Genomic DNA, 72,089 nt, shown 5'->3' on the forward strand with positions numbered 1-72,089 from the left:
CGACCTCCACTTCTCTTCTCAGGGGCATTAAAAGCAACTTGTTAAGCTACTGTGACCTCCACCACTTTTCCGAGGGGCATTAAAACCGTCTTGTTAAGCTACTGGGACCTCCACGTCTCTTCCAAGGGGCATTCAAACCGTCTTGTTAAGCTACTGGGACCTCCACGTCTCCACCAAGGGGCATTCAAACCGTCTTGTTAAGCTACTGCGACCACCACTTTTTCAAGGGGCAGTAAAAGCGTCTTATTAAGCTACTGGGACCTCCACCACTTTTCCGAGAAGCATTAAAACCGTCTTGTTAAGCTACTGGGACCTCCACGTCTCTTCCAAGGGGCATTCAAACCGTCTTGTTAAGCTACTGGGACCTCCACGTCTCTTCTGATAGGCATTAAAAGCATCTTGTTAAGCTACTGGGACCTCCACCACTTATCTGAGGGGCACTAAAAGTGTCTTGTTAAGCTGCTGTGACCTCCACCACTTTTTCAAGGGGCAATAAAACCGTCTTGTTAAGCTACTGGGACCTCCACGTCTCTTCCAAGGGGCATTCAAACCGTCTTGTTAAGCTACTGGGACCTCCACGTCTCTTCCAAGGGGCATTCAAACCGTCTTGTTAAGCTACTGCGACCTCCACCACTTTTCCAAGGGGCATTAAAACCGTCTTGTTAAGCTTCTGGGACCTCCACCACTTTTCCGATGGGCATTAAAAGCATCTTGATAAGCTACTGGGACCTCCACCACTTTTCTGAGGAGCATGAAAACCGTCTTGTTAAGCTACTGGGACCTCCACGTCTCTTCCAAGGGGCATTCAAACCGTCTTGTTAAGCTACTGGGACCTCCACGTCTCTTCTGAGGGACATTAAAAGCGTCTTGTTAAGTTACTGTGACCTCCACCACTTTTTCGAGGGGCATTAAAACCACCTTGCTAAGATACTGGGACCTCCACGTCTCTTCCGAGGGGCATTCAAACCGTCTTGTTAAGCTACTGGGACCTCCACGTCTCTTCCAAGGGGCATTCAAACCGTCTTGTTAAGCTACTTGGACCTCCACGTCTCTTCCGAGGGGCATTAAAAGCGTCTTGTTAAGCTACTGTGACCTCCACCACTTTTCCGAGGAGCATTAAAACCGTCTTGTTAAGCTACTGGGACCTCCTCGTCTCTTCCAAGGGGCATTCAAACTGTCTTGTTAAGCTAATGGGACCTCCACTTCTCTTCTGAGGGGCATTAATAGTGTCTTGTTAAGCTACTGTGACCTCCACCACTTTTCCGAGGGGCATTTAAACCGGCCAGTTAAGCTACTGGGACCTCCACGTCTCTTCCAAGGAGCATTTAAACAGTCTTGTTAAGCTACTGGGACCTCCACGTCTCCACCAAGGGGCATTCAAACCGTCTTGTTAAGCTACTGCGACCACCACTTTTTCGAAGGGCAGTAAAAGCGTCTTATTAAGCTACTGGGACCTCCACCACTTTTCCGAGACGCATTAAAACCGTCTTGTTAAGCTACTGGGACCTCCACGTCTCTTCCAAGGGGCATTCAAACCGTCTTGTTAAGCTACTGGGACCTCCACGTCTCTTCCAAGGGGCATTCAAACCATCTTGTTAAGCTACTGGGACCTCCACGTCTCTTCTGATAGGCATTAAAAGCATCTTGTTAAGCTACTGTGACCTCCACAACTTTTCCGAGGGGCATTAAAACCATCTTGTTAAGCTATTGGGACCTCCACGTCTCTTCCAAGGGGCATTCAAACCGTCTTGTTAAGCTACTGGGACCTCCACCACTTATCTGAGGGGCACTAAAAGTGTCTTGTTAAGCTGCTGTGACCTCCACCACTTTTTCAAGGGGCAATAAAACCGTCTTGTTAAGCTACTGGGACCTCCACGTCTCTTCCGAGGGGCATTCAAACCGTCTTGTTAAGCTACTGGGACCTCCACGTCTCTTCCAAGGGGCATTCAAACCGTCTTGTTAAGCTACTGCGACCTCCACCACTTTTCCAAGGGGCATTAAAACCGTCTTGTTAAGCTTCTGGGACCTCCACCACTTTTCCGATGGGCATTAAAAGCATCTTGTTAAGCTACTGGGACCTCCACCACTTTTCTGAGGAGCATGAAAACCGTCTTGTTAAGCTACTGGGACCTCCACGTCTCTTCCAAGGGGCATTCAAACCGTCTTGTTAAGCTACTGGGACCTCCACGTCTCTTCTGAGGGACATTAAAAGCGTCTTGTTAAGCTACTGTGACCTCCACCACTTTTTCGAGGGGCATTAAAACCACCTTGCTAAGATACTGGGACCTCCACGTCTCTTCCGAGGGGCATTCAAACCGTCTTGTTAAGCTACTGGGACCTCCACGTCTCTTCCAAGGGGCATTCAAACCGTCTTATTAAGCTACTTGGACCTCCACGTCTCTTCCGAGGGGCATTAAAAGCGTCTTGTTAAGCTACTGTGACCTCCACCACTTTTCCGAGGAGCATTAAAACCGTCTTGTTAAGCTACTGGGACCTCCTCGTCTCTTCCAAGGGGCATTCAAACTGTCTTGTTAAGCTACTGGGACCTCCGCTTCTCTTCTGAGGGGCATTAATAGTGTCTTGTTAAGCTACTGTGACCTCCACCACTTTTCCGAGGGGCATTTAAACCGGCCAGTTAAGCTACTGGGACCTCCACGTCTCTTCCAAGGAGCATTCAAACAGTCTTGATAAGCTACTGGGACCTCTACCACGTTTCTGAGGGGCATTAAAATCATCTTGTTAAGCTACTGGGACCTCCACCACTTTTCTGAGGAGCATTAAAACCGTCTTGTTAAGCTGCTGGGACCTCCACGTCTCTTCTGAGGGGCATTAATAGCGTCTTGTTAAGCTACTGCGATCTCCACGTCTCTTCCAAGGGGCATTCAAACCGTCTTGTTAAGGTACTGTGACCTCCACGTCTCTTCCAAGGATCATTCAAACTGTCTTGTTAAGCTACTGCGACCTCCACCACTTTTCCAAGGGGCATTAAAACCATCTTGTTAAGCTACTAGGATCTCCACGTTTCTTCTGAGGGGCATTAAAAGCGTCTTCTTAAGCTACTGTGACCTCCACCACTTTTCTGAGGGGCATTAAAACCGTCTTGTTAAGCTACTGGGACCTCCACATCTCTTTTGAGGGGCATTAAAAGTGTCTTGTTAAACCACTCTGAACTCCACAACTCTTCCAAGGGGCATTGATATGTTGTTTTTAATTAACTCTAACCTCCACGACTCTTCGAACGGGCATTTAATTTCCTCTTAATTTTTGGCTGCTTTTTCTTGGAAGGCATAAGTAAATACTATGGGAGACCCACTCCCCATTAATGGGAATAATGTTTGTAATATGCTGTACTGCATGGCTCTTGTAAGGGGCACTGCAAGTTCCTCCGTCCTAATTTTTGGCAGCTTTTGCTTGGAAGGCATAAGCAAAGACTATGGGAGACCAACTCCCCAATAATGGGAATAATGTTTGTAATATGCTGTACTGCATGGCTCTTGTAAGGGGCATTGCAAGCTCCTTCGTCCTAATTTTTGGCAGCTTTTGCTTGGAAGGCATAAGCAAAGACTATGGGAGACCCACTCCCCAATAATGGGAATAATGTTTGGAATATGCTGTACTGCATGGCTCTTGTAAGGGGCATTGCAAGTTTCTCCATCCTAATTTTTGGCAGCTTTTGCTTGGAAGGCATAAGCTATGACTATGGGATACACACTCCCCAATAATGGGAATAATGTTTGTACTATGCTGTACTGTATGGCTCTTGGAAGGGGCATTAAAAGCCCCTTTTCCGAGGGGCATTCAAAACGTCTGGTTAAGCTACTGGGACCTCCACGTCTTTTTCGAGGGGCATTAAAACCATCTTGTTAAGCTACTGTGACCTCCACGTCTGTTCAAAGGGATATCAAAAGTCTTCTTAAGCCACTCTGAACTCCACAGCTCTTCCTAGGGGCATTGAAATGTTGTTTTTAATTACCTCTAACCTCCACGACTCTTCCAACGGACATTGCATTTCCTCCTAATTTTAGTCAGCTTTTGCTTTTCAATGCAAAGGCGAAAACTAAGGGAGACCCACTCCCCAATATTGGGTAGAAGGTTTTTAGTACGCTGTAATCCACGTCTGTTTCAAGGGGCATTGCAGTTCCTCATAATTTTTGGAAAGCCTTCCATTCACTGTTTAGGCCAACAGTGTACAGGAGACCCAGTTGATATAAATGGAAAAAACGGTTTAGTTAAGGCCCTCTGACCTCCTTGTCATTTCCAAGGTACATTCGAGTGCCTCAAAATTTTTGATAGGCATTGCACTCACTGTATGCCCTATAACTGTGTAGCCAAACCGCTCCTTTTGTTACAGAAACATATCCTACAAGACATATGTGGTTGACTGGCCTGATATTGATGTGAATGGTCCCTGTTCCTCCTGCTCTTTCTCCATTGCCACCACCTCATCCATCATTCATCACCTGAAGCTTTGTTTTAATGGGAGTCATAGAACTGGGATAGTAGCAGGAAAACATCCAGCAATCCTCGGAGGAGGTAGGATATGCGCCAAAACGCTGACCACCTCAGGCCTAGTCGCTACTACATACATGTGCTTGCATTCCAAGAAAACAAAGCAGATGCTAACTTGTATCATCATCATCATGGTCCTCACCTTGGCACTCTCAAGTCCCCTGATGGAGAAGCCAGGGCCCACCGGAGGAGTCTGGTTCTCTGGTGGGCTCGTCCAATGCTGCCCTAAAGCAGGCCAGGCTAAGAAAAGTGTGTGGGGGGATGTTCCAAGGAGAAATAGGGGCCCCTGGGGACCGTTTATGGACACCCGGCTGCCCCCAGGGGGCTGGGGACCGTGTGTGAACACCCGGCCGCGGGGCGGCTGGGGACCGAGTATGGACACCCGGCCGCCCCCTGGCGGCTGGGGACCGAGTGTGAACACCTGGCAGTCGGGCGGCTGGGGACTGAGTATGGATTCCAGGCCGCCAATGCTGCCATGACTCGGTGGTCAGATTCCGCCTCCACGTGCCTAAAAAGGCCCAATTTCAAGTGCAAGCAAGCAAGTAGTATGGTAATGCAGCCTGGCGGTGGGTGGGTGGCAGTCTGCACACTTACGCTTGCATTCCAAGAAAACAAAGCAGATGCTAACTTGTATCATCATCATCATGGTCCTCACCTTGTCACTCTCAACTCCCCTGATGGAGAAGCCAGGGCCCACCGGAGGAGTCTGGTTCTCTGGTGGGCTCGTCCAATGCTGCCCTAAAGCAGGCCGGGCTAAGAAAAGTGTGTGAGGGGATGTTCCAAGGAGAAATAGGGGCGGCTGGGGACCGTTTATGGACACCCGGCTGCCCCCAGGCGGTTGGGGACTGAGTATGGATACCAGGCCGCCAACGCTGCCATGACATGGTGGCCAGATTCCGCCTCCACATGCCTAAAAGGCCCAAGTTCAAGTGCAAGCAAGCAGTATGGTATTGCAGCCTGGGGGTGGGTGGGTGGTTGGCTGCATATTTGCGCTTGCATAGCAAGGAATGGGGGAGGTACAATTGAACCCTGCCCTGGGACAAGAACTTGCACGGGGATAGTTGCAAGTGTGCATCTTCTGATGCGGCAAGGATGACTTCTGATGGGCACACTTTTAGGCAGTGACTGGGGAGTCAGAGATGCTTCCAGGGGTCTTTCCCATGCTGTCCCCATGTCTTTTCAGCACTGTATGCATGTGTCATACAGCACATGGCCAGATAAGGTTGTAAAATGTTAAAATTACATTTCCCAGTGAATGCATTTGTCACGATTGAAGCAATACAAAAGTGCAAAAACGCATTAAAAATGCTACTTGTGAACATAGCCCAAGGTGTGGAGGAGTATTTTTTTTTTTGGTTATTTATTTTACCTTATACACAAGTCTTTACCCTGGAAAGGAACTTCCTTAACATATTTCACAGGAAAGCAGTTTCAGTTTAGTTTTTGAACGTTTTATTGTGAGCCCTTAAAAGTGGCTTAATACCTCTGACCACATTGTTGACAGCAGTGACCTGGGGGTCAGAAATGCTTCCTGGGGCGATCCCCATGCTGTCCCCATGTCATTTGAGCACTGTCACTATCGTTTTGGGCACTTGTTAGGCTTTTAAAAGACATCCGGTGATGCCGCCGCGAGAATGCTGGGGTCTCCCATAGACTAACATTGGGCTCGTGGCTCAGGTCGAGCACCCGAGTATCATGGCGAGCTCGGCCCGAACTTCGAGCACCCGAACATTTTAGTGCTCGCTCTTCACTACTAAATACCCTTCATTATTTATTATTTTTGCACTTTGCGATTTACCCATTTACTTCCGGTTACTTGGGTATTTTGCTTGCCTTTGGTTTTTCTTTGTCTAGTGGCCTTATGTGAACATGCATTTACATTTTGCCTGCAATTTATGTTTCAGTTCAGACTTCTAGGTTTTTTCTTTGTAGTTCAGTGTGCTTTAGTGCATATTAGGGTGTGGCCACCCTTTGTCTGAGCTGAAATGTTTATTCTGCCTCAGGTCTATGCTTCTACTAGGGGGTCAGTCTCTCTGCCCTTATCCATATGTACGTCACTTGACAAATGGTAAGGTTTTAATATTAGTGTTAGGACTGTCCCATAAGGGTTGCCGTGATGTGGCGGGATAGCTTTTGCATTATTTTTATCAAAATTATGTTAACTAAATACCCTTCATTATTTATTATTTTTGCACTTTGCGATTTACCCATTCACTTCCGGTTACTTGGGTATTTTGCTTGTCTTTGGTTTTTCTTTGTCTAGTGGCCTTGTGTGAACATGCATTTACATTTTGCATGCACATCAATTTATGCTTCAGTTCAGACTTCTAGGTTTTTTCTTTATATGCTATATATACTGTATGTGCGGGAAGGGAGCTTGTATGTACACTGCTTGCTATGTGTGGGGGAGGGAAGCTGTCGGACAAAGAGGGGTCCTGCAAACATCCAACTAATGGCCCCCCATATATATTACAGGAAGGTAGGTCAAACCCAAGGATTTTTGCTGGAGCAGCCGACCATGTGCTGTGTATGGGGCCATCTCCCCCACACATATAACCACATTCATGTATATGGGGGAGTCGGGATGTGTTGTGTGGACAAGCGTCCGGTGTAAAGCTAACTAGTGTATGGGCACCTGAGACTAAGGCAAGTTATCATCCAGAAAGTAATTCTCCAGCCTGCTGCAAAAATGCTGGATAGAGAAAGGCTTTTATCACCTAAGCCAGATCTCACTGGAGGGGAAGCAAGAAGAAAAAAGGAGAAATGTAAAATAAGACACAAGTCCAGACAGTTGTCATCCAAAACTTTATCTGGTATCGACCAAGAAAATTACAATCAGTAAAAGTATAAACCACATTTAGGAAAAACACAGATGAGCTGCGGGACCATCGCTTCTTCTTCTGGGACTTTTTGGCGGACAGGTTGCTCTGCTGTCGGAGGCCTTTCTTGTTCTTGGACTTCTCCTTCATGTGGATTCTGAAGACTAGGAGGCTCCTGAGGGTCCATCTCTCCTGCCGGCAGCTCAGAATGACTTGGAGATATGTTTCCTTCAGTCCAGGAAAGCAAGAGAGGAAAAAGATGAATGTGATGTAATAACAAGACAAAGCTAAAAAAAAACATGTATAAAAAATCATGTAACTGCAAACTGCACAAAAATGACCCCAATAACATAAGTGCTGTAGCATTAAAGAACCTGCAAAACGAGTGGTGTGAAAAGACCTGGGACTTGTCAGGAATATGTAATGTTTTGTCTAAAATGACAAAAAAAAAAGAAAAGATTCAAGGGATGAGCAGCATTTTATAACAGGTAAAAAATATACAAATTTGTGACAAGTGACCGGTATTAAGTATTGTGGATGATAACCAGACGTTTATTTCAAATGAAGAGTTTAATGAACGTCTTGTATTTGGCCAATTTGAACCTTCCCGGAAATGTCTGCGCCGGTGATAAAATCTACTTACTAATAGAGCTCCCGACTGGACACAAAGAACTGCAGCTCATGGAGGAATGAAGCTTCTTTCCTTCTCAGCCAAGAACTTCTTATACCAGTCCCGTACGGCCTCTATCATGTGCTGATATCTAGCAGAAAGAGAAAAAATCAATTATAAACTAAATAAAATTTATTAAAGAAAAAAAAAACCTCCTGCAAACATGAAGCATTTGTAGCAAAGCACAGCCATTATTTACAGAGCACAATTGTTTTACTTTATTCTATATTAGTGGCCGCTCTGTGCAAAAACTTGTGGGAAATTACTGCAGCACTAATATTGTCCGTCCAGAGAGCACCCAAGTATTCCCCAATTTCTGACTCCACCGCCCGATTGCCCCCCACAAGCACAATGCTGCACCGCTGTCACCTGCCTGGTACAAGCTCCTTTATAGGGTCCTTTCAGCTGTTGTTCACCAAGATGTGAAGTAATAAGACTACAGGGTTTCCCATGTCTGAGTGCAGGGGTGGAGAGCAGAGAGGATCAGACAGGGACAGGCCCATACACAGACTGCTGGTATATAGAGGACAAATCTCACTGAACAGCAGCCACAAGAAGCTTCTGGATGGGGGCAGTGGGGGTGAGACAGCACTTCAGCAACGTGTTTGGGAGAGAAGGAAGAAAATAAGCAAATGAAGAAAATTTATAAAGTTCACAAGTCTGCAATGTGAGGAGGATAATTACATGAAGAAAACCCTCTAGGTGCAGCGTCCGCAACCGGAAAACCGCCCCAAGGTCCACCTGTGTCATCAGCGCACCCTGCTGGACCCCTAATCAGTTGTACTGCAGACTCTGATGATTGATAGTGACACTAGGTCAGCTCTTTCCCAATGGCGGCACTAGCTGACCATCCTGTGGATAGGACAGGTGCCGGATCATTCAGTCCTTTCCCTCTTCCCCAACGTGAAGCAAACATCCCTCTGACCAGACAAACATCACTCTGACCAGACAAACATCCCTCTGACCAGACAAACATCCACCTGACCAGACAAACATCCTCCTGACCAGACAACCATCCCCCTGACCAGGCAAACATCCCCCTGACCAGGCAAACATCCCCCTTACCAGGCAAACATCCCTCTGACCAGGCAAACATCCCCCTGACCAGACAAACATCCCCATGACCAGGCAAACATCCTCCTGACCAGGCAACCATCCCCCTGACCAGGCAAACATCCCCCTGACCAGGCAAACATCCCCCTGACAAGACAAACATCCCCATGACCAGGCAAACATCCCTCTGACCAGGCAAACATACAACCCCTTTTTTTCTTTCCCATTTTACTTGCTTTATTAATTTCACCTCCAACATTACTGACAACTCCAAGTTCAATAGTTTGATAGTCTCATCTCCTGCCTTTGTATGTGGAGGAGGCAATAAACCGCCGTATACATCCTAAACCTGTCACAAGGACTTTCTCTGCAACTCCCTACTCTCAGCTATCCCCCTGTAACAATCCACCTTTTTCTCTTTCTCGCTTATACATTTCAGACACTTTATTAACATGTTAATCATATTTCCAAACTTACTGCATTCCACTTCATCTGATCATACATCACCGTTTAAAAGAATCACAATCACTTACTTGTCTGCTGCGGTAATTCTTGGATTGTTTTCTTGCTGTTGCTTGGTCTTATTTTGCTGTTTGCTGTCCTTAAACCACCATCTGTCGCACAGTGTCCACATCTTGTTCCACCGGGTCGCTCTTTTGATCCCTGCAACAACAGACACTATGCGAGTATGACTTCACATGTGACATTTCCAAGTCCCTTGACCATTGTGGTGCCAATGGAGTACCCCATTTCTCGTTATCATGCCACCGAAGCACACCATTTCCGGCTAGCATGCCACCGTAGCACACCTTTTCCCGTTAGTATGCCACCGGGCACACCTATTCCCGTTAGCATGCCATCGGAGCACACCTATTCCCGTTAGCATGCCACCGGAGCACACCTTTACCATTAGCATGTGACCGCAGCACACCGTTACCGTTAGAATGCCACTGGAGCACACCTTTACCATTAGCATGCCACCGGAGCACACCTTTTCCCGTTGGCTTGCCACCGGAGCACGCCACTTTCCCGTTGGCTTGCCACCGGAGCACGCCACTTTCCCGTTGGCTTGCCATCGGAGCACGCCACTTTCCCGTTGGCTTGCCACCGGAGCACGCCACTTTCCCGTTGGCTTGCCACCGGAGCACGCCACTTTCCCGATGGCTTGCCACCGGAGCACGCCACTTTCCTGGTGGCTTGCCACCGAAGCACGACACAGTCCCGTTGGCTTGCCACCGGAGCACGCCACAGTCCCGTTGGCTTGCCACCAGAGCACGCCACTTTCCCGTTGGCTTGCCACCGGAGCACGCCACTTTTCCGTTGGCTTGCCACCGGAGCACGCCACTTTCCCGTTGGCTTGCCACCGGAGCACGCCACTTTCCCGTTGGCTTGCCACCGGAGCACGCCACTTTCCCGTTGGCTTTCCACCGGAGCACGCCACTTTCCCGCTGGCTTGCCACCGAAGCACGCCACAGTCCCGTTGGCTTGCCACCGGAGCACGCCACAGTCCCGTTGGCTTGCCACCGGAGCACGCCACTTTCCCGTTGGCTTGCCACCGGAGCACGCCACTTTCCCGCTGGCTTGCCACCGGAGCACGCCACTTTCCCGATGGCTTGCCACCGGAGCACGCCACTTTCCCGGTGGCTTGCCACCGAAGCACGACACAGTCCCGTTGGCTTGCCACCGGAGCACGCCACAGTCCCGTTGGCTTGCCACCGGAGCACGCCACTTTCCCGTTGGCTTGCCACCGGAGCACGCCACTTTTCCGTTGGCTTGCCACCGGAGCACGCCACTTTCCCGCTGGCTTGCCACCGAAGCACGCCACAGTCCCGTTGGCTTGCCACCGGAGCACGCCACAGTCCCGTTGGCTTGCCACCGGAGCACGCCACTTTCCCGTTGGCTTGCCACCGGAGCACGCCACTTTCCCGCTGGCTTGCCACCGGAGCACGCCACTTTCCCGCTGGCTTGCCACCGGAGCACGCCACAGTCCCGTTGGCTTGCCACCGGAGCACGCCACAGTCCCGTTGGCTTGCCACCGGAGCACGCCACTTTCCCGTTGGCTTGCCACCGAACCACGCCACTTTCCCGTTGGCTTGCCACCGGAGCACGCCACTTTCCCGTTGGCTTGCCACCGGAGCACGCCACTTTCCCGTTGGCTTGCCACCGGAGCACGCCACTTTCCCGTTGGCTTGCCACCGGAGCATGCCACTTTCCCGTTGGCTTGCCACCGGAGCACGCCACTTTCCCGTTGGCTTGCCACCGGAGCACGCCACTTTCCCGTTGGCTTGCCACCGGAGCACGCCACTTTCCCGTTGGCTTGCCACCGGAGCACGCCACTTTCCCGTTGGCTTGCCACCGGAGCACGCCACTGTCCCGTTGGCTTTCCACCGGAGCACGCCACTTTCCCGCTGGCTTGCCACCGGAGCACGCCACTTTCCCGCTGGCTTGCCACCGGAGCACGCCACAGTCCCGTTGGCTTGCCACCGGAGCACGCCACAGTCCCGTTGGCTTGCCACCGGAGCACGCCACTTTCCCGTTGGCTTGCCACCGGAGCACGCCACTTTCCCGTTGGCTTGCCACCGGAGCACGCCACTTTCCCGTTGGCTTGCCACCGGAGCACGCCACTTTCCCGTTGGCTTGCCACCGGAGCACGCCACTTTCCCGTTGGCTTGCCACCGGAGCACGCCACTTTCCCGTTGGCTTGCCACCGGAGCACGCCACTTTCCCGTTGGCTTGCCACCGGAGCACGCCACTTTCCCGTTGGCTTGCCACCGGAGCACGCCACTTTCCCGTTGGCTTGCCACCGGAGCACGCCACTTTCCCGTTGGCTTGCCACCGGAGCACGCCACTTTCCCGTTGGCTTGCCACCGGAGCACGCCACTGTCCCGTTGGCTTGCCACCGGAGCACGCCACAGTCCCGTTGGCTTGCCACCAGAGCACGCCACTTTCCCGTTGGCTTGCCACCGGAGCACGCCACTTTTCCGTTGGCTTGCCACCGGAGCACGCCACTTTTCCGTTGGCTTCCCACCGGAGCACGCCACTTTCCCGTTGGCTTGCCACCGGAGCACGCCACTTTCCCGTTGGCTTGCCACCGGAGCACGCCACTGTCCCGTTGGCTTGCCACCGGAGCACGCCACTTTCCCGTTGGCTTGCCACCGGAGCACGCCACTTTCCCGTTGGCTTGCCACCGGAGCACGCCACTTTCCCGTTGGCTTGCCACCGGAGCACGCCACTTTCCCGTTGGCTTGCCACCGGAGCACGCCACTTTCCCGTTGGCTTGCCACCGGAGCACGCCACAGTCCCGTTGGCTTGCCACCGGAGCACGCCACAGCCCCGTTGGCTTGCCACCGGAGCACGCCACAGTCCCGTTGGCTTGCCACCGGAGCACGACACTTTCCCGTTGGCTTGCCACAGGAGCACGCCACTTTCCCGTTGGCTTGCCACCGGAGCACGCCACTGTCCCGTTGGCTTGCCAACGAAGCACGCCACTGTCCCGTTGGCTTGCCACCGAAGCACGCCACTGTCCCGTTGGCTTGCCACCGGAGCACGCCACTTTCCCGTTGGCTTGCCACCGGAGCACGCCACTTTCCCGTTGGCTTGCCACCGGAGCACGCCACTTTCCCGTTGGCTTGCCACCGGAGCACGCCACTTTCCCGTTGGCTTGCCACCGGAGCACGCCACTTTCCCGTTGGCTTGCCACCGGAGCACGCCACTTTCCCGTTGGCTTGCCACCGGAGCACGCCACAGTCCCGTTGGCTTGCCACCGGAGCACGCCACTTTCCCTTTGCCTTGCCACCGGAGCACGCCACTTTCCCGTTGGCTTGCCACCGGAGCACTCCACTTTCCCGTTGGCTTGCCACCGGAGCACGCCACTTTCCCGTTGGCTTGCCACCGGAGCACGCCACTTTCCCGCTGGCTTGCCACCGGAGCACGCCACTTTCCCGCTGGCTTGCCACCGGAGCACGCCACTGTCCCGCTGGCTTGCCACCGGAGCACGCCACTGTCCCGCTGGCTTGCCACCGGAGCACGCCACTTTCCCGCTGGCTTGCCACCGGAGCACACCACTTTCCCGCTGGCTTGCCACCGGAGCACGCCACTTTCCCGTTGGCTTGCCACCGGAGCACGCCACTTTCCCGTTGGCTTGCCACCGGAGCACGCCACTTTCCCGTTGGCTTGCCACCGGAGCACGCCACAGTCCCGTTGGCTTGCCACCGGAGCACGCCACAGTCCCGTTGGCTTGCCACCGGAGCACGCCACTTTCCCGTTGGCTTGCCACCGGAGCACGCCACTTTCCCGTTGGCTTGCCACCGGAGCACGCCACTTTCCCGTTGGCTTGCCACCGGAGCACGCCACTTTCCCGTTGGCTTGCCACCGGAGCACGCCACAGTCCCGTTGGCTTGCCACCGGAGCACGCCACAGTCCCGTTGGCTTGCCACCGGAGCACGCCACTTTCCCGTTGGCTTGCCACCGGAGCACGCCACTTTCCCGTTGGCTTGCCACCGGAGCACGCCACTTTCCCGTTGGCTTGCCACCGGAGCACGCCACTTTCCCGTTGGCTTGCCACCGGAGCACGCCACTTTCCCGTTGGCTTGCCACCGGAGCACGCCACTTTCCCGTTGGCTTGCCACCGGAGCACGCCACTTTCCCGTTGGCTTGCCACCGGAGCACGCCACTTTCCCGTTGGCTTGCCACCGGAGCACGCCACTGTCCCGTTGGCTTGCCACCGGAGCACGCCACAGTCCCGTTGGCTTGCCACCAGAGCACGCCACTTTCCCGTTGGCTTGCCACCGGAGCACGCCACTTTTCCGTTGGCTTGCCACCGGAGCACGCCACTTTTCCGTTGGCTTCCCACCGGAGCACGCCACTTTCCCGTTGGCTTGCCACCGGAGCACGCCACTTTCCCGTTGGCTTGCCACCGGAGCACGCCACTGTCCCGTTGGCTTGCCACCGGAGCACGCCACTTTCCCGTTGGCTTGCCACCGGAGCACGCCACTTTCCCGTTGGCTTGCCACCGGAGCACGCCACTTTCCCGTTGGCTTGCCACCGGAGCACGCCACTTTCCCGTTGGCTTGCCACCAGAGCACGCCACAGTCCCGTTGGCTTGCCACCGGAGCACGCCACAGCCCCGTTGGCTTGCCACCGGAGCACGCCACAGTCCCGTTGGCTTGCCACCGGAGCACGACACTTTCCCGTTGGCTTGCCACAGGAGCACGCCACTTTCCCGTTGGCTTGCCACCGGAGCACGCCACTGTCCCGTTGGCTTGCCACCGAAGCACGCCACTGTCCCGTTGGCTTGCCACCGAAGCACGCCACTGTCCCGTTGGCTTGCCACCGGAGCACGCCACTTTCCCGTTGGCTTGCCACCGGAGCACGCCACTTTCCCGTTGGCTTGCCACCGGAGCACGCCACTTTCCCGTTGGCTTGCCACCGGAGCACGCCACTTTCCCGTTGGCTTGCCACCGGAGCACGCCACTTTCCCGTTGGCTTGCCACCGGAGCACGCCACTTTCCCGTTGGCTTGCCACCGGAGCACGCCACAGTCCCGTTGGCTTGCCACCGGAGCACGCCACTTTCCCGTTGCCTTGCCACCGGAGCACGCCACTTTCCCGTTGGCTTGCCACCGGAGCACTCCACTTTCCCGTTGGCTTGCCACCGGAGCACGCCACTTTCCCGTTGGCTTGCCACCGGAGCACGCCACTTTCCCGCTGGCTTGCCACCGGAGCACGCCACTTTCCCGCTGGCTTGCCACCGGAGCACGCCACTGTCCCGCTGGCTTGCCACCGGAGCACGCCACTGTCCCGCTGGCTTGCCACCGGAGCACGCCACTTTCCCGCTGGCTTGCCACCGGAGCACACCACTTTCCCGCTGGCTTGCCACCGGAGCACGCCACTTTCCCGTTGGCTTGCCACCGGAGCACGCCACTTTCCCGTTGGCTTGCCACCGGAGCACGCCACTTTCCCGTTGGCTTGCCACCGGAGCACGCCACAGTCCCGTTGGCTTGCCACCGGAGCACGCCACTTTCCCGTTGGCTTGCCACCGGAGTACGCCACTTTCCCGTTGGCTTGCCACTGGAGCACGCCACTTTCCCGTTGGCTTGCCACCGGAGCACGCCACTTTCCCGTTGGCTTGCCACCGGAGTACGCCACTTTCCCGTTGGCTTGCCACCGGAGCACGCCACTTTCCCGTTGGCTTGCCACCGGAGCACGCCACTTTCCCGTTGGCTTGCCACCAGAGCACTCCACTTTCCCGCTGGCTTGCCACCGGAGCACGCCACTGTCCCGCTGGCTTGCCACCGGAGCACGCCACTGTCCCGCTGGCTTGCCACCGCAGCACGCCACTTTCCCGCTGGCTTTCCACCGGAGCACGCCACTTTCCCGCTGGCTTGCCACCGGAGCACGCCACTTTCCCGCTGGCTTGCCACCGGAGCACACCACTTTCCCGCTGGCTTGACACCGGAGCACGCCACTGTCCCGCTGGCTTGCCACCGGAAGCACGCCACTTTCCCGCTAGCTTGCCAAGGGAGCACGCCATCATCCATTTAATAAAATGGGCCACACTTAGCTTTTTCTTTTATATAATGGGCCCATATAGTTTTTCATTGAATATATTGGGCCCTACATAACCTTACATTTAATATATATAATCGTCTTATCATGTCTGTCTGCCTGTCCTTCTGTCCAGGAAGTCCTGCGTCGCTGATTGGTCCGACCGTGGTCAATCAGCGACGTGGGATTTCAGAAAAAGATGGCGGCCATTAGCAGCTCATCTGCCGCACGGAGGTCAGCGGCGATGTAGCCGGGAGATGACCGGCGCTAGCCAGTCAACTCCCGGTTGCTCGCAGCAGAAGTACCCCGACCAGCGGCGCCGCTGACCTCCATGCGGCTACCGTCGGGAGATCAGCGGTTAGGGCCGCTGATCTTCCGACGGAAAGTGTGAAGGGAGGACCGGGGAGCGGCGCCACCGGTCCGGATACTTCTGCTGCGAGCAGCCGGTCATTTCCCGGCTGCTCGCAATGGAAGTACCCGCACAGGCAGCGCCGCTCCCCTGTCCTCACTAATACGATTCGGCGGCCACGACCAATCAGCGATATTGGCTCCAAATTTAAACACCGCTCTGCACAGAGGTCAGTGGCGATGCAGCCGGTCATCTCCCGGCTGCTTGCAGCAGAAGTACCCTGACCTGCGGCGCCGCTGACCTCCATGCGGCTACCGTCGCTAGATCAGCGGCTAGGGCCGCTGATCTCCCGACGGCAAGTGTGAAGGGAGGACCGGGGAGCGGCGCCGCCGGTTGGGATACTTCTGCTGCGAGCAGCCGGTCATCTCCCGGCTGCTCACAGTGGAAGTACCCGCTCCCCGGTTCTCACTAATACGATTCGCTGATTGGTCGCGGCCGCCAGCCGTGACCAATCACCGGTTTTGGCGCCAAATTTAAACATGCTCTCCGGTCCTCACTAACACGGTTCGCTGATTGGTCGCGGCCGGCCGCATACATATTCTAGAATACCCGATGAGTTAGAATCGGGCCACCATCTAGTTTAATATAATGGGCCACAAATTGCCTTCTAGTTATTACAAGAGGTCCTGCATAGTCTTCCATTTATTTTAATAGGCCCCATATAACCTTTCAGCATCTGAAACAACGGATACTGAAAGCCTGTGCTAGCATTTCTTCTGCGGTGTTGCTATCAGTGTGTCAAGAGTGGGAGAAGAGGGTTGCATTGACAATCCAACACAATGGGCAGCACTTTAAACACATTTTATAAGTGGTCATAAACTTGTAAAAATTCATGAAAGAATAAAGTTATGTTAAAACCAAGCACACCATTGTATTTTCTTATGAAATTCTCAATGAGTTTGATGTGTCACATCACCCTCTTCCCATTGAAAAAAATAAAGTTAGATCCAAAATGGCCGACTTCAAAATGGCCGCCATAGTCACCACCCATCTGGAAAAGTTTCCCCCTCCCATATACTAATGTGCCATAAACAGGAAGTTGACATCACCAACCATTCCCATTTAATTTAGGTGTATCCATATAAATAGCCCACCCTGTATTATTACCATTTTTATTATTGCTGTACATACTGTAGCTTTTCATTTAATTTATTGGGCCCCATATAGGCTTCCATTTAATATAATGGGCCCCACATAGCCTTCCATTTAATTTAATGGGGTCCACATAGCCTTCCATTTAATTTAATGGGGTCCACATAGCCTTCCATTTTATTTAATGGGACCCACATATGTTTTTATTTAATATAAAGAGCCCCACATAAGCCCCTAATTAATATAATGGGCCCCACCTTGCTTTCCATATAAAATAATGGGTCCCACATAGCCCTCCCTTTTGTTATGATGAGCCTTACATATCACACCATTTCCCGATGATCTGCCACCGAAGTACACCATTGGCTGCTGGGGTGCCACTGGAACACACTCTTTACAGTTGGGGTGCTAACAGAGCACACCTTTCACCATTAGCATGCCACCGGAGTACACTTTTTGCCACTGGCATGCCACTGAAGCACACCCTTTACCATTGGAGTACCATCGGGCACACCCTTTACCGTTGGTGTGCCATCGGAGAACTCTATTTCCCGTAGGCCTACCAGAGGGGCCCAATATGTGACCTTTTTTGCTTACCATCGGGGCACCCATCTTGGGCTTTTTAGCTTCTACCGGGGTGCACTCTTTGGCCTTTTAGCTTACCACCGGGGCACCCAACTTGGGCTTTTTAACTGCGACCGGGGTACACTCTGACCATTTTGCTTACCACCGGGGCACTCATTTTAGGCTTTTTTAGCCTGCCACCGGGGTGCACTTTTTGGCCTTATTGCTTACCACTGGGGCGCACTCTAGGGCTTTTTAGCCTACCACCAGGGTACATTCTTTGGCCTTATTGCTTATCACTGGGGCGCACTCTAGGGCTGCTCAGTCTGCCACCAGAGTCTACTCTTTGGCCTTTTTGCCATTGGTGTGCCACCAGAGCACACCCTATGACGTTGGAGTGCCACCGGAGCACACCCTTTACCTTTGGAGTGCCACCGGAACACACAATTTGCCATTGGCAAAAGTATAATGGACCCCCACATAGAATTCTATAAAGTATAATGGCCCCCACATAGCCCTCTATATAGTATAATGAGCCGCACATTGCCTTCCATGTACTATAATTTAATTTATTGGGCTCCACATAGCTTTTCATTTAATTTATTGAACCCCACATAACCGTCAATTTAATATAATAGGCCGCACTGGACTCCATTTAATATATTGGACCTGACATAGCCTTCCATTTAATAAAATGGGGCCAAAATATCCCTCTATTTAATATAATGGGCACCAAAAAGCCTTCCATGTTTTATATTGGGCACCACATAGCCCTCTATTTAATACAATTGGCCCCACTTAACCTTCCATTTAAAATATTGGGCCCCACATAGCTTTACATTTAATTTACTGGGCTCCATATAGGCTTCCATTTAATATAATGGGCCCCACATAACCCTCCATTTAATATAATGGTCCCCACATTGCCTTCCATTTATTATAATGGAGCCAAAATACATCTCTATTTAATATAATGGACAAAACACAGGCTTCCATTTAATATAATTGGCGCTACATAGCCCTTTATTTGATAAATGCGCCTCACATAGCCCTCCATATAATATTATGGGCCCCGCAACGCTTTCCATTTAATTTAATAGGCCTCACATAGCCCTCAATTTAATACAGAGGGCCCCACAAAACCTTCCAGATAACATAGTGGGCCCCAATATAGCTTTCTTTTTAATGTATTGGTCCCCACATAGCTCTCTATTTAATATAATGGGCCTCACATAGCCTTCCATTAAATATCATGGGCCCCATATAGAATTTATCATATACGTAGATGTCCCTTTAAGATAACGGGCCCCACATAGCTTTCCCTTTAATATAATGGGCCCCACATAGATTTTATTATTATATAATGGGCCCCACATAGCTTTCCCTTTAATATAATGGGCCCCACATAGCTTTCTCTTTAATATAATGGGCCCCACATAGCTTTCACTTTAATATAATAGGCCCCACATAGCTTTCTCTTTAATATAATGGGCCCCACATAGCTTTCTCTTTAATATAATGGGCCCCACATAGCTTTCTCTTTAATATAATGGGCCCCACATAGCCATCCATTTAATATAATGGGCCCTACGTAGATGTCCCTTTAAGATAACGGGCCCCACATAGCTTTCCCTTTAATATAATGGGCCCCACATAGCTTTCCCTTTAATATAATGGGCCTCACATAGCTTTCTCTTTAATATAATGGGCCCCACATAGCTTTCCCTTTAATATAATGGGCCCCACATAGCTTTCCCTTTAATATAATGGGCCCCACATAGCTTTCCCTTTAATATAATGGGCCCCACATAGCTTTCCCTTTAATATAATGGGCCCCACATAGCTTTTTCTTTAATATAATGGGCCCCACATAGCTTTTTCTTTAATATAATGGGCCCCATATAGCTTTCCCTTTAATATAATGAGCCCCACATAGCTTTCTCTTTAATATAATGGGCCCCACATAGCTTTCTCTTTAATAAAATGGGCCCCACATAGCTTTCTCTTTAATATAATGGGCCCCACATAGCTTTCCCTTTAATAAAATGGGCCCCACATAGCTTTCTCTTTAATATAATGGGCCCCACATAGCTTTCTCTTTAATATAATGGGCCCCACATAGCTTTCTCTTTAATATAATGGGCCCCACATAGCCATCCATTTAATATAATGGGCCCTACGTAGATGTCCCTTTAAGATAACGGGCCCCACATAGCTTTCCCTTTAATATAATGGGCCCCACATAGCTTTCCCTTTAATATAATGGGCCCCACATAGCTTTCTCTTTAATATAATGGGCCCCACATAGCTTTCCCTTTAATATAATGGGCCCCACATAGCTTTCCCTTTAATATAATGGGCCTCACATAGCTTTCCCTTTAATATAATGGGCCCCACATAGCTTTTTCTTTAATATAATGGGCCCCACATAGCTTTTTCTTTAATATAATGGGCCCCACATAGCTTTCCCTTTAATATAATGGGCCCCACATAGCTTTCTCTTTAATATAATGGGCCCCACATAGCTTTCTCTTTAATAAAATGGGCCCCACAAAGCTTTCTCTTTAATATAATGGGCCGCACATAGCTTTCCCTTTAATATAATGGGCCCCACATAGCTTTCCCTTTAATATAATGGGCCCCACATAGCTTTCCCTTTAATATAATGGGCCCCACATAGCTTTTTCTTTAATATAATGGGCCCCACATAGCTTTTTCTTTAATATAATGGGCCCCACATAGCTTTCTCTTTAATATAATGGGCCCCACATAGCTTTCCCTTTAATATAATGGGCCGCACATAGCTTTCTCTTTAATATAATGGGCCCCACATAGCTTTCTCTTTAATATAATGGGCCCCACATAGCTTTCTCTTTAACATAATGGGCCCCACATAGCTTTCCCTTTAATATAATGGGCCCCACATAGCTTTCTCTTTAATATAATGGGCCCCACATAGCTTTCTCTTTAATATAATGGGCCCCACATAGCTTTCTCTTTAATATAATGGGCCCCACATAGCTTTCTCTTTAATATAATGGGCCCCACATAGCTTTCCCTTTAATATAACGGGCCCCACATAGCTTTCCCCTTAATATAATTGGCCCCACATAGCTTTCCCCTTAATATAATTGGCCCCACATAGCTTTCCCTTTAATATAATGGGCACCACATAGATTTATTATAATATAATGGGCCCCACATATCCGTCCCTTTAATATTATGGACCGCACATAGATTTATTATAATATAATGGGCCCCACATAGATTTATTATAATATAATGGGCCCCACATAGATTTATTATAATATAATGGGCCCCACCTAACCCTCCAGTTTATACACTGCAGTCGCTCTCTTTCTTCTCTTCATTACCTAGTCCAGTCTTTCGTGACGACTTCCCGTCATGATTCGTCTTTGCAGTTTGCTGTCCAGGTTTCGGCTGCTCCGCACTTTTCAGCAGATCACCGCACTCCTGAAAAACAAAAATGTTACAAATATAAGCGACTTAAATAAATAATGCCGCCCACTGTGCCACCAAATGCAAATATGTGCCACACTGTGCCCATGAGTATATCATTCACCACAATGAAGTCTGCTCCACTGAGAATATAAATCAGTCACTAGCTTGTGCTCCCATTATAAATAGTGTTGAGCGAGCACTAAAATGCTCGGGTGCTCGAAGCTCGGCCCGAGCTCGCCGTGATACTCGGGTGCTCGACCTGAGCAACGAGCCCATGTTAGTCTATGGGAGACAGGAGCATTTTTGCGGAGGCACCCCCGGCAGTCTGTAGAAAGCCTAAAAAGTGCCCAAAATGATAGTGACAGTGCTCAGATGACATGGGGACAGCATGGGGATCGCCCCAGGAAGCATTTCTGACCCCCAGGTCACTGTTGTCAACAACGTGGTCAGAGGTATTAAGCCACTTTTACAGGCTCATAAGAAAATGTTCAAAAACGAAAGTGAAACTTTTTTCCTGTGAAATATGTTAAGGAATTTCTTTTCCAGGGTAAAGACTTGTGTATAAGGTAAAATAAATAACCAAAAACAAAAATACTCCTCCACACCTTGGGCTATGTTCACAAGTAGCATTTTTTATGCGTTTTTGCACGTTTGTATTGCTTTCAACTGTGACAAATGCATTCACCGGGAAATGTCATTTTAACATTTTACAACCTTATCTGGCCATGTGCTGTGTGACACATGCATACAGTGCTGAAAAGACATGGGAACAGCATGGGGAAGACCCCTGGAAGCATCTCTGACTCCCAGGTCACTGCCTAAAAGTGTGCCCATCAGAAGTGATCCTTGCCGCATCAGAAGATGCAGACTTGCAACTATCCCCGTGCAAGTCCTTGTCCCAGGGCAGTGTTCAATTGTACCTCCCCATTCCTTGCAATGCAAGCGCAAATATGCAGCCAACCACCCACCCACCCCCAGGCTGCAATACCATACTGCTAGCTTGCACTTGAAATTGGGCCTTTTAGTTTTGAGGAGGCCGAAGCTGGCCACTACCTCATGGCTGCTTCGGCAGCGAGGTATCCATACTCAGTCCCCAGCCGCCCGGCGGCCGGTTGTCCACACCTGGTCCCCAGCCGCCTGGGGGCGGCGGGGTGTCCATAGACGGTCCCCAGCCACCCCGATTTCTCCGCGGAACATCCCCACACACTTTTCTTAGACTGGCCTGCTTTAGGGCAGCATTGGACGAGCCCACTAGAGAACCCGACTCCATCAGGGGAGGTGAGAATGCCAAGGTGAGGAGCATGATGATGATAGAAGTTAGCATCTGCTTTGTTTTGTTGGAATGCAAGCATAAGTGTGCAACCTGCCACCAACCCACCCTGAGGCTGCAATACCATACTGCTAGCATGCGTGCACTTGAAATTGGGCGTTTTAGGCATGTGGAGGCCAGAGCTGGCCACTACCTCATGGCTGCTTCGGCAGCGAGGTATCGATACTCAGTCCCCAGCCGCCCGGCGGCCGGGTGTCCATGCTCGGTCCCCAGCCGCCAGGGGGCGGCCGGGTGTCCACACTCGGTCCCCAGCCGCCCCGCGGCCAGGTGTCCATAAACGGTTCCAAGCCGCCCCGATTTCTCCGCGGAACATCCCCACACACTTTTCTTAGACTGGCCTGCTTTAGGGCAGCATTGGACGAGCCCACCAAAGAACCCGACTTCTCCGGTGGGCCCTGGCTTCTCTATCAGGGGAGTTGAGAGTGCCAAGGTGAGGAGCATGATGAGGATGATAGAAGTTAGCATCTGCTTTGTTTTCAAGGAATGCAAGCGCATGTATGTAGTAGCGGCTAGGCCTGAGGTGGTCAGCGTTTTGGCGCATATCCTACCTCCTCCGAGGATTGCTGGATGTTTTCCTGCTACTATCCAAGTTCTATGACTCTCGTTAAAACAAAGCTTCAAGTGATAAATGATGGATGAGGTAGTGGCAAAGGAGAAAGAGCAGGAGGAACAGGGACCATTCACATCAATATCAGGCCAGTCAACCACATATGTCTTGTAGGATATGTTTCTGTAACAAAAGGAGCGGTTTGGCTACACAGTTATAGGGCATACAGTGAGTGCAATGCCTACCAAAACTTTTGAGGCACTCCAATGCCCCTTGGAAATGACATGGAGGTCAGAGGGCCTTAACTAAACCTTTTTTTCCATTTATGGCAACTGGGTCTCCTGTGCACTGTTGGCCTAAGCAGTGAATGGAAGGCTTTCCAAAAATTATAAGGAACTGCAATGCCCCTGGAAACAGACGTGGATTACAGCGTACTAAAAACCTTCTACCCATTATTGGGGAGTGTGTCTCCCTTAGTTTTCACCTTTGCATTGAAAAGCAAAAGCTGACTAAAATTAGGAGGAAATGCAATGCCCGTTGGAAGAGTCGTGGAGATTAGAGGTAAGGTAATTAAAAACAACATTTCAATGCCCCTTGGAAGAGCTGTGGAGTTCAGAGTGGCTTAAGAAGACGCTTTTAATGCCCCTTTGAAGAGACGTGGAGGTCACAGTAACTTAACAAGACGGTTTTAATGCCCCTTACAAGAGCCATACAGTACAGCATCTTAAAACATTATTCCCATTATTGGGGAGTGGGTCTCCCATAGTATTTGCTTATGCCTTCCAAGCAAAAGCTTCCAAAAAATATGAGGAAATGCAATGCCCGTTCGAAGAGTCGTGGAGATCCCAGTAGCTTAATAAGACGCTTTTAATGCCCCTCACAAGAGACGTGGAGGTCAGAGTGGCATAACAAGACAGTTTTAATGCCCCTTACAAGACACGTGGAGGTCAGAGTGGTATAACAAGACGCTTTTAATGCCCCTCAGAAGAGACGTGGAGGTCAAAGTGGTATAACAAGACGGTTTTAATGCCCCTTACAAGAGACGTGGAGGTCAGAGTGGTATAACAAGATGGTTTTAATGCCCCTCAGAAGAGACGTGGAGGTCAGAGTGGTATAACAAGACGGTTTTAATGCCCCTCTGAAGAGACGTGGAGGTCAGAGTGGTATAACAAGATGGTTTTAATGCCCTTTACAAGACACGTGGAGGTCAGAGTGGTATAACAAGACGGTTTTAATGCCCCTTACAAGACACGTGGAGGTCAGAGTGGTATAACAAGACTCTTTTAATGCCCCTTACAAGAGACGCTCATTATTCTGGCATTTGTCAAATATTAAAAATGATGGTAATCCTAATTGACCTAAAATGGGAAAGGTTTATTCTGATTTCATGTCAGATATTGAGAAAAACCTGCAGATGTGTCTATTTATACAGTGTATGGAAACTTCTGATTTCAACTGTGTATGTATATATATATATATATGTATAATATATACACGGCGAAGCTCACACACCACAACACCCACAGCAGAGGAACTGGCTGCACACACACCTGCTCCTGTCAGTGCTGTGAGCGCTCCTCATGTCGCTGCTGGCTCCGCCCCTCATATCGCTGCTGGCTCTGCCCCTCACATCGCTGCTGGCTCCGCCCCTCATATTGCTGCTGGCTCCGCCCCTCATATCGCTGCTGGCTCCGCCCCTCATGTCGCTGCTGGCTCTGCCCCTCATGTCGCTGCTGGCTCCGCCCCTCATATCGCTGCTGGCTCCGCCCCTCATGTCGCTGCTGGCTCCGCCCCTCATATCGCTGCTGGCTCCGCCCCTCACATCGCTGCTGGCTCCGCCCATCAGCCGCTCACAGTCCTCAGCAATATGGAGACATCCGCACTGATCAGAATCCTCGGGGGCGTGGCCTGTCACTGTAGTCACACAAGGGTTGTCATGGAGATCTCAAGGGAAGGCAGGTGGGCGGGGCTTAGAGCAGGAAGTAGAAGCCGTGCAGTGTGATTGGCTCCTTACCTTCTGCCAGTAATGGAGCAGATATATGGCTCCTATATAATGGAGGGGGTTCAGGAGGGGTTCCCCACCCTAAAGGTCAGGGGATAAATAATACTGGACATGAACGAGGGCAGGAGGACATTATTCTATATTGTAAGAAATCTGATTTCTTCTTTCCTCACAGTTTTTCCTGTGCAAGGCCACATGTATTGTGCGATAATCTGTGAATATGGGGGGATCTGCTCCTCACATCCACATCAATCCCCCCACGTCTGAGCTCTCCCTTACAGGGGTCTTCTGCTCTGCACATTGATGCCGTATCCATGGAGATGACATCATGGCCGGTACATGCGGATCTCCCCGATGGGACCCTCATGTATCTGGAGGACGAGGCACTGCTGCTCCTCGGGGAGAGGGGGCACAATTCCTGTACACATGATACAGGGGCTTCTGCCATCTCTGGGCTGAGAATAATGCTGGCAGCGCGCAGTCTACATGATGTGAGGATTACAAGTCTGCAGTCACAGAGAGTCACACAGATGACTGCAGGCCTTCAGTTTCACACCGGACAATCCCTTTAAATACATGTATATTGGTCTAAAAAGACTTTTTACTATTTTGCTTCATGTAACATTTGCTCTGTTCGGCCTTTACCAGCTTATTGTTTCCCAGCAGCACATTGATGGCTTCAGAATGAGTTAACTTGAGATTCAGTCAGTGAGCTCCTTATGATGTGGAGTTTCCAGCGCTTTTATTTCTGCGATGATTTATGACTGCATCAGAGATCAGCCCAACTTTCATGCTGGTCTGCGAACATAATCAGCACAGAGAAGGTCAGAATGAGCTCACTGATAAATTCTCAGTGAGCTCATTCTGCAACTAGCAATGCAAAGGAAATAAAAAAGCCAAATTGTTTATAAAATGTTATTGAAAAAATATTTGTATGTATATATTTAGCCCAAAATGTCTGAGTGTCCATATCCTTAGTACCAGCACAGCTGAGGATTTGGTATAATCAGGGGCGTACATAGGACGCAGAAGTTCTAATTGGGCCCCCCCCCCCCCAGCAACAAAAATGTAAATAATTGTCGGGGTCGCAGAAGATCAGATCTCACAACCTTCCAGCCTTTACATAGTAATTTTCCTCCTGCTGAAGTCCTAGATCCCTTTTTCATTGCCCATAAAGTGTGGTGCCAACAAAAGTGCCCCCCAAACACGGTATGATACCCCCATGGTGAATTCCTCCATATGCGCAGTATAATGACCCTACTGTACCCGACCTCAACTCCCAGGGTAAAGTATGATGACACCAACACAGTATGATGCCCCAACTGCCCCACACCTCTCCACACTCCATAGAGTATAATGCACTCGCCATGGTCCTCCACACAGTATAAGACTCTCGCCATGGTCCTCCACACAGTATAATGCACTCCCATGGTCCTCCACGCAGTATAATGCACTCCCTCGTGGTCCTCCACGCAGTATAATACAGTCCCCATGGTCCTCCACGCAGTGTAATGCACTCCCCATGGTCCTCCACGCAGTATAATGCACTCCCTCGTGGTCCTCCACGCAGTATAATGCACTCCCTCGTGGTCCTCCACGTAGTATAATGCACTCCCTCGTGGTCCTCCACGCAGTATAATGCACTCCCACGTGGTCCTCCACACAGTATAATGCGCTTCCCCATGGTCCTCCACACAGTATAAGACACTCGCCATGGCTCCCCACTCAGTATAATGCATTCCCCCATGGTCCTGTACGAAGTATAATGCAGCCCCCCATAGGGTAAAATGCAGCCCCCCCCCACTCGTAGGGTAAAATGCAGCCCCAGTCCTCCAGTATTATCAGTACACACTGATTTAAAAATAAATACATACTTACCGCTCCTCGTTCCCTGCTGCTTCAGTCTCTGCAGCTGATCACCTCAGCAGCTGCCAGCTCCACTGTCTGACACAGCGTGGCGCGTCATCATGCCGCTGCGTCAGACGCAGAGGAGGAATGATGGGAGAGGGAGTGTCACATGATGCTCCCTCCTTATTTCTTTGAGCAGTATATATATATATATATATATATATATATATATATATACACATACATACATACACACTACCGTTCAAAAGTTTGGGGTCACCAAGACAATTTTGTTTTTTCCATGAAAACTCATACTTTTATTCATCAAATGAGTTGAAAAATTAATAGAAAATAGTCCAGACATTGACAAGGTTAGAAATAATGATTTTTATTAGAAAGAATAATTTCTGCTTCAAACTTTGCTTTCGTCTCAGAATGCTCCCTTTGGGGCAATTACTGCATTGCAGACCTTTGGCATTCTAGCTGTTAATTTGCTGAGGTAATCTTGAGAAATTTCCCCCCATGCTTCCTGAAGCCCCTCACACAAGTTGGATTGGCTTGATGGGCACTTTTTGCGCACCATACGGTGAAGCTGCTCCCACAACAGCTCAATGGGGCTGAGATCTGGTGACTGCGCTGGACACTCCATTACAGATAGAATACCAGCTGCCTGCTCCCTAAATAGTTCATGCATAATTTGGAGGTGTGCTTTGGGTCATCTTCCTGTTGTAGGTTGAAATTGGCTCCAATCAAGCGCAGTCCACAGGGTATGGCATGTCATTGCAAAATGGAATGATAGCCTTCCTTATTCAAAATCCCATTTATCTTGTACAAATCTCCCACTTTACCAGCACCAAAGCAACCCCAGACCATCACATTACCTCCACCATGCTTGACAGATGGCGTCAGGCACTCTTTCAGCATCTTTTCAGTTGTTCTGTGTCTCACAAATGTTCTTCTGTGTGATCCAAACACCTCAAACTTTGATTTGTCTGTCCATAAAACTTTTTTCCAATCTTCCTCTGTCCAATGTCTGTGTTCGTTTGCCCATATTAATCTTTTCCTTTTATTAGTCAGTCTCAGATATGGCTTTTTCTTTGCCACTTTGCCCTGAAGGCCAGCATCCCGGAGTCGCCTCTTCACTGTAGACGTTGACACTGGCGTTTCGCGTGTACTCTTTAATGAAGCTGCCAGTTGAGGAGCTGTGAGACGTCGATTTCTCAAACTAGAGACTCTAATGTATTTGTCTTGTTGCTCAGTTGTGCTGCGGGGCTCCCACTTCTCTTTCTACTCTGGTTAGAGCCTGTTTGTGCTCTCCTCTGAAGGGAGTAGTACACACCATTGTAGGAAATCTTCAGTTTCTTGGCAATTTCTCACATGGAATAGCCTTCATTTCTAAGAACAAGAATAGACTGTCGAGTTTCACATGAAAGTTCTCTTTTTCTGGCCATTTAGAGAGTTTCATAGAACAAACAAATGCAATGCTCCAGATTCTCAACTAGCTCAAAGGAAGGTCAATTTTATAGCTTCTCAAATCAGCCAAACCGTTTTCAGCTGGGCTAACATACTTGTGCAAGGGTTTTCTAAACATCCATTAGCCTTCTTACACAGTTAGCAAACACAATGTACCTTTAAAACACTGGAGTGGTGGTTGTTGGAAATGGGCCTCTATACACCTATGTAGATATTGCAATAAAAACAAGACGTTTACAGCTAGAATAGTCATTTACCACATTAACAATGTATAGAGTGTATTTCTGATTCATTTAATGTTAGCTTCATTGAAAAAAATTTGCTTTTCTTTCAAAAATAATGAAAGGTCAATACATTTGCAGGAGGAACAATATGGGAACATCAATAAAAAAAAAAATGTTCCAGAATAACTATTTCCCATGTTGTTCCTCTTGAAATGTCTTCACTTTACATTTCCAGGAGGAACAACATTGGAACAGAAAAAAAAACATGTTCCAGAATTGTTATTTTATAGGTTGCGTCAGTGAGGTGTGTCCCTACACAATGTCCCTGTCCAATCAGGGCTGACAATGTTTGTCACGCCCTATTATAAGGTAAATACATTTCCAAGAGGAACAACAGGGGGAATGACTATTTTAGAACACATTTTGTTTTTTATTTTTTTATTTATTTTTGCTGTTCACCTGTTGTTCCTCCTGGAAATGTACTAACCTTACAACAGGGCGTGACTAACATTGTCAGTAGTGATTAGAGAGGGACATTCTGTGTAGAGACACGCCCCATTGACACACCCACTTACTTTTCAATAGGGCGTGACTATCGTAATCAGCAGCACTGATAGGACAGAAACATTCTCAAAGACAAAGGAACGGTAACATGTAGTTGTCAATTTGGTCATACATTTCCAGGAAGAATAACAGAGGAAAAATATTCCCAAATTATTGTTTTTTGGGGGAAGTATCAGTGATATGTCAGGACAGATCCTTTATGTAAATCCAATGCACTAAACTATAACATTGTTGATTTAGTCATACATTTCCAGGAAGAATAACAGAGGAGTGGCACAATTTTAAGAAGAAAAAAAAATGCTGCAAAATCCATCTCACTAATCTATAACATTGGGCCAATAAAATACCTGAAATGTTGGAAATAAGTGTCATTTTGGATCAAATACTGATTAATTCTCCTGTCTTGTCCTCTGTTATTCCTCTTGGAAATGTGTGCATCAATTAATAACTTGGCACAATCATTCCCATTTAAAACAGAGTGTGACTAATATTGTCAGTACTGATTGGACACTCATGAATAATGGAACAATAAGACCCAGTTGCCTATTTAGTCATTTCCAGGAGGAATAATAGAGGAACGGCACTTTTTTTTTTAAAGTCAAGTTCTTTTCACTGATCTATATAACAATGGGCCGATAAAGTAAAATAAAATTTTAAAATATTTTATCTAAATACTGATTATTTTTCCCGTCTTGTCCCCTCAAATTTTTTGAGTCACTCAATTAGTGCAGAAGTTGGAGAGACTTTGGGTGCAGTATTTCCTACATGCCAGGGGGGGCGCTGATCACAGCCTGCGTCCTGGCACTATGCGGTCTGGGAATAGTGCAGATTCCCTGGTGGTCACAGACAGGGGCTAGTCCTGACAGGGCACTTGACTCAGTGACAAGGACAGATATAGCCCTGGATGACGTATCCTCCGGAGGGCCGGACCACCCTGCGGACACAGGAGAATGCTCTTCTCTTAGTGCTGGGCTTATACTATACACTTTCTTTACAATTCTGTAGCATTTTTTATGCTGTTTCTCTATTATTCCTCCTGGAAATGTGTAAATTACTTGACAAGAAGGGTGCTCTTTTTTAATGTGTGGTGAGTCTCTACACAGTTTGATATTTTTACCATGAAACTGTATCACCCAGTTATCAGTTGAGACATTCATTTCCAGGAGGGATAACAGAGAATTCAAATTAAACTTAGCTCTTTTTTTACATATCTGTTTCGGGAGGCTTATTTCATAGAGCTCTACTTTGTGCACATCCCCTGTAATCCCTCCTGGAAATGTAAGGACTCTACTTTCTGCACTTCCTCTTTAATTCCCACTGGAAAAGTAAGAACTTTACTTTATGCACTTCCTCTGTAATCCCTCCTGGAAATGTAAGAATTTTACTTCATGCACTTCCTCTGTAAATCCTCCTGGAAATGTAAGAACTCTACTTTATGCACTTCCTCTGTAATCCCTCCTGGAAATGTAAGAACTTTACTTTATGCACTTCCTCTGTAATCCCTCCTGGAAATGTATGAACTCTACTTTATGCACTGCCTCTGTAATCCCTCCTGGAAATGTAAGAACTTTACTTTATGCACTTCCTCCATAAATCCTCCTGGAAATGTAAGAACTTTACTTTGTGCACTTCCTCTGTAATTACTCCTGGAAATGTAAGAACTTTACTTTATGCACTTCCTCTGTAATCCCTCCTGGAAATGTAAGAACTTTACTTTATGCATATCCTCTGTAATCCCTCCTGGAAATGTAAGAACTTTACTTTATGCACTTCCTCTGTAATCCCTCCTGGAAATGTAAGAACTTTACTTTACGCACTTCCTCTGTAATCCCTCCTGGAAATGTAAGAACTTTACTTTATGCAGTTCCTCTGTAATCCCTCCTGGAAATGTAAGAATTCTACTTTGTGCACATCCCCTGTAATCCCTCCTGGAAATGTAAGAATTTTACTTCATGCACTTCCTCTGTAAATCCTCCTGGAAAAGTAAGAACTCTACTTTGTGCACATCCCCTGTAATCCCTCCTGGAAATGTAAGAACTTTACTTTATGCACTTCCTCTGTAATCCCTCCTGGAAATGTAAGAATTTTACTTTATGCACTTCCTCTGTAATCCCTCCTGGAAATGTAAGAATTTTACTTTTTGCACTTCCTCTGTAAATGCTCCTGGAAATGTAAGAACTCTACTTTGTGCACATCCCCTGTAATCCCTCCTGGCCTGGAAATGTAAGGACTCTACTTTCTGCACTTCCTCTTTAATTCCTCATGGAAATGTAAGAACTTTACTTTATGCATTTCCTCTGTAATCCCTCCTGGAAATGTAAGAACTTTACTTTTTGCACTTCCTCTGTAAATACTCCTGGAAATGTAAGAACTCTTCTTTGTGCACATCCCCTGTAATCCCTCCTGGAAATGTAAGAACTCTACTTTGTGCACTTCCTCTGTAATCCCTCCTGGAAATGTAAGGACTCTACTTTCTGCACTTCCTCTTTAATTCCTCATGGAAATGTAAGAACTTTACTATATGCACTTCCTCTGTAATCCCTCCTGGAAATGTAAGAACTTTACTTTGTGCACTTCCTCTGTAAATCCTCCTGGAAATGTAAGGACTCTACATTGTGCACTTCCTCTTTAATTACTCCTGGAAATGTAAGAACTTTACTTTATGCACTTCCTCTGTAATCCCTCCTGGAAATGTAAGAACTTTACTTTATGCACTTCCACTGTAATCCCTCCTGGAAATGTAAGAAATCTACTTTGTGCACTTCCTCTGTAATCTCTCCTGGAAATGTAAGAACTTTACTTTATGCACTTCCTCTGTAATCCCTCCTGGAAATGTAAGAACTTTACTTTATGCACTTCCTCTGTAATCCCTCCTGGAAATTTAAGAACTTTACTTTATGCACTTCCTCTGTAATCCCTTCTGGAAATGTAAGAACTCTACTTTGTGCACATCCCCTGTAATCCCTCCTGGAAATGTAAGAATTTTACTTTATGCACTTCCTCTGTAATCCCTCCTGGAAATGTAAGAACTTTACTTTATGCACTTCCTCTGTAATCCCTCCTGGAAATGTAAGAACTTTACTTTATGCACTTCCTCTGTAATCCCTCCTGGAAATGTAAGAACTTTACTTTATGCACTTCCTCTGTAATCCCTCCTGGAAATGTAAGAACTTTACTTTATGCACTTCCTCTGTAATCCCTCCTGGAAATGTAAGAACTCTACTTTGTGCACATCCCCTGCAATCCCTTCTGGAAATGTAAGAACTTTACTTTATGCATTTCCTCTGTAATCCCTCCTGGAAATGTAAGAACTTTACTTTATGCACTTCCTCTGTAATCCCTCATGGAAATGTAAGAACTTTACTTTACGCACTTCCTCTGTAATCCCTCCTGGAAATGTAAGAACTTTACTTTATGCAGTTCCTCTGTAATCCCTCCTGGAAATGTAAGAACTCTACTTTGTGCACATCCCCTGTAATCCCTCCTGGAAATGTAAGAATTTTACTTCATGCACTTCCTCTGTAAATCCTCCTGGAAAAGTAAGAACTCTACTTTGTGCACATCCCCTGTAATCTCTCCTGGAAATGTAAGAACTTTACTTTATGCACTTCCTCTGTAATCCCTCCTGGAAATGTAAGAATTTTACTTTATGCACTTCCTCTGTAATCCCTCCTGGAAATGTAAGAATTTTACTTTTTGCACTTCCTCTGTAAATCCTCCTGGAAATGTAAGAACTCTACTTTGTGCACATCCCCTGTAATACCTCCTGGAAATGTAAGGACTCTTCTTTCTGCACTTCCTCTTTAATTCCCCCTGGAAATGCAAGAACTTTACTTTATGCACTTCCTCTGTAATCCCTCCTGGAAATGTAAGAGCTTTACTTTTTGCACTTCCTCTGTAATCCCTCCTGGAAATGTAAGAACTCTACTTCATGCACTTCCTCTGTAATACCTCCTGGAAATGTAAGAACTCTACTTTGTGCACTTCCTCTTTAATTCCTCATGGAAATGTAAGAACTTTACTTTATGAATTTCCTCTGTAATCCCTCCTGCAAATGTAAGAACTCTACTTTGTGCACATCCCCTGTAATCCCTCCTGGAAATGTAAGAACTCTACTTTGTGCACTTCCTCTGTAATCCCTCCTGGAAATGTAAGGACTCTACTTTCTGCACTTCCTTTTTAATTCCTCATGGAAATGTAAGAACTTTACTATATGCACTTCCTCTGTAATCCCTCCTGGAAATGTAAGAACTTTACATTGTGCACTTCCTCTGTAAATCCTCCTGGAAATGTAAGGACTCTACTTTGTGCACTTCCTCTTTAATTACTCCTGGAAATGTAAGAACTTTACTTTATGCACTTCCTCTGTAATCCCTCCTGGAAATGTAAGAACTTTACTTTATGCACTTCCTCTGTAATCCCACCTGGAAATGTAAGAACTTTACTTTATGCACTTCCACTGTAATCCCTCCTGGAAATGTAAGAAATCTACTTTGTACACTTCCTCTGTAATCCCTCCTGGAAATGTAAGAACTTTACTTTATGCACTTCCTCTGTAATCCCTCCTGGAAATGTAAGAACTTTACTTTATGCACTTCCTCTGTAATCCCTCCTGGAAATGTAAGAAATCTACTTTGTGCACTTCCTCTGTAATCCCTCCTGGAAATGTAAGAACGTTGTGCATTTCCTCTGTAATTCCTCCTGGAAATGTAAGAACTTTACATTATGCACTTCCTCTGTAATCCCTCCTGGAAATGTAAGAACTTTACTTTATGCACTTCCTCTGTAATCCCTCCTGGAAATGTAAGAACTTTACGTTTTGCAATTCCTCTGTAAATACTCCTGGAAATGTAATGACTCTACTTTGTGCACTTCCTCTTTAATTCCTCATGAAAATGTAAGAACTTTACTATACGCACTTCCTCTGTAATGCCTCCTGGAAATGTAAGGACTCTACTTTCTGCACTTCCTCTTTAATTCCTCATGGAAATGTAAGAACTTTACTATATGCACTTCCTCTGTAAATCCTCCTGGAAATGTAAGAACTTTACTTTATGCACTTCCTCTGTAATCCCTCCTGGAAATGTAAGAACTCTACTTTGTGCACTTCCTCTTTAATTCCTCATGGAAATGTAAGAACTTTACTATATGCACTTCCTCTGTAAATCCTCCTGGAAATGTAAGAACTTTACTTTATGCACTTCCTCTGTAATCCCTCCTGGAAATGTAAGAACTCTACTTTGTGCACTTCCTCTGTAATCCCTCCTGGAAATGTAAGGACTCTACTTTCTGCACTTCCTTTTTAATTCCTCATGGAAATGTAAGAACTTTACTATATGCACTTCCTCTGTAATCCCTCCTGGAAATGTAAGAACTTTACATTGTGCACTTCCTCTGTAAATCCTCCTGGAAATGTAAGGACTCTACTTTGTGCACTTCCTCTTTAATTACTCCTGGAAATGTAAGAACTTTACTTTATGCACTTCCTCTGTAATCCCTCCTGGAAATGTAAGAAATCTACTTTGTACACTTCCTCTGTAATCCCTCCTGGAAATGTAAGAACTTTACTTTATGCACTTCCTCTGTAATCCCTCCTGGAAATGTAAGAACTTTACTTTATGCACTTCCTCTGTAATCCCTCCTGGAAATGTAAGAAATCTACTTTGTGCACTTCCTCTGTAATCCCTCCTGGAAATGTAAGAACGTTGTGCATTTCCTCTGTAATTCCTCCTGGAAATGTAAGAACTTTACATTATGCACTTCCTCTGTAATCCCTCCTGGAAATGTAAGAACTTTACTTTATGCACTTCCTCTGTAATCCCTCCTGGAAATGTAAGAACTTTACTTTTTGCAATTCCTCTGTAAATACTCCTGGAAATGTAATGACTCTACTTTGTGCACTTCCTCTTTAATTCCTCATGAAAATGTAAGAACTTTACTATACGCACTTCCTCTGTAATCCCTCCTGGAAATGTAAGGACTCTACTTTCTGCACTTCCTCTTTAATTCCTCATGGAAATGTAAGAACTTTACTATATGCACTTCCTCTGTAAATCCTCCTGGAAATGTAGGAACTTTACTTTATGCACTTCCTCTGTAATCCCTCCTGGAAATGTAAGAACTCTACTTTGTGCACTTCCTCTTTAATTCCTCATGGAAATGTAAGAACTTTACTATATGCACTTTCTCTGTAAATCCTCCTGGAAATGTAAGAACTTTACTTTATGCACTTCCTCTGTAATCCCTCCTGGAAATGTAAGAACTTTACTTTGTGCACTTCCTCTGTAAATCCTCCTGGAAATGTAAGGACGCTACTTTGTGCACTTCCCCTTTAATTACTCCTGGAAATGTAAGAACTTTACTTTATGCACTTCCTCTGTAATCCCTCCTGGAAATGTAAGAACTTTACTTTATGCACTTTCTCTGTAATCCCTTCTGGAAATGTAAGAACTTTACTTTATGCACTTCCTCTGTAATCCCTCCTGGAAATGTAAGAACTTTACTTTATGCACTTCCTCTGTAATCCCTCCTGGAAATGTAAGAACTTTACTTTATGCACTTCCTCTGTAATCCCTCCTGGAAATGTAAGAAATCTACTTTGTGCACTTCCTCTGTAATCCCTCCTGGAAATGTAAGAACGTTGTGCATTTCCTCTGTAATTCCTCCTGGAAATGTAAGAACTTTACATTATGCACTTCCTCTGTAATCCCTCCTGGAAATGTAAGAACTTTACTTTATGCACTTCCTCTGTAATCCCTCCTGGAAATGTAAGAACTTTACTTTTTGCAATTCCTCTGTAAATACTCCTGTAAATGTAAGGACTCTACTTTGTGCACTTCCTCTTTAATTCCTCATGGAAATGTAAGAACTTTACTATACGCACTTCCTCTGTAATCCCTCCTGGAAATGTAAGAACTCTACTTTATGCACTTCCTCTGTAATACCTCCTGGAAATGTAAGAACTCTACTTTGTGCACTTCCTCTTTAATTCCTCATGGAAATGTAAACACTTTACTTTATGCATTTCCTCTGTAATCCCTCCTGCAAATGTAAGAACTCTACTTTGTGCACATCCCCTGTAATCCCTCCTGGAAATGTAAGAACTCTACTTTGTGCACTTCCTCTGTAATCCCTCCTGGAAATGTAAGGACTCTACTTTCTGCACTTCCTTTTTAATTCCTCATGGAAATGTAAGAACTTTACTATATGCACTTCCTCTGTAATCCCTCCTGGAAATGTAAGAACTTTACATTGTGCACTTCCTCTGTAAATCCTCCTGGAAATGTAAGGACTCTACTTTCTGCACTTCCTCTTTAATTACTCCTGGAAATGTAAGAACTTTACTTTATGCACTTCCTCTGTAATCCCTCCTGGAAATGTAAGAACTTTACTTTATGCACTTCCTCTGTAATCCGTCCTGGAAATGTAAGAACTTTACTTTATGCACTTCCACTGTAATCCCTCCTGGAAATGTAAGAAATCTAATTTGTACACTTCCTCTGTAATCCCTCCTGGAAATGTAAGAAGTTTACTTTATGCACTTCCTCTGTAATTCCTCCTGGAAATGTAAGAACGTTGTGCATTTCCTCTGTAATTCCTCCTGGAAATGTAAGAACTTTACTTTATGGACTTCCTCTGTAATCCCTCCTGGAAATGTAAGAACTTTACTTTTTACACTTCTTCTGTAATTCCTCCTGGAAATGTAAGAACTTTACTTTATGGACTTCCTCTGTAATTCCTCCTGGAAATGTAAGAACTTTACTTTATGCACTTCCTCTGTAATCCCTCCTGGAAATGTAAGAACTTTGCTTTATGCACTTCCTCTGTAATCCCTCCTGGAAATGTATGAACTTTACTTTATGCACTTCCTCTGTAATCTCTCCTGGAAATGTAAGAACTTTACTTTATGCACCTCCTCTGAAATCCCTCCTGGAAACGTAAGAAATCTACTTTGTGCACTTCCTCTGTAATCCCTCCTGGAAATGTAAGAAATCTACTTTGTGCACTTCCTCTGTAATCCCTCCTGGAAATGTAAGGACTCTACTTTCTGCACTTCCTTTTTCATTCCTCATGGAAATGTAAGAACTTTACCATATGCACTTCCTCTGTAATCCCTCCTGGAAATGTAAGAACTTTACATTGTGCACTTCCTCTGTAAATCCTCCTGGAAATGTAAGGACTCTACTTTGTGCACTTCCTCTTTAATTACTCCTGGAAATGTAAGAACTTTACTTTATGCACTTCCTGTGTAATCCCTCCTGGAAATGTAAGAACTTTACTTTATGCACTTCCTCTGTAGTCCCTCCTGGAAATGTAAGAACTTTACTTTATGCACTTCCACTGTAATCCCTCCTGGAAATGTAAGAAATCTACTTTGTACACTTCCTCTGTAATCCCTCCTGGAAATGTAAGAACTTTACTTTATGCACTTCCTCTGTAATCCCTCCTGGAAATGTAAGAACTTTACTTTATGCATTACCTATGTAATCCCTCCTGGAAATGTAAGAAATCTACTTTGTGCACTTCCTCTGTAATCCCTCCTGGAAATGTAAGAACGTTGTGCATTTCCTCTGTAATTCCTCCTGGAAATGTAAGAACTTTACATTATGCACTTCCTCTGTAATCCCTCCTGGAAATGTAAGAACTTTACTTTATGCACTTCCTCTGTAATCCCTCCTGGAAATGTAAGAACTTTACTTTTTGCAATTCCTCTGTAAATACTCCTGGAAATGTAAGGACTCTACTTTGTGCACTTCCTCTTTAATTCCTCATGGAAATGTAAGAACTTTACTATACGCACTTCCTCTGTAATCCCTCCTGGAAATGTAAGGACTCTACTTTCTGCACTTCCTCTTTAATTCCTCATGGAAATGTAAGAACTTTACTATAAGCACTTCCTCTGTAAATCCTCCTGGAAATGTAAGAACTTTACTTTATGCACTTCCTCTGTAATCCCTCCTGGAAATGTAAGAACGTTGTGCATTTCCTCTGTAATTCCTCCTGGAAATGTAAGAACTTTACATTATGCACTTCCTCTGTAATCCCTCCTGGAAATGTAAGAACTTTACTTTGTGCACTTCCTCTGTAAATCCTCCTGGAAATGTAAGGACTCTACTTTGTGCACTTCCTCTTTAATTCCTCATGGAAATGTAAGAACTTTACTATAAGCACTTCCTCTGTAAATCCTCCTGGAAATGTAAGAACTTTACTTTATGCACTTCCTCTGTAATCCCTCCTGGAAATGTAAGAACTTTACTTTGTGCACTTCCTCTGTAAATCCTCCTGGAAATGTAAGGACTCTACTTTGTGCACTTCCCCTTTAATTACTCCTGGAAATGTAAGAACTTTACTTTATGCACTTCCTCTGTAATCCCTCCTGGAAATGTAAGAACTTTACTTTATGCACTTCCTCTGTAATCTGTCCTGGAAATGTAAGAACTTTACTTTATGCACTTCCTCTGTAATCCCTCCTGGAAATGCAAGAACTTTACTTCACTTCCTCCGTAATCCCTCCTGAAAATGTAAGAAATCTACTTTGTGCACTTCCTCTGTAATTCCTCCTGGAAATGTAGGAACGTTGTGCATTTCCTCTGTAATTCCTCCTGGAAATGTAAGAACTTTACTTTATGGACTTCCTCTGTAATCCCTCCTGGAAATGTAAGAACTTTACTTTTTGCACTTCTTCTGTAATTCCTCCTGGAAATGTAAGAACTTTACTTTATGGACTTCCTCTGTAATTCCTCCTTGAAATGTAAGAACTTTACTTTATGCACTTCCTCTGTAATCCCTCCTGGAAATGTAAGAACTTTGCTTTATGCACTTCCTCTGTAATCCATCCTGGAAATGTATGAACTTTACTTTATGCACTTCCTCTGTAATCTCTCCTGGAAATGTAAGAACTTTACTTTATGCACTTCCTCTGTAATCCCTCCTGGAAACGTAAGAAATCTACTTTGTGCACTTCCTCTGTAATCCCTCCTGGAAATGTAATAATGTTGTGCATTTCCTCTGTAATTCCTCCTGGAAATGTAAGAACGTTACTTTCTGCACTTCGCCTGTAATCCCACCTGGAAATGTAAGAACTTTACTTTATGGACTTCCTCTGTAATTCCTCCTGGAAATGTAAGAACTTTACTTTATGCACTTCCTCTGTAATCCCTCCTGGAAACGTAAGAAATCTACTTTGTGCACTTCCTCTGTAATCCCTCCTGGAAATGTAAGAACTCTACTTTGTGCACTTCCTCTGTAATCCCTCCTGGAAATGTAAGGACTCTACTTTCTGCACTTCCTTTTTAATTCCTCATGGAAATGTAAGAACTTTACTATATGCACTTCCTCTGTAATCCCTCCTGGAAATGTAAGAATTTTACATTGTGCACTTCCTCTGTAAATCCTCCTGGAAATGTAAGGACTCTACTTTGTGTACTTCCTCTTAAATTACTCCTGGAAATGTAAGAAATTTACTTTATGCACTTCCTCTGTAATCCCTCCTGGAAATGTAAGAACTTTACTTTATGCACTTCCTCTGTAATCCCTCCTGGAAATGTAAGAACTTTACTTTATGCACTTCCTCTGTAATCCCTCCTGGAAATGTAAGAACTTTACTTTATGCACTTCCTCTGTAATCCCTCCTGGAAATGTAAGAACTTTACTTTATGCACTTCCTCTGTAATCCCTCCTGGAAATGTAAGAACTTTACTTTATGCACTTCCTCTGTAATCCCTCCTGGAAATGTAAGAAATCTACTTTGTGCACTTCCTCTGTAATCCCTCCTGGAAATGTAAGAACGTTGTGCATTTCCTCTGTAATTCCTCCTGGAAATGTAAGAACTTTACATTATGCACTTCCTCTGTAATCCCTCCTGGAAATGTAAGAACTTTACTTTATGCACTTCCTCTGTAATCCCTCCTGGAAATGTAAGAACTTTACTTTTTGCAATTCCTCTGTAAATACTCCTGTAAATGTAAGGACTCTACTTTGTGCACTTCCTCTTTAATTCCTCATGGAAATGTAAGAACTTTACTATACGCACTTCCTCTGTAATCCCTCCTGGAAATGTAAGGACTCTACTTTCTGCACTTCCTCTTTAATTACTCATGGAAATGTAAGAAATTTACTATATGCACTTCCTCTGTAAATCCTCCTGGACATGTAAGAACTTTACTTTATGCACTTCCTCTGTAATCCCTCCTGGAAATGTAAGAACTTTACTTTGTGCACTTCCTCTGTAAATCCTCCTGGAAATGTAAAGACTCTACTTTGTGCACTTCCCCTTTAATTACTCCTGGAAATGTAAGAACTTTACTTTATGCACTTCCTCTGTAATCCCTCCTGGAAATGTAAGAACTTTACTTTATGCACTTCCTCTTTAATCCCTCCTGGAAATGTAAGAACTTTACTTTATGCACTTCCTCTGTAATCGCTCCTGGAAATGTAAGAACTTTACTTTATGCACTTCCTCTGTAATCCCTCCTGGAAATGCAAGAACTTTACTTCACTTCCTCCGTAATCCCTCCTGGAAATGTAAGAAATCTACTTTGTGCACTTCCTCTGTAATTCCTCCTGGAAATGTAAGAACGTTGTGCATTTCCTCTGTAATTCCTCCTGGAAATGTAAGAACTTTACTTTATGGACTTCCTCTGTAATCCCTCCTGGAAATGTAAGAACTTTACTTTTTGCACTTCTTCTGTAATTCCTCCTGGAAATGTAAGAACTTTACTTTGTGGACTTCCTCTGTAATTCCTCCTGGAAATGTAAGAACTTTACTTTATGCACTTCCTCTGTAATCCCTCCTGGAAATGTAAGAACTTTGCTTTATGCACTTCCTTTGTAATCCCTCCTGGAAATGTATGAACTTTACTTTATGCACTTCCTCTGTAATCTCTCCTGGAAATGTAAGAACTTTACTTTATGCACCTCCTCTGAAATCCCTCCTGGAAACGTAAGAAATCTACTTTGTGCACTTCCTCTGTAATCCCTCCTGGAAATGTAAGAACTCTACTTTGTGCACTTCCTCTGTAATCCCTCCTGGAAATGTAAGGACTCTACTTTCTGCACTTCCTTTTTCATTCCTCATGGAAATGTAAGAACTTTACCATATGCACTTCCTCTGTAATCCCTCCTGGAAATGTAAGAACTTTACATTGTGCACTTCCTCTGTAAATCCTCCTGGAAATGTAAGGACTCTACTTTGTGCACTTCCTCTTTAATTACTCCTGGAAATGTAAGAACTTTACTTTATGCACTTCCTCTGTAATCCCTCCTGGAAATGTAAGAACTTTACTTTATGCACTTCCTCTGTAATCCCTCCTGGAAATGTAAGAACTTTACTTTATGCACTTCCACTGTAATCCCTCCTGGAAATGTAAGAAATCTACTTTGTACACTTCCTCTGTAATCCCTCCTGGAAATGTAAGAACTTTACTTTATGCACTTCCTCTGTAATCCCTCCTGGAAATGTAAGAACTTTACTTTATGCACTTCCTATGTAATCCCTCCTGGAAATGTAAGAAATCTACTTTGTGCACTTCCTCTGTAATCCCTCCTGGAAATGTAAGAACGTTGTGCATTTCCTCTGTAATCCCTCCTGGAAATGTAAGAACTTTACTTTATGCACTTCCTCTGTAATCCCTCCTGGAAATGTAAGAACTTTACTTTTTGCAATTCCTCTGTAAATACTCCTGGAAATGTAAGGACTCTACTTTGTGCACTTCCTCTTTAATTCCTCATGGAAATGTAAGAACTTTACTATACGCACTTCCTCTGTAATCCCTCCTGGAAATGTAAGGACTCTGCTTTCTGCACTTCCTCTTTAATTCCTCATGGAAATGTAAGAACTTTACTATATGCACTTCCTCTGTAAATCCTCCTGGAAATGTAAGAACTTTACTTTATGCACTTCCTCTGTAATCCCTCCTGGAAATGTAAGAACTTTACTTTGTGCACTTCCTCTGTAAATCCTCCTGGAAATGTAAGGACTCTACTTTGTGCACTTCCCCTTTAATTACTCCTGGAAATGTAAGAACTTTACTTTATGCACTTCCTCTGTAATCCCTCCTGGAAATGTAAGAACTTTACTTTATGCACTTCCTCTGTAATCCCTCATGGAAATGTAAGAACTTTACTTTATGCACTTCCTCTGTAATCCCTCCTGGAAATGTAAGAACTTTACTTTATGCACTTCCTCTGTAATCCCTCCTGGAAATGCAAGAACTTTACTTCACTTCCTCCGTAATCCCTCCTGGAATTGTAAGAAATCTACTTTGTGCACTTCCTCTGTAATTCCTCATGGAAATGTAGGAACGTTGTGCATTTCCTCTGTAATTCCTCCTGGAAATGTAAGAACTTTACTTTATGGACTTCCTCTGTAATCCCTCCTGGAAATGTAAGAACTTTACTTTTTGCACTTCTTCTGTAATTCCTCCTGGAAATGTAAGAACTTTACTTTATGGACTTCCTCTGTAATTCCTCCTGGAAATGTAAGAACTTTACTTTATGCACTTCCACTGTAATCCCTCCTGGAAATGTAAGAACTTTGCTTTATGCACTTCCTCTGTAATCCCTCCTGGAAATGTATGAACTTTACTTTATGCACTTCCTCTGTAATCTCTCCTGGAAATGTAAGAACTTTACTTTATGCACTTCCTCTGTAATCCCTCCTGGAAATGTAAGAACTTTACTTTATGCACTTCCTCTGTAATCTCTCCTGGAAATGTAAGAACTCTACTTTGTGCACTTCCTCTGTAATCCCTCCTGGAAATGTAAGGACTCTACTTTCTGCACTTCCTTTTTAATTCCTCATGGAAATGTAAGAACTTTACTATATGCACTTCCTCTGTAATCCCTCCTGGAAATGTAAGAACTTTACATTGTGCACTTCCTCTGTAAATCCTCCTGGAAATGTAAGGACTCTACTTTGTGCACTTCCTCTTTAATTACTCCTGGAAATGTAAGAACTTTACTTTATGCACTTCCTCTGTAATCCCTCCTGGAATTGTAAGAACTTTACTTTATGCACTTCCTCTGTAATCCCTCCTGGAAATGTAAGAACTTTACTTTATGCACTTCCACTATAATCCCTCATGGAAATGTAAGAAATCTACTTTGTACACTTCCTCTGTAATCCCTCCTGGAAATGTAAGAACTTTACTTTATGCACTTCCTCTGTAATCCCTCCTGGAAATGTAAGAACTTTACTTTATGCACTTCCTCTGTAATCCCTCCTGGAAATGTAAGAAATCTACTTTGTGCACTTCCTCTGTAATCCCTCCTGGAAATGTAAGAACGTTGTGCATTTCCTCTGTAATTCCTCCTGGAAATGTAAGAACTTTACATTATGCACTTCCTCTGTAATCCCTCCTGGAAATGTAAGAACTTTACTTTATGCACTTCCTCTGTAATCCCTCCTGGAAATGTAAGAACTTTACTTTTTGCAATTCCTCTGTAAATACTCCTGGAAATGTAATGACTCTACTTTGTGCACTTCCTCTTTAATTCCTCATGAAAATGTAAGAACTTTACTATACGCACTTCCTCTGTAATCCCTCCTGGAAATGTAAGGACTCTACTTTCTGCACTTCCACTTTAATTCCTCATGGAAATGTAAGAACTTTACTATATGCACTTCCTCTGTAAATCCTCCTGGAAATGTAAGAACTTTACTTTATGCACTTCCTCTGTAATCCCTCCTGGAAATGTAAGAACTTTACTTTGTGCACTTCCTCTGTAAATCCTCCTGGAAATGTAAGGACTCTACTTTGTGCACTTCCCCTTTAATTAATCCTGGAAATGTAAGAACTTTACTTTATGCACTTCCTCTGTAATCCCTCCTGGAAATGTAAGAACTTTACTTTATGCACTTCCTCTGTAATCCCTCCTGGAAATGTAAGAACTTTACTTTATGCACTTCCTCTGTAATCCCTCCTGGAAATGTAAGAACTTTACTTTATGCACTTCCTCTGTAATCCCTCCTGGAAATGTAAGAACTTTACTTTATGCACTTCCTCTGTAATCCCTCCTGGAAATGTAAGAAATCTACTTTGTGCACTTCCTCTGTAATCCCTCCTGGAAATGTAAGAACGTTGTGCATTTCCTCTGTAATTCCTCCTGGAAATGTAAGAACTTTACATTATGCACTTCCTCTGTAATCCCTCCTGGAAATGTAAGAACTTTACTTTATGCACTTCCTCTGTAATCCCTCCTGGAAATGTAAGAACTTTACTTTTTGCAATTCCTCTGTAAATACTCCTGTAAATGTAAGGACTCTACTTTGTGCACTTCCTCTTTAATTCCTCATGGAAATGTAAGAACTTTACTATACGCACTTCCTCTGTAATCCCTCCTGGAAATGTAAGTACTCTACTTTCTGCACTTCCTCTTTAATTACTCATGGAAATGTAAGAAATTTACTATATGCACTTCCTCTGTAAATCCTCCTGGAAATGTAAGAACTTTACTTTATGCACTTCCTCTGTAATCCCTCCTGGAAATGTAAGAACTTTACTTTGTGCACTTCCTCTGTAAATCCTCCTGGAAATGTAAGGACTCTACTTTGTGCATTTCCCCTTTAATTACTCCTGGAAATGTAAGAACTTTACTTTATGCACTTCCTCTGTAATCCCTCCTGGAAATGTAAGAACTTTACTTTATGCACTTCCTATGTAATCCCTCCTGGAAATGTAAGAACTTTACTTTATGCACTTCCTCTGCAATCCCTCCTGGAAATGTAAGAACTTTACTTTATGCACTTCCTCTGTAATCCCTCCTGGAAATGTAAGAACTTTACTTTATGCACTTCCTCTGTAATCCCTCCTGGAAATGTATGAACTTTACTTTATGCACTTCCTCTGTAATCTCTCCTGGAAATGTAAGAACTTTACTTTATGCACTTCCTCTGCAATCCCTCCTGGAAATGCAAGAACTTTACTTCACTTCCTCCGTAATCCCTCCTGGAAATGTAAGAAATCTACTTTGTGCACTTCCTCTGTAATTCCTCCTGGAAATGTAAGAACGTTGTGCATTTCCTCTGTAATTCCTCCTGGAAATGTAAGAACTTTACTTTATGGACTTCCTCTGTAATCCCTCCTGGAAATGTAAGAACTTTACTTTTTGCACTTCTTCTGTAATTCCTCCTGGAAATGTAAGAACTTTACTTAATGGACTTCCTCTGTAATTCCTCCTGGAAATGTAAGAACTTTACTTTATGCACTTCCTCTGTAATCCCTCCTGGAAATGTAAGAACTTTACTTTATGCACTTCCTCTGTAATCCCTCCTGGAAATGTATGAACTTTACTTTATGCACTTCCTCTGTAATCTCTCCTGTAAATGTAAGAACTTTACTTTATGCACCTCCTCTGAAATCCCTCCTGGAAACGTAAGAAATCTACTTTGTGCACTTCCTCTGTAATCCCTCCTGGAAATGTAAGAACTCTACTTTCTGCACTTCCACTTTAATTCCTCATGGAAATGTAAGAACTTTACTATATGCACTTCCTCTGTAAATCCTCCTGGAAATGTAAGAACTTTACTTTATGCACTTCCTCTGTAATCCCTCCTGGAAATGTAAGAACTTTACTTTGTGCACTTCCTCTGTAAATCCTCCTGGAAATGTAAGGACTCTACTTTGTGCACTTCCCCTTTAATTAATCCTGGAAATGTAAGAACTTTACTTTATGCACTTCCTCTGTAATCCCTCCTGGAAATGTAAGAACTTTACTTTATGCACTTCCTCTGTAATCCCTCCTGGAAATGTAAGAACTTTACTTTATGCACTTCCTCTGTAATCCCTCCTGGAAATGTAAGAACTTTACTTTATGCACTTCCTCTGTAATCCCTCCTGGAAATGTAAGAACTTTACTTTATGCACTTCCTCTGTAATCCCTCCTGGAAATGTAAGAAATCTACTTTGTGCACTTCCTCTGTAATCCCTCCTGGAAATGTAAGAACGTTGTGCATTTCCTCTGTAATTCCTCCTGGAAATGTAAGAACTTTACATTATGCACTTCCTCTGTAATCCCTCCTGGAAATGTAAGAACTTTACTTTATGCACTTCCTCTGTAATCCCTCCTGGAAATGTAAGAACTTTACTTTTTGCAATTCCTCTGTAAATACTCCTGTAAATGTAAGGACTCTACTTTGTGCACTTCCTCTTTAATTCCTCATGGAAATGTAAGAACTTTACTATACGCACTTCCTCTGTAATCCCTCCTGGAAATGTAAGGACTCTACTTTCTGCACTTCCTCTTTAATTACTCATGGAAATGTAAGAAATTTACTATATGCACTTCCTCTGTAAATCCTCCTGGAAATGTAAGAACTTTACTTTATGCACTTCCTCTGTAATCCCTCCTGGAAATGTAAGAACGTTGTGCATTTCCTCTGTAATTCCTCCTGGAAATGTAAGAACTTTACATTATGCACTTCCTGTGTAATCCCTCCTGGAAATGTAAGAACTTTACTTTATGCACTTCCTCTGTAATCCCTCCTGGAAATGTAAGAACTTTACTTTTTGCAATTCCTCTGTAAATACTCCTGTAAATGTAAGGACTCTACTTTGTGCACTTCCTCTTTAATTCCTCATGGAAATGTAAGAACTTTACTATACGCACATCCTCTGTAATCCCTCCTGGAAATGTAAGGACTCTACTTTCTGCACTTCCTCTTTAATTACTCATGGAAATGTAAGAAATTTACTATATGCACTTCCTCTGTAAATCCTCCTGGAAATGTAAGAACTTTACTTTATGCACTTCCTCTGTAATCCCTCCTGGAAATGTAAGAACTTTACTTTGTGCACTTCCTCTGTAAATCCTCCTGGAAATGTAAGGACTCTACTTTGTGCATTTCCCCTTTAATTACTCCTGGAAATGTAAGAACTTTACTTTATGCACTTCCTCTGTAATCCCTCCTGGAAATGTAAGAACTTTACTTTATGCACTTCCTCTGTAATCCCTCCTGGAAATGTAAGAACTTTACTTTATGCACTTCCTCTGCAATCCCTCCTGGAAATGTAAGAACTTTACTTTATGCACTTCCTCTGTAATCCCTCCTGGAAATGTAAGAACTTTACTTTATGCACTTCCTCTGTAATCCCTCCTGGAAATGTATGAACTTTACTTTATGCACTTCCTCTGTAATCTCTCCTGGAAATGTAAGAACTTTACTTTATGCACTTCCTCTGCAATCCCTCCTGGAAATGCAAGAACTTTACTTCACTTCCTCCGTAATCCCTCCTGGAAATGTAAGAAATCTACTTTGTGCACTTCCTCTGTAATTCCTCCTGGAAATGTAAGAACGTTGTGCATTTCCTCTGTAATTCCTCCTGGAAATGTAAGAACTTTACTTTATGGACTTCCTCTGTAATCCCTCCTGGAAATGTAAGAACTTTACTTTTTGCACTTCTTCTGTAATTCCTCCTGGAAATGTAAGAACTTTACTTAATGGACTTCCTCTGTAATTCCTCCTGGAAATGTAAGAACTTTACTTTATGCACTTCCTCTGTAATCCCTCCTGGAAATGTAAGAACTTTACTTTATGCACTTCCTCTGTAATCCCTCCTGGAAATGTATGAACTTTACTTTATGCACTTCCTCTGTAATCTCTCCTGGAAATGTAAGAACTTTACTTTATGCACCTCCTCTGAAATTCCTCCTGGAAACGTAAGAAATCTACTTTGTGCACTTCCTCTGTAATCCCTCCTGGAAATGTAAGAACTCTACTTTTTGCACTTCCTCTGTAATCCCTCCTGGAAATGTAAGGACTCTACTTTCTGCACTTCCTTTTTCATTCCTCATGGAAATGTAAGAACTTTACCATATGCACTTCCTCTGTAATCCCTCCTGGAAATGTAAGAACTGTACATTGTGCACTTCCTCTGTAAATCCTCCTGGAAATGTAAGGACTCTACTTTGTGCACTTCCTCTTTAATTACTCCTGGAAATGTAAGAACTTTACTTTATGCACTTCCTCTGTAATCCCTCCTGGAAATGTAAGAACTTTACTTTATGCACTTCCTCTGTAGTCCCTCCTGGAAATGTAAGAACTTTACTTTATGCACTTCCACTGTAATCCCTCCTGGAAATGTAAGAAATCTACTTTGTACACTTCCTCTGTAATCCCTCCTGGAAATGTAAGAACTTTACTTTATGCACTTCCTCTGTAATCCCTCCTGGAAATGTAAGAACTTTACTTTATGCACTTCCTCTGTAATCCCTCCTGGAAATGTAAGAACTTTACTTTATGCACTTCCACTGTAATCCCTCCTGGAAATGTAAGAAATCTACTTTGTACACTTCCTCTGTAATCCCTCCTGGAAATGTAAGAACTTTACTTTATGCACTTCCTCTGTAATCCCTCCTGGAAATGTAAGAACTTTACTTTATGCACTTCCTATGTAATCCCTCCTGGAAATGTAAGAAATCTACTTTGTGCACTTCCTCTGTAATCCCTCCTGGAAATGTAAGAACGTTGTGCATTTCCTCTGTAATCCCTCCTGGAAATGTAAGAACTTTACTTTATGCACTTCCTCTGTAATCCCTCCTGGAAATGTAAGAACTTTACTTTTTGCAATTCCTCTGTAAATACTCCTGGAAATGTAAGGACTCTACTTTGTGCACTTCCTCTTTAATTCCTCATGGAAATGTAAGAACTTTACTATACGCACTTCCTCTGTAATCCCTCCTGGAAATGTAAGGACTCTGCTTTCTGCACTTCCTCTTTAATTCCTCATGGAAATGTAAGAACTTTACTATATGCACTTCCTCTGTAAATCCTCCTGGAAATGTAAGAACTTTACTTTATGCACTTCCTCTGTAATCCCTCCTGGAAATGTAAGAACTTTACTTTGTGCACTTCCTCTGTAAATCCTCCTGGAAATGTAAGGACTCTACTTTGTGCACTTCCCCTTTAATTACTCCTGGAAATGTAAGAACTTTACTTTATGCACTTCCTCTGTAATCCCTCCTGGAAATGTAAGAACTTTACTTTATGCACTTCCTCTGTAATCCCTCATGGAAATGTAAGAACTTTACTTTATGCACTTCCTCTGTAATCCCTCCTGGAAATGTAAGAACTTTACTTTATGCACTTCCTCTGTAATCCCTCCTGGAAATGCAAGAACTTTACTTCACTTCCTCCGTAATCCCTCCTGGAATTGTAAGAAATCTACTTTGTGCACTTCCTCTGTAATTCCTCATGGAAATGTAGGAACGTTGTGCATTTCCTCTGTAATTCCTCCTGGAAATGTAAGAACTTTACTTTATGGACTTCCTCTGTAATCCCTCCTGGAAATGTAAGAACTTTACTTTTTGCACTTCTTCTGTAATTCCTCCTGGAAATGTAAGAACTTTACTTAATGGACTTCCTCTGTAATTCCTCCTGGAAATGTAAGAACTTTACTTTATGCACTTCCTCTGTAATCCCTCCTGGAAATGTAAGAACTTTACTTTATGCACTTCCTCTGTAATCCCTCCTGGAAATGTATGAACTTTACTTTATGCACTTCCTCTGTAATCTCTCCTGTAAATGTAAGAACTTTACTTTATGCACCTCCTCTGAAATCCCTCCTGGAAACGTAAGAAATCTACTTTGTGCACTTCCTCTGTAATCCCTCCTGGAAATGTAAGAACTCTACTTTCTGCACTTCCACTTTAATTCCTCATGGAAATGTAAGAACTTTACTATATGCACTTCCTCTGTAAATCCTCCTGGAAATGTAAGAACTTTACTTTATGCACTTCCTCTGTAATCCCTCCTGGAAATGTAAGAACTTTACTTTGTGCACTTCCTCTGTAAATCCTCCTGGAAATGTAAGGACTCTACTTTGTGCACTTCCCCTTTAATTAATCCTGGAAATGTAAGAACTTTACTTTATGCACTTCCTCTGTAATCCCTCCTGGAAATGTAAGAACTTTACTTTATGCACTTCCTCTGTAATCCCTCCTGGAAATGTAAGAACTTTACTTTATGCACTTCCTCTGTAATCCCTCCTGGAAATGTAAGAACTTTACTTTATGCACTTCCTCTGTAATCCCTCCTGGAAATGTAAGAACTTTACTTTATGCACTTCCTCTGTAATCCCTCCTGGAAATGTAAGAAATCTACTTTGTGCACTTCCTCTGTAATCCCTCCTGGAAATGTAAGAACGTTGTGCATTTCCTCTGTAATTCCTCCTGGAAATGTAAGAACTTTACATTATGCACTTCCTCTGTAATCCCTCCTGGAAATGTAAGAACTTTACTTTATGCACTTCCTCTGTAATCCCTCCTGGAAATGTAAGAACTTTACTTTATGCACTTCCTCTGTAATCCCTCCTGGAAATGTAAGAACTTTACTTTATGCACTTCCTCTGTAATCCCTCCTGGAAATGCAAGAACTTTACTTCACTTCCTCCGTAATCCCTCCTGGAATTGTAAGAAATCTACTTTGTGCACTTCCTCTGTAATTCCTCATGGAAATGTAGGAACGTTGTGCATTTCCTCTGTAATTCCTCCTGGAAATGTAAGAACTTTACTTTATGGACTTCCTCTGTAATCCCTCCTGGAAATGTAAGAACTTTACTTTTTGCACTTCTTCTGTAATTCCTCCTGGAAATGTAAGAACTTTACTTAATGGACTTCCTCTGTAATTCCTCCTGGAAATGTAAGAACTTTACTTTATGCACTTCCTCTGTAATCCCTCCTGGAAATGTAAGAACTTTACTTTATGCACTTCCTCTGTAATCCCTCCTGGAAATGTATGAACTTTACTTTATGCACTTCCTCTGTAATCTCTCCTGTAAATGTAAGAACTTTACTTTATGCACCTCCTCTGAAATCCCTCCTGGAAACGTAAGAAATCTACTTTGTGCACTTCCTCTGTAATCCCTCCTGGAAATGTAAGAACTCTACTTTCTGCACTTCCACTTTAATTCCTCATGGAAATGTAAGAACTTTACTATATGCACTTCCTCTGTAAATCCTCCTGGAAATGTAAGAACTTTACTTTATGCACTTCCTCTGTAATCCCTCCTGGAAATGTAAGAACTTTACTTTGTGCACTTCCTCTGTAAATCCTCCTGGAAATGTAAGGACTCTACTTTGTGCACTTCCCCTTTAATTAATCCTGGAAATGTAAGAACTTTACTTTATGCACTTCCTCTGTAATCCCTCCTGGAAATGTAAGAACTTTACTTTATGCACTTCCTCTGTAATCCCTCCTGGAAATGTAAGAACTTTACTTTATGCACTTCCTCTGTAATCCCTCCTGGAAATGTAAGAACTTTACTTTATGCACTTCCTCTGTAATCCCTCCTGGAAATGTAAGAACTTTACTTTATGCACTTCCTCTGTAATCCCTCCTGGAAATGTAAGAAATCTACTTTGTGCACTTCCTCTGTAATCCCTCCTGGAAATGTAAGAACGTTGTGCATTTCCTCTGTAATTCCTCCTGGAAATGTAAGAACTTTACATTATGCACTTCCTCTGTAATCCCTCCTGGAAATGTAAGAACTTTACTTTATGCACTTCCTCTGTAATCCCTCCTGGAAATGTAAGAACTTTACTTTTTGCAATTCCTCTGTAAATACTCCTGTAAATGTAAGGACTCTACTTTGTGCACTTCCTCTTTAATTCCTCATGGAAATGTAAGAACTTTACTATACGCACTTCCTCTGTAATCCCTCCTGGAAATGTAAGGACTCTACTTTCTGCACTTCCTCTTTAATTACTCATGGAAATGTAAGAAATTTACTATATGCACTTCCTCTGTAAATCCTCCTGGAAATGTAAGAACTTTACTTTATGCACTTCCTCTGTAATCCCTCCTGGAAATGTAAGAACGTTGTGCATTTCCTCTGTAATTCCTCCTGGAAATGTAAGAACTTTACATTATGCACTTCCTGTGTAATCCCTCCTGGAAATGTAAGAACTTTACTTTATGCACTTCCTCTGTAATCCCTCCTGGAAATGTAAGAACTTTACTTTTTGCAATTCCTCTGTAAATACTCCTGTAAATGTAAGGACTCTACTTTGTGCACTTCCTCTTTAATTCCTCATGGAAATGTAAGAACTTTACTATACGCACATCCTCTGTAATCCCTCCTGGAAATGTAAGGACTCTACTTTCTGCACTTCCTCTTTAATTACTCATGGAAATGTAAGAAATTTACTATATGCACTTCCTCTGTAAATCCTCCTGGAAATGTAAGAACTTTACTTTATGCACTTCCTCTGTAATCCCTCCTGGAAATGTAAGAACTTTACTTTGTGCACTTCCTCTGTAAATCCTCCTGGAAATGTAAGGACTCTACTTTGTGCATTTCCCCTTTAATTACTCCTGGAAATGTAAGAACTTTACTTTATGCACTTCCTCTGTAATCCCTCCTGGAAATGTAAGAACTTTACTTTATGCACTTCCTCTGTAATCCCTCCTGGAAATGTAAGAACTTTACTTTATGCACTTCCTCTGCAATCCCTCCTGGAAATGTAAGAACTTTACTTTATGCACTTCCTCTGTAATCCCTCCTGGAAATGTAAGAACTTTACTTTATGCACTTCCTCTGTAATCCCTCCTGGAAATGTATGAACTTTACTTTATGCACTTCCTCTGTAATCTCTCCTGGAAATGTAAGAACTTTACTTTATGCACTTCCTCTGCAATCCCTCCTGGAAATGCAAGAACTTTACTTCACTTCCTCCGTAATCCCTCCTGGAAATGTAAGAAATCTACTTTGTGCACTTCCTCTGTAATTCCTCCTGGAAATGTAAGAACGTTGTGCATTTCCTCTGTAATTCCTCCTGGAAATGTAAGAACTTTACTTTATGGACTTCCTCTGTAATCCCTCCTGGAAATGTAAGAACTTTACTTTTTGCACTTCTTCTGTAATTCCTCCTGGAAATGTAAGAACTTTACTTAATGGACTTCCTCTGTAATTCCTCCTGGAAATGTAAGAACTTTACTTTATGCACTTCCTCTGTAATCCCTCCTGGAAATGTAAGAACTTTACTTTATGCACTTCCTCTGTAATCCCTCCTGGAAATGTATGAACTTTACTTTATGCACTTCCTCTGTAATCTCTCCTGGAAATGTAAGAACTTTACTTTATGCACCTCCTCTGAAATCCCTCCTGGAAACGTAAGAAATCTACTTTGTGCACTTCCTCTGTAATCCCTCCTGGAAATGTAAGAACTCTACTTTTTGCACTTCCTCTGTAATCCCTCCTGGAAATGTAAGGACTCTACTTTCTGCACTTCCTTTTTCATTCCTCATGGAAATGTAAGAACTTTACCATATGCACTTCCTCTGTAATCCCTCCTGGAAATGTAAGAACTGTACATTGTGCACTTCCTCTGTAAATCCTCCTGGAAATGTAAGGACTCTACTTTGTGCACTTCCTCTTTAATTACTCCTGGAAATGTAAGAACTTTACTTTATGCACTTCCTCTGTAATCCCTCCTGGAAATGTAAGAACTTTACTTTATGCACTTCCTCTGTAGTCCCTCCTGGAAATGTAAGAACTTTACTTTATGCACTTCCACTGTAATCCCTCCTGGAAATGTAAGAAATCTACTTTGTACACTTCCTCTGTAATCCCTCCTGGAAATGTAAGAACTTTACTTTATGCACTTCCTCTGTAATCCCTCCTGGAAATGTAAGAACTTTACTTTATGCACTTCCTCTGTAATCCCTCCTGGAAATGTAAGAACTTTACTTTATGCACTTCCACTGTAATCCCTCCTGGAAATGTAAGAAATCTACTTTGTACACTTCCTCTGTAATCCCTCCTGGAAATGTAAGAACTTTACTTTATGCACTTCCTCTGTAATCCCTCCTGGAAATGTAAGAACTTTACTTTATGCACTTCCTATGTAATCCCTCCTGGAAATGTAAGAAATCTACTTTGTGCACTTCCTCTGTAATCCCTCCTGGAAATGTAAGAACGTTGTGCATTTCCTCTGTAATCCCTCCTGGAAATGTAAGAACTTTACTTTATGCACTTCCTCTGTAATCCCTCCTGGAAATGTAAGAACTTTACTTTTTGCAATTCCTCTGTAAATACTCCTGGAAATGTAAGGACTCTACTTTGTGCACTTCCTCTTTAATTCCTCATGGAAATGTAAGAACTTTACTATACGCACTTCCTCTGTAATCCCTCCTGGAAATGTAAGGACTCTGCTTTCTGCACTTCCTCTTTAATTCCTCATGGAAATGTAAGAACTTTACTATATGCACTTCCTCTGTAAATCCTCCTGGAAATGTAAGAACTTTACTTTATGCACTTCCTCTGTAATCCCTCCTGGAAATGTAAGAACTTTACTTTGTGCACTTCCTCTGTAAATCCTCCTGGAAATGTAAGGACTCTACTTTGTGCACTTCCCCTTTAATTACTCCTGGAAATGTAAGAACTTTACTTTATGCACTTCCTCTGTAATCCCTCCTGGAAATGTAAGAACTTTACTTTATGCACTTCCTCTGTAATCCCTCATGGAAATGTAAGAACTTTACTTTATGCACTTCCTCTGTAATCCCTCCTGGAAATGTAAGAACTTTACTTTATGCACTTCCTCTGTAATCCCTCCTGGAAATGCAAGAACTTTACTTCACTTCCTCCGTAATCCCTCCTGGAATTGTAAGAAATCTACTTTGTGCACTTCCTCTGTAATTCCTCATGGAAATGTAGGAACGTTGTGCATTTCCTCTGTAATTCCTCCTGGAAATGTAAGAACTTTACTTTATGGACTTCCTCTGTAATCCCTCCTGGAAATGTAAGAACTTTACTTTTTGCACTTCTTCTGTAATTCCTCCTGGAAATGTAAGAACTTTACTTTATGGACTTCCTCTGTAATTCCTCCTGGAAATGTAAGAACTTTACTTTATGCACTTCCACTGTAATCCCTCCTGGAAATGTAAGAACTTTGCTTTATGCACTTCCTCTGTAATCCCTCCTGGAAATGTATGAACTTTACTTTATGCACTTCCTCTGTAATCTCTCCTGGAAATGTAAGAACTTTACTTTATGCACTTCCTCTGTAATCCCTCCTGGAAATGTAAGAACTTTACTTTATGCACTTCCTCTGTAATCTCTCCTGGAAATGTAAGAACTCTACTTTGTGCACTTCCTCTGTAATCCCTCCTGGAAATGTAAGGACTCTACTTTCTGCACTTCCTTTTTAATTCCTCATGGAAATGTAAGAACTTTACTATATGCACTTCCTCTGTAATCCCTCCTGGAAATGTAAGAACTTTACATTGTGCACTTCCTCTGTAAATCCTCCTGGAAATGTAAGGACTCTACTTTGTGCACTTCCTCTTTAATTACTCCTGGAAATGTAAGAACTTTACTTTATGCACTTCCTCTGTAATCCCTCCTGGAATTGTAAGAACTTTACTTTATGCACTTCCTCTGTAATCCCTCCTGGAAATGTAAGAACTTTACTTTATGCACTTCCACTATAATCCCTCATGGAAATGTAAGAAATCTACTTTGTACACTTCCTCTGTAATCCCTCCTGGAAATGTAAGAACTTTACTTTATGCACTTCCTCTGTAATCCCTCCTGGAAATGTAAGAACTTTACTTTATGCACTTCCTCTGTAATCCCTCCTGGAAATGTAAGAAATCTACTTTGTGCACTTCCTCTGTAATCCCTCCTGGAAATGTAAGAACGTTGTGCATTTCCTCTGTAATTCCTCCTGGAAATGTAAGAACTTTACATTATGCACTTCCTCTGTAATCCCTCCTGGAAATGTAAGAACTTTACTTTATGCACTTCCTCTGTAATCCCTCCTGGAAATGTAAGAACTTTACTTTTTGCAATTCCTCTGTAAATACTCCTGGAAATGTAATGACTCTACTTTGTGCACTTCCTCTTTAATTCCTCATGAAAATGTAAGAACTTTACTATACGCACTTCCTCTGTAATCCCTCCTGGAAATGTAAGGACTCTACTTTCTGCACTTCCACTTTAATTCCTCATGGAAATGTAAGAACTTTACTATATGCACTTCCTCTGTAAATCCTCCTGGAAATGTAAGAACTTTACTTTATGCACTTCCTCTGTAATCCCTCCTGGAAATGTAAGAACTTTACTTTGTGCACTTCCTCTGTAAATCCTCCTGGAAATGTAAGGACTCTACTTTGTGCACTTCCCCTTTAATTAATCCTGGAAATGTAAGAACTTTACTTTATGCACTTCCTCTGTAATCCCTCCTGGAAATGTAAGAACTTTACTTTATGCACTTCCTCTGTAATCCCTCCTGGAAATGTAAGAACTTTACTTTATGCACTTCCTCTGTAATCCCTCCTGGAAATGTAAGAACTTTACTTTATGCACTTCCTCTGTAATCCCTCCTGGAAATGTAAGAACTTTACTTTATGCACTTCCTCTGTAATCCCTCCTGGAAATGTAAGAAATCTACTTTGTGCACTTCCTCTGTAATCCCTCCTGGAAATGTAAGAACGTTGTGCATTTCCTCTGTAATTCCTCCTGGAAATGTAAGAACTTTACATTATGCACTTCCTCTGTAATCCCTCCTGGAAATGTAAGAACTTTACTTTATGCACTTCCTCTGTAATCCCTCCTGGAAATGTAAGAACTTTACTTTTTGCAATTCCTCTGTAAATACTCATGTAAATGTAAGGACTCTACTTTGTGCACTTCCTCTTTAATTCCTCATGGAAATGTAAGAACTTTACTATACGCACTTCCTCTGTAATCCCTCCTGGAAATGTAAGTACTCTACTTTCTGCACTTCCTCTTTAATTACTCATGGAAATGTAAGAAATTTACTATATGCACTTCCTCTGTAAATCCTCCTGGAAATGTAAGAACTTTACTTTATGCACTTCCTCTGTAATCCCTCCTGGAAATGTAAGAACTTTACTTTGTGCACTTCCTCTGTAAATCCTCCTGGAAATGTAAGGACTCTACTTTGTGCATTTCCCCTTTAATTACTCCTGGAAATGTAAGAACTTTACTTTATGCACTTCCTCTGTAATCCCTCCTGGAAATGTAAGAACTTTACTTTATGCACTTCCTATGTAATCCCTCCTGGAAATGTAAGAACTTTACTTTATGCACTTCCTCTGCAATCCCTCCTGGAAATGTAAGAACTTTACTTTATGCACTTCCTCTGTAATCCCTCCTGGAAATGTAAGAACTTTACTTTATGCACTTCCTCTGTAATCCCTCCTGGAAATGTATGAACTTTACTTTATGCACTTCCTCTGTAATCTCTCCTGGAAATGTAAGAACTTTACTTTATGCACTTCCTCTGCAATCCCTCCTGGAAATGCAAGAACTTTACTTCACTTCCTCCGTAATCCCTCCTGGAAATGTAAGAAATCTACTTTGTGCACTTCCTCTGTAATTCCTCCTGGAAATGTAAGAACGTTGTGCATTTCCTCTGTAATTCCTCCTGGAAATGTAAGAACTTTACTTTATGGACTTCCTCTGTAATCCCTCCTGGAAATGTAAGAACTTTACTTTTTGCACTTCTTCTGTAATTCCTCCTGGAAATGTAAGAACTTTAGTTAATGGACTTCCTCTGTAATTCCTCCTGGAAATGTAAGAACTTTACTTTATGCACTTCCTCTGTAATCCCTCCTGGAAATGTAAGAACTTTACTTTATGCACTTCCTCTGTAATCCCTCCTGGAAATGTATGAACTTTACTTTATGCACTTCCTCTGTAATCTCTCCTGTAAATGTAAGAACTTTACTTTATGCACCTCCTCTGAAATCCCTCCTGGAAACGTAAGAAATCTACTTTGTGCACTTCCTCTGTAATCCCTCCTGGAAATGTAAGAACTCTACTTTCTGCACTTCCACTTTAATTCCTCATGGAAATGTAAGAACTTTACTATATGCACTTCCTCTGTAAATCCTCCTGGAAATGTAAGAACTTTACTTTATGCACTTCCTCTGTAATCCCTCCTGGAAATGTAAGAACTTTACTTTGTGCACTTCCTCTGTAAATCCTCCTGGAAATGTAAGGACTCTACTTTGTGCACTTCCCCTTTAATTAATCCTGGAAATGTAAGAACTTTACTTTATGCACTTCCTCTGTAATCCCTCCTGGAAATGTAAGAACTTTACTTTATGCACTTCCTCTGTAATCCCTCCTGGAAATGTAAGAACTTTACTTTATGCACTTCCTCTGTAATCCCTCCTGGAAATGTAAGAACTTTACTTTATGCACTTCCTCTGTAATCCCTCCTGGAAATGTAAGAACTTTACTTTATGCACTTCCTCTGTAATCCCTCCTGGAAATGTAAGAAATCTACTTTGTGCACTTCCTCTGTAATCCCTCCTGGAAATGTAAGAACGTTGTGCATTTCCTCTGTAATTCCTCCTGGAAATGTAAGAACTTTACATTATGCACTTCCTCTGTAATCCCTCCTGGAAATGTAAGAACTTTACTTTATGCACTTCCTCTGTAATCCCTCCTGGAAATGTAAGAACTTTACTTTTTGCAATTCCTCTGTAAATACTCCTGTAAATGTAAGGACTCTACTTTGTGCACTTCCTCTTTAATTCCTCATGGAAATGTAAGAACTTTACTATACGCACTTCCTCTGTAATCCCTCCTGGAAATGTAAGGACTCTACTTTCTGCACTTCCTCTTTAATTACTCATGGAAATGTAAGAAATTTACTATATGCACTTCCTCTGTAAATCCTCCTGGAAATGTAAGAACTTTACTTTATGCACTTCCTCTGTAATCCCTCCTGGAAATGTAAGAACGTTGTGCATTTCCTCTGTAATTCCTCCTGGAAATGTAAGAACTTTACATTATGCACTTCCTGTGTAATCCCTCCTGGAAATGTAAGAACTTTACTTTATGCACTTCCTCTGTAATCCCTCCTGGAAATGTAAGAACTTTACTTTTTGCAATTCCTCTGTAAATACTCCTGTAAATGTAAGGACTCTACTTTGTGCACTTCCTCTTTAATTCCTCATGGAAATGTAAGAACTTTACTATACGCACATCCTCTGTAATCCCTCCTGGAAATGTAAGGACTCTACTTTCTGCACTTCCTCTTTAATTACTCATGGAAATGTAAGAAATTTACTATATGCACTTCCTCTGTAAATCCTCCTGGAAATGTAAGAACTTTACTTTATGCACTTCCTCTGTAATCCCTCCTGGAAATGTAAGAACTTTACTTTGTGCACTTCCTCTGTAAATCCTCCTGGAAATGTAAGGACTCTACTTTGTGCATTTCCCCTTTAATTACTCCTGGAAATGTAAGAACTTTACTTTATGCACTTCCTCTGTAATCCCTCCTGGAAATGTAAGAACTTTACTTTATGCACTTCCTCTGTAATCCCTCCTGGAAATGTAAGAACTTTACTTTATGCACTTCCTCTGCAATCCCTCCTGGAAATGTAAGAACTTTACTTTATGCACTTCCTCTGTAATCCCTCCTGGAAATGTAAGAACTTTACTTTATGCACTTCCTCTGTAATCCCTCCTGGAAATGTATGAACTTTACTTTATGCACTTCCTCTGTAATCTCTCCTGGAAATGTAAGAACTTTACTTTATGCACTTCCTCTGCAATCCCTCCTGGAAATGCAAGAACTTTACTTCACTTCCTCCGTAATCCCTCCTGGAAATGTAAGAAATCTACTTTGTGCACTTCCTCTGTAATTCCTCCTGGAAATGTAAGAACGTTGTGCATTTCCTCTGTAATTCCTCCTGGAAATGTAAGAACTTTACTTTATGGACTTCCTCTGTAATCCCTCCTGGAAATGTAAGAACTTTACTTTTTGCACTTCTTCTGTAATTCCTCCTGGAAATGTAAGAACTTTACTTAATGGACTTCCTCTGTAATTCCTCCTGGAAATGTAAGAACTTTACTTTATGCACTTCCTCTGTAATCCCTCCTGGAAATGTAAGAACTTTACTTTATGCACTTCCTCTGTAATCCCTCCTGGAAATGTATGAACTTTACTTTATGCACTTCCTCTGTAATCTCTCCTGGAAATGTAAGAACTTTACTTTATGCACCTCCTCTGAAATCCCTCCTGGAAACGTAAGAAATCTACTTTGTGCACTTCCTCTGTAATCCCTCCTGGAAATGTAAGAACTCTACTTTTTGCACTTCCTCTGTAATCCCTCCTGGAAATGTAAGGACTCTACTTTCTGCACTTCCTTTTTCATTCCTCATGGAAATGTAAGAACTTTACCATATGCACTTCCTCTGTAATCCCTCCTGGAAATGTAAGAACTGTACATTGTGCACTTCCTCTGTAAATCCTCCTGGAAATGTAAGGACTCTACTTTGTGCACTTCCTCTTTAATTACTCCTGGAAATGTAAGAACTTTACTTTATGCACTTCCTCTGTAATCCCTCCTGGAAATGTAAGAACTTTACTTTATGCACTTCCTCTGTAGTCCCTCCTGGAAATGTAAGAACTTTACTTTATGCACTTCCACTGTAATCCCTCCTGGAAATGTAAGAAATCTACTTTGTACACTTCCTCTGTAATCCCTCCTGGAAATGTAAGAACTTTACTTCATGCACTTCCTCTGTAATCCCTCCTGGAAATGTAAGAACTTTACTTTATGCACTTCCTATGTAATCCCTCCTGGAAATGTAAGAAATCTACTTTGTGCACTTCCTCTGTAATCCCTCCTGGAAATGTAAGAATGTTGTGCATTTCCTCTGTAATTCCTCCTGGAAATGTAAGAACTTTACATTATGCACTTCCTCTGTAATCCCTCCTGGAAATGTAAGAACTTTACTTTATGCACTTCCTCTGTAATCCCTCCTGGAAATGTAAGAACTTTACTTTTTGCAATTCCTCTGTAAATACTCCTGGAAATGTAAGGACTCTACTTTGTGCACTTCCTCTTTAATTCCTCGTGGAAATGTAAGAACTTTACTATACGCACTTCCTCTGTAATCCCTCCTGGAAATGTAAGGACTCTACTTTCTGCACTTCCTCTTTAATTCCTCATGGAAATGTAAGAACTTTACTATATGCACTTCCTCTGTAAATCCTCCTGGAAATGTAAGAACTTTACTTTATGCACTTCCTCTGTAATCCCTCCTGGAAATGTAAGAACTTTACTTTGTGCACTTCCTCTGTAAATCCTCCTGGAAATGTAAGGACTCTACTTTGTGCACTTCCCCTTTAATTACTCCTGGAAATGTAAGAACTTTACTTTATGCACTTCCTCTGTAATCCCTCCTGGAAATGTAAGAACTTTACTTTATGCACTTCCTCTGTAATCCCTCCTGGAAATGTAAGAATTTTACTTTATGCACTTCCTCTGTAATCCCTCCTGGAAATGTAAGAACATTACTTTATGCACTTCCTCTGTAATCCCTCCTGGAAATGCAAGAACTTTACTTCACTTCCTCCGTAATCCCTCCTGGAAATGTAAGAAATCTACTTTGTGCACTTCCTCTGTAATTCCTCCTGGAAATGTAGGAACGTTGTGCATTTCCTCTGTAATTCCTCCTGGAAATGTAAGAACTTTACTTTATGGACTTCCTCTGTAATCCCTCCTGGAAATGTAAGAACTTTACTTTATGCACTTCCTCTGTAATCTCTCCTGGAAATGTAAGAACTTTACTTTATGCACCTCCTCTGAAATCCCTCCTGGAAACGTAAGAAATCTACTTTGTGCACTTCCTCTGTAATCCCTCCTGGAAATGTAAGAACTCTACTTTGTGCACTTCCTCTGTAATCCCTCCTGGAAATGTAAGGACTCTACTTTCTGCACTTCCTTTTTCATTCCTCATGGAAATGTAAGAACTTTACCATATGCACTTCCTCTGTAATCCCTCCTGGAAATGTAGGAACTTTACATTGTGCACTTCCTCTGTAAATCCTCCTGGAAATGTAAGGACTCTACTTTGTGCACTTCCTGTTTAATTACTCCTGGAAATGTAAGAACTTTACTTTATGCACTTCCTCTGTAATTCCTCCTGGAAATGTAAGAACTTTACTTTATGCACTTCCTCTGTAGTCCCTCCTGGAAATGTAAGAACTTTACTTTATGCACTTCCACTGTAATCCCTCCTGGAAATGTAAGAAATCTACTTTGTACACTTCCTCTGTAATCCCTCCTGGAAATGTAAGAACTTTACTTTATGCACTTCCTCTGTAATCCCTCCTGGAAATGTAAGAACTTTACTTTATGCACTTCCTCTGTAATCCCTCCTGGAAATGTAAGAACTTTACTTTATGCACTTCCTCTGTAATCCCTCCTGGAAATGTAAGAACTTTACTTTATGCACTTCCTCTGTAATCCCTCCTGGAAATGCAAGAACTTTACTTCACTTCCTCCGTAATCCCTCCTGGAAATGTAAGAAATCTACTTTGTGCACTTCCTCTGTAATTCCTCCTGGAAATGTAGGAACGTTGTGCATTTCCTCTGTAATTCCTCCTGGAAATGTAAGAACTTTACTTTATGGACTTCCTCTGTAATCCCTCCTGGAAATGTAAGAACTTTACTTTTTGCACTTCTTCTGTAAATCCTCCTGGAAATGTAAGAACTTTACTTTATGGACTTCCTCTGTAATTCTTCCTGGAAATGTAAGAACTTTACTTTATGTACTTCCTCTGTAATCCCTCCTGGAAATGTAAGAACTTTGCTTTATGCACTTCCTCTGTAATCCCTCCTGGAAATGTATGAACTTTACTTTATGCACTTCCTCTGTAATCTCTCCTGGAAATGTAAGAACTTTACTTTATGCACTTCCTCTGTAATCCCTCCTGGAAACGTAAGAAATCTACTTTGTGCACTTCCTCTGTAATCCCTCCTGGAAATGTAAGAACGTTGTGCATTTCCTCTGTAATTCCTCCTGGAAATGTAAGAACGTTACTTTCTGCACTTCGCCTGTAATCCCTCCTGGAAATGTAAGAACTTTACTTTATGCACTTCCTCTGTAATTCCTCCTGGAAATGTAAGAACTTTACTTTATGCACTTCCTCTGTAATCCCTCCTGGAAACGTAAGAAATCTACTTTGTGCACTTCCTCTGTAATCCCTCCTGGAAATATAAGAACTCTACTTTGTGCACTTCCTCTGTAATCCCTCCTGGAAATGTAAGGACTCTACTTTCTGCAGTTCCTTTTTAATTCCTCATGGAAATGTAAGAACTTTACTATATGCACTTCCTCTGTAATCCCTCCTGGAAATGTAAGAATTTTACATTGTGCACTTCCTCTGTAAATCCTCCTGGAAATGTAAGGACTCTACTTTGTGCACTTCCTCTTTAATTACTCCTGGAAATGTAAGAACTTTACTTTATGCACTTCCTCTGTAATCCCTCCTGGAAATGTAAGAACTTTACTTTATGCACTTCCTCTGTAATCCCTCCTGGAAATGTAAGAACTTTACTTTATGCACTTCCACTGTAATCCCTCCTGGAAATGTAAGAAATCTACTTTGTACACTTCCTCTGTAATCCCTCCTGGAAATGTAAGAACTTTACTTTATGCACTTCCTTTGTAATCCCTCCTGGAAATGTAAGAACTTTACTTTATGCACTTCCTTTGTAATCCCTCCTGGAAATGTAAGAAATCTACTTTGTGCACTTCCTCTGTAATCCCTCCTGGAAATGTAAGAACGTTGTGCATTTCCTCTGTAATTCCTCCTGGAAATGTAAGAACTTAACATTATGCAGTTCCTCTGTAATCCCTCCTGGAAATGTAAGAACTTTACTTTATGCACTTCCTCTGTAATCCCTCCTGGAAATGTAAGAACTTTACTTTTTGCAATTCCTCTGTAAATACTCCTGGAAATGTAAGGACTCTACTTTGTGCACTTCCTCTTTAATTCCTCATGGAAATGTAAGAACTTTACTATACGCCCTTCCTCTGTAATCCCTCCTGGAAATGTAAGGACTCTACTTTCTGCACTTCCTCTTTAATTCCTCATGGAAATGTAAGAACTTTACTATATGCACTTCCTCTGTAAATCCTCCTGGAAATGTAAGAACTTTACTTTATGCACTTCCTCTGTAATCCCTCCTGGAAATGTAAGAACTTTACTTTGTGCACTTCCTCTGTAAATCCTCCTGGAAATGTAAGGACTCTACTTTGTGCACTTCCCCTTTAATTACTCCTGGAAATGTAAGAACTTTACTTTATGCACTTCCTCTGTAATCCCTCCTGGAAATGTAAGAACTTTACTTCATGCACTTCCTCTGTAATCCCTCCTGGAAATGTAAGAACTTTACTTTATGCACTTCCTCTGTAATCCCTCCTGGAAATGTAAGAACTTTACTTTATGCACTTCCTCTGTAATCCCTCCTGGAAATGCAAGAACTTTACTTCACTTCCTCCGTAATCCCTCCTGGAAATGTAAGAAATCTACTTTGTGCACTTCCTCTGTAATTCCTCCTGGAAATGTAAGAACGTTGTGCATTTCCTCTGTAATTCCTCCTGGAAATGTAAGAACTTTACTTTATGGACTTCCTCTGTAATCCCTCCTGGAAATGTAAGAACTTTACTTTTTGCACTTCTTCTGTAATTCCTCCTGGAAATGTAAGAACTTTACTTTATGGACTTCCTCTGTAATTCCTCCTGGAAATGTAAGAACTTTACTTTATGCACTTCCTCTGTAATCCCTCCTGGAAATGTAAGAACTTTGCTTTATGCACTTCCTCTGTAATCCCTCCTGGAAATGTATGAACTTTACTTTATGCACTTCCTCTGTAATCTCTCCTGGAAATGGAAGAACTTTACTTTATGCACTTCCTCTGTAATCCCTCCTGGAAACGTAAGAAATCTACTTTGTGCACTTCCTCTGTAATCCCTCCTGGAAATGTAAGAACGTTGTGCATTTCCTCTGTAATTCCTCCTGGAAATGTAAGAACGTTACTTTCTGCACTTCGCCTGTAATCCCTCCTGGAAATGTAAGAACTTTACTTTATGGACTTCCTCTGTAATTCCTCCTGGAAATGTAAGAACTTTACTTTATGCACTTCCTCTGTAATCCCTCCTGGAAATATAAGAACTTTACTTTATGCACTTCCTCTGTAATCCCTCCTGGAAATGTAAGAAATCTACTTTGTGCACTTCCTCTGTAATCCCTCCTGGAAATGTAAGAACGTTGTGCATTTCCTATGTAATTCCTCCTGGAAATGTAAGAACTTTACTTTCTGCACTTCCCCTGTAATCCCTCCTGGAAATGTAAGGACTCTACTTTGTGCACTTCCTCTGTAATACCTCCTGGAAATGTAAGAACTTTACTTTGTGCACTTCCTCTGTAAATCCTCCTGGAAATGTAAGGACTCTACTTTTTGCACTTCCTCTTTAATTACTCATGGAAATGTAAGAACTTTACTTTATGCACTTCCTCTGTAATCCCTCCTGGAAATGTAAGAACTTTACTTTATGCACTTCCTCTGTAATCCCACCTGGAAGTGTAAGAACTTTACTTTACGCACTTCCTCTGTAATCCCTCCTGGAAATGTAAGAACTTTACTTTATGCACTTCCTCTGTAATCCCTCCTGGAAATGTAAGAACTTTACTTTATGCACTTCCTCTGTAATCCCTCCTGGAAATGTAAGAACTTTACTTTATGCACTTCCTATGTAATCCCTCCTGGAAATGTAAGAAATCTACTTTGTGCACTTCCTCTGTAATCCCTCCTGGAAATGTAAGAATGTTGTGCATTTCCTCTGTAATTCCTCCTGGAAATGTAAGAACTTTACATTATGCACTTCCTCTGTAATCCCTCCTGGAAATGTAAGAACTTTACTTTATGCACTTCCTCTGTAATCCCTCCTGGAAATGTAAGAACTTTACTTTTTGCAATTCCTCTGTAAATACTCCTGGAAATGTAAGGACTCTACTTTGTGCACTTCCTCTTTAATTCCTCGTGGAAATGTAAGAACTTTACTATACGCACTTCCTCTGTAATCCCTCCTGGAAATGTAAGGACTCTACTTTCTGCACTTCCTCTTTAATTCCTCATGGAAATGTAAGAACTTTACTATATGCACTTCCTCTGTAAATCCTCCTGGAAATGTAAGAACTTTACTTTATGCACTTCCTCTGTAATCCCTCCTGGAAATGTAAGAACTTTACTTTGTGCACTTCCTCTGTAAATCCTCCTGGAAATGTAAGGACTCTACTTTGTGCACTTCCCCTTTAATTACTCCTGGAAATGTAAGAACTTTACTTTATGCACTTCCTCTGTAATCCCTCCTGGAAATGTAAGAACTTTACTTTATGCATTTCCTCTGTAATCCCTCCTGGAAATGTAAGAATTTTACTTTATGCACTTCCTCTGTAATCCCTCCTGGAAATGTAAGAACATTACTTTATGCACTTCCTCTGTAATCCCTCCTGGAAATGCAAGAACTTTACTTCACTTCCTCCGTAATCCCTCCTGGAAATGTAAGAAGTCTACTTTGTGCACTTCCTCTGTAATTCCTCCTGGAAATGTAGGAACGTTGTGCATTTCCTCTGTAATTCCTCCTGGAAATGTAAGAACTTTACTTTATGGACTTCCTCTGTAATCCCTCCTGGAAATGTAAGAACTTTACTTTATGTACTTCCTCTGTAATCTCTCCTGGAAATGTAAGAACTTTACTTTATGCACCTCCTCTGAAATCCCTCCTGGAAACGTAAGAAATCTACTTTGTGCACTTCCTCTGTAATCCCTCCTGGAAATGTAAGAACTCTACTTTGTGCACTTCCTCTGTAATCCCTCCTGGAAATGTAAGGACTCTACTTTCTGCACTTCCTTTTTCATTCCTCATGGAAATGTAAGAACTTTACCATATGCACTTCCTCTGTAATCCCTCCTGGAAATGTAGGAACTTTACATTGTGCACTTCCTCTGTAAATCCTCCTGGAAATGTAAGGACTCTACTTTGTGCACTTCCTGTTTAATTACTCCAGGAAATGTAAGAACTTTACTTTATGCACTTCCTCTGTAATCCCTCCTGGAAATGTAAGAACTTTACTTTATGCACTTCCTCTGTAGTCCCTCCTGGAAATGTAAGAACTTTACTTTATGCACTTCCACTGTAATCCCTCCTGGAAATGTAAGAAATCTACTTTGTACACTTCCTCTGTAATCCCTCCTGGAAATGTAAGAACTTTACTTTATGCACTTCCTCTGTAATCCCTCCTGGAAATGTAAGAACTTTACTTTATGCACTTCCTCTGTAATCCCTCCTGGAAATGTAAGAACTTTACTTTATGCACTTCCTCTGTAATCCCTCCTGGAAATGTAAGAACTTTACTTTATGCACTTCCTCTGTAATCCCTCCTGGAAATGCAAGAACTTTACTTCACTTCCTCCGTAATCCCTCCTGGAAATGTAAGAAATCTACTTTGTGCACTTCCTCTGTAATTCCTCCTGGAAATGTAGGAACGTTGTGCATTTCCTCTGTAATTCCTCCTGGAAATGTAAGAACTTTACTTTATGGACTTCCTCTGTAATCCCTCCTGGAAATGTAAGAACTTTACTTTTTGCACTTCTTCTGTAAATCCTCCTGGAAATGTAAGAACTTTACTTTATGGACATCCTCTGTAATTCTTCCTGGAAATGTAAGAACTTTACTTTATGTACTTCCTCTGTAATCCCTCCTGGAAATGTAAGAACTTTGCTTTATGCACTTCCTCTGTAATCCCTCCTGGAAATGTATGAACTTTACTTTATGCACTTCCTCTGTAATCTCTCCTGGAAATGTAAGAACTTTACTTTATGCACTTCCTCTGTAATCCCTCCTGGAAACGTAAGAAATCTACTTTGTGCACTTCCTCTGTAATCCCTCCTGGAAATGTAAGAACGTTGTGCATTTCCTCTGTAATTCCTCCTGGAAATGTAAGAACGTTACTTTCTGCACTTCGCCTGTAATCCCTCCTGGAAATGTAAGAACTTTACTTTATGGACTTCCTCTGTAATTCCTCCTGGAAATGTAAGAACTTTACTTTATGCACTTCCTCTGTAATCCCTCCTGGAAACGTAAGAAATCTACTTTGTGCACTTCCTCTGTAATCCCTCCTGGAAATATAAGAACTCTACTTTGTGCACTTCCTCTGTAATCCCTCCTGGAAATGTAAGGACTCTACTTTCTGCTGTTCCTTTTTAATTCCTCATGGAAATGTAAGAACTTTACTATATGCACTTCCTCTGTAATCCCTCCTGGAAATGTAAGAATTTTACATTGTGCACTTCCTCTGTAAATCCTCCTGGAAATGTAAGGACTCTACTTTGTGCACTTCCTCTTTAATTACTCCTGGAAATGTAAGAACTTTACTTTATGCACTTCCTCTGTAATCCCTCCTGGAAATGTAAGAACTTTACTTTATGCACTTCCTCTGTAATCCCTCCTGGAAATGTAAGAACTTTACTTTATGCACTTCCACTGTAATCCCTCCTGGAAATGTAAGAAATCTACTTTGTACACTTCCTCTGTAATCCCTCCTGGAAATGTAAGAACTTTACTTTATGCACTTCCTTTGTAATCCCTCCTGGAAATGTAAGAACTTTACTTTATGCACTTCCTATGTAATCCCTCCTGGAAATGTAAGAAATCTACTTTGTGCACTTCCTCTGTAATCCCTCCTGGAAATGTAAGAACGTTGTGCATTTCCTCTGTAATTCCTCCTGGAAATGTAAGAACTTAACATTATGCAGTTCCTCTGTAATCCCTCCTGGAAATGTAAGAACTTTACTTTATGCACTTCCTCTGTAATCCCTCCTGGAAATGTAAGAACTTTACTTTTTGCAATTCCTCTGTAAATACTCCTGGAAATGTAAGGACTCTACTTTGTGCACTTCCTCTTTAATTCCTCATGGAAATGTAAGAACTTTACTATACGCACTTCCTCTGTAATCCCTCCTGGAAATGTAAGGACTCTACTTTCTGCACTTCCTCTTTAATTCCTCATGGAAATGTAAGAACTTTACTATATGCACTTCCTCTGTAAATCCTCCTGGAAATGTAAGAACTTTACTTTATGCACTTCCTCTGTAATCCCTCCTGGAAATGTAAGAACTTTACTTTGTGCACTTCCTCTGTAAATCCTCCTGGAAATGTAAGGACTCTACTTTGTGCACTTCCCCTTTAATTACTCCTGGAAATGTAAGAACTTTACTTTATGCACTTCCTCTGTAATCCCTCCTGGAAATGTAAGAACTTTACTTCATGCACTTCCTCTGTAATCCCTCCTGGAAATGTAAGAACTTTACTTTATGCACTTCCTCTGTAATCCCTCCTGGAAATGTAAGAACTTTACTTTATGCACTTCCTCTGTAATCCCTCCTGGAAATGCAAGAACTTTACTTCACTTCCTCCGTAATCCCTCCTGGAAATGTAAGAAATCTACTTTGTGCACTTCCTCTGTAATTCCTCCTGGAAATGTAAGAACGTTGTGCATTTCCTCTGTAATTCCTCCTGGAAATGTAAGAACTTTACTTTATGGACTTCCTCTGTAATCCCTCCTGGAAATGTAAGAACTTTACTTTTTGCACTTCTTCTGTAATTCCTCCTGGAAATGTAAGAACTTTACTTTATGGACTTCCTCTGTAATTCCTCCTGGAAATGTAAGAACTTTACTTTATGCACTTCCTCTGTAATCCCTCCTGGAAATGTAAGAACGTTGCTTTATGCACTTCCTCTGTAATCCCTCCTGGAAATGTATGAACTTTACTTTATGCACTTCCTCTGTAATCTCTCCTGGAAATGGAAGAACTTTACTTTATGCACTTCCTCTGTAATCCCTCCTGGAATCGTAAGAAATCTACTTTGTGCACTTCCTCTGTAATCCCTCCTGGAAATGTAAGAATGTTGTGCATTTCCTCTGTAATTCCTCCTGGAAATGTAAGAACGTTACTTTCTGCACTTCGCCTGTAATCCCTCCTGGAAATGTAAGAACTTTACTTTATGGACTTCCTCTGTAATTCCTCCTGGAAATGTAAGAACTTTACTTTATGCACTTCCTCTGTAATCCCTCCTGGAAATGTAAGAACTTTACTTTATGCACTTCCTCTGTAATCCCTCCTGGAAATGTAAGAAATCTACTTTGTGCACTTCCTCTGTAATCCCTCCTGGAAATGTAAGAATTCTACTTTGTGCACTTCCTCTGTAATCCCTCCTGGAAATGTAAGAACGTTGTGCATTTCCTATGTAATTCCTCCTGGAAATGTAAGAACTTTACATTATGCACTTCCTCTGTAATCCCTCCTGGAAATGTAAGAACTTTACTTTATGCACTTCCTCTGTAATCCCTCCTGGAAATGTAAGAACTTTACTTTTTGCAATTCCTCTGTAAATACTCCTGGAAATGTAAGGACTCTACTTTGTGCACTTCCTCTTTAATTCCTCGTGGAAATGTAAGAACTTTACTATACGCACTTCCTCTGTAATCCCTCCTGGAAATGTAAGGACTCTACTTTCTGCACTTCCTCTTTAATTCCTCATGGAAATGTAAGAACTTTACTATATGCACTTCCTCTGTAAATCCTCCTGGAAATGTAAGAACTTTACTTTATGCACTTCCTCTGTAATCCCTCCTGGAAATGTAAGAACTTTACTTTGTGCACTTCCTCTGTAAATCCTCCTGGAAATGTAAGGACTCTACTTTGTGCACTTCCCCTTTAATTACTCCTGGAAATGTAAGAACTTTACTTTATGCACTTCCTCTGTAATCCCTCCTGGAAATGTAAGAACTTTACTTTATGCATTTCCTCTGTAATCCCTCCTGGAAATGTAAGAATTTTACTTTATGCACTTCCTCTGTAATCCCTCCTGGAAATGTAAGAACATTACTTTATGCACTTCCTCTGTAATCCCTCCTGGAAATGCAAGAACTTTACTTCACTTCCTCCGTAATCCCTCCTGGAAATGTAAGAAATCTACTTTGTGCACTTCCTCTGTAATTCCTCCTGGAAATGTAGGAACGTTGTGCATTTCCTCTGTAATTCCTCCTGGAAATGTAAGAACTTTACTTTATGGACTTCCTCTGTAATCCCTCCTGGAAATGTAAGAACTTTACTTTATGCACTTCCTCTGTAATCTCTCCTGGAAATGTAAGAACTTTACTTTATGCACCTCCTCTGAAATCCCTCCTGGAAACGTAAGAAATCTACTTTGTGCACTTCCTCTGTAATCCCTCCTGGAAATGTAAGAACTCTACTTTGTGCACTTCCTCTGTAATCCCTCCTGGAAATGTAAGGACTCTACTTTCTGCACTTCCTTTTTCATTCCTCATGGAAATGTAAGAACTTTACCATATGCACTTCCTCTGTAATCCCTCCTGGAAATGTAGGAACTTTACATTGTGCACTTCCTCTGTAAATCCTCCTGGAAATGTAAGGACTCTACTTTGTGCACTTCCTGTTTAATTACTCCAGGAAATGTAAGAACTTTACTTTATGCACTTCCTCTGTAATCCCTCCTGGAAATGTAAGAACTTTACTTTATGCACTTCCTCTGTAGTCCCTCCTGGAAATGTAAGAAGTTTACTTTATGCACTTCCACTGTAATCCCTCCTGGAAATGTAAGAAATCTACTTTGTACACTTCCTCTGTAATCCCTCCTGGAAATGTAAGAACTTTACTTTATGCACTTCCTCTGTAATCCCTCCTGGAAATGTAAGAACTTTACTTTATGCACTTCCTCTGTAATCCCTCCTGGAAATGTAAGAACTTTACTTTATGCACTTCCTCTGTAATCCCTCCTGGAAATGTAAGAACTTTACTTTATGCACTTCCTCTGTAATCCCTCCTGGAAATGCAAGAACTTTACTTCACTTCCTCCGTAATCCCTCCTGGAAATGTAAGAAATCTACTTTGTGCACTTCCTCTGTAATTCCTCCTGGAAATGTAGGAACGTTGTGCATTTCCTCTGTAATTCCTCCTGGAAATGTAAGAACTTTACTTTATGGACTTCCTCTGTAATCCCTCCTGGAAATGTAAGAACTTTACTTTTTGCACTTCTTCTGTAAATCCTCCTGGAAATGTAAGAACTTTACTTTATGGACTTCCTCTGTAATTCTTCCTGGAAATGTAAGAACT

This window comes from Phyllobates terribilis, unplaced genomic scaffold (genome assembly GCF_046119375.1).
Source record: "Phyllobates terribilis strain yellow unplaced genomic scaffold, ASM4611937v1 Scaffold_209__1_contigs__length_3470805, whole genome shotgun sequence".
Classification (NCBI taxonomy): Eukaryota; Metazoa; Chordata; class Amphibia; order Anura; family Dendrobatidae; genus Phyllobates; species Phyllobates terribilis.